This window comes from Danaus plexippus, chromosome 8 (assembly GCF_018135715.1).
Source record: "Danaus plexippus chromosome 8, MEX_DaPlex, whole genome shotgun sequence".
NCBI classification, from domain to species: Eukaryota; Metazoa; Arthropoda; class Insecta; order Lepidoptera; family Nymphalidae; genus Danaus; species Danaus plexippus.
Genome location: NC_083542.1, coordinates 422040 through 494128, shown reverse-complemented (window position 1 = coordinate 494128; position 72089 = coordinate 422040). Strand labels below are relative to the sequence as shown.

The following is a 72089-nucleotide window of genomic DNA, read 5'->3' as shown; positions in this document are numbered from 1 at the left end:
ATTTAAAAGACGACTACTGCCACCACTGTCGCCATTCTTAAATTCCCTGAATGCTTATTTTTCCGATACGCAGTACGATAGCGACTTTGACAAAGCAACTGAGGATCGACAATCCAGAGGTCGCAGCATGGAATCTTGGTTGTGTCGATAAATTTTTCTTCCTATATTATCAATACCATTTTAATTACGGTTATCAGTTCCTTATCGCTGTAATTTAAATCTTAATTATAAAAGTATCTTCAAACTTAAACAATAAGTCATCATGCTACTTAACATCGCCGACATTACGACATACCTATTATTTAAAACAGATTTATATTTTTAACAAAATTTAAGTAGGTGATGTTTTTATAAATGTCACTAAATAGCAGCACTAAACGTTTTTAGTTCGACTTAGATTATCTCTGCTTCTATGCCATGATTATATATTTATAGGCTAAGATTATCGTATGATTACCCTCCTTCAGAAATAAAGTGTTTATCCAATTAATGAATTTGGGTGTATTAATTAATAACAAACACTACACAAATTATATAACGCAGATGTCATCTCTGGATGTCTACTTACAGCGTGCAGCTTTCATTATAATTTTGTAAATAATTGTATCAACTTAATATACTAAATAATAAACACACAGAGAGTTTTTTTTTTTCAACAAAATACGATTTTTAAGTCGAACACAAAAGACTCAGTTACCGGATGGGATGCTCAAACGATTCGACGCCCGGAAACCTTTTAATGTCTTACGTACGACGCTTCCTCCCCGCCATCAACTTTACGAGTGAGGGTGTGTAACACTTATCTTTGTTATTATAATTTACAAAAATAAAGCCACTTTTGTGAGAAGCATTATATATATTCATATATATATACCCGTATTAATACAATAGAATAGATGTTATGGCCGTATATAACCTAACCCACATCGATAATTGAATATAGCTGATAGATTCTAGCGCCCTATTACGTTATATGCATGATAAAGGTTTTAAATTCTCACGTAACTACAAAATTAATTCATTGGAAATATTACATTATCCCTGTACAGTCGGAGTTTCTTTCGTCTAATTAAATAATATAAGATTATTTTGTTTTTACTTCTGCTGCTAGAAAAAGTATAAAAAATATTATGTAAAATGTATGACTAGATTCTTAGTAACAGTGTTCATTACCATTTATGATTTAGTAAATTATTTCAGTTATAGTTGTCGGTGAATGTATTATTTATGACACCAGCGCAAATTATAACAGGAAATCATCTTCACATATGTACGTAGGTAAAGGTAAAGGTGGTATGACGGTTAAGGTAACAAAAAAATTTAATACAATAATTTACTTAATGTTGTTGAATTTTACATAGTTTTAGTCTTTAGTATGTTTAACATAGTTAAATAACAAAATTATATTATACCAAACCAAATAATAATATATTGAGTTAAATATATAATAAAAGTCTACGATAAATTCTAGCACATATAACTTTTAATTAAATCTTTATTTATACGTTTTGATGAAATGCTAGTAAAATAATCTTAAAATAACAACAAGGGATTCAAAATAAAATTTTAAGTTACACAAATGTAACAATTTAAATATTATTTCAATATTAAAAGAGAAATCGAAACACGTTGAGATTTGTAAAAAAAGAAGTGTTTGTCTTCCAAAATACTTGTTTTCATCATCTGCTTAGTAATTTTTAATTCATAATTTAAACCATCGCAGTGTCTTTATTACTGGTGACGTTGGTTATAATGTTAATTACATTTTATATTACTCTAACTTAGATATCAGTACATAATTTCATTTCTGTTCCTATAACTATTTTATTTAACTATCATTTCACCTTATATTAATAATTAAGGAATTAATTTGTATGGAAATCGGTCAGTTCAAAATTGAACACTGTTTCTTTAATAACATACAAGATTACTATCAGTTCATAAAAACTTTAATTCTACTAAAAAAGCGTTTTTAAAAACCAGGTGGCGTTACAAATTAGGAATTTGGATTAAAGTTTCACGTTGTTTGCCCGTGATCACGGTTGCTGTAAAGGAACCGAGACGTGGTGTTTATGTTAATATAAAATTATAAACGCGTAGTATCCGAAAACCTTATTATCTTTTAAGTAAGTACACGTGAAAATCTTGTATATCGTTATGTTAACCAGTAGGGACTTAGATTTTTAATTGAATCGAATATTTTAGTCCATTCTTTAATCTTTGCATCAATTTAGGGCGGAGGTGTAATTGTAATGGCTACTAAGGAGTTGTATATTAACGTAACTTTACACTTTAGTACGAGTAAATATTTAATTAGGTGGTCAATATTTTTTCTTATTATACTCTGTATATATAAATATTTCATTGAGTCGATATTCGATTATCGATAAATTAAATTTTTGTCATAAAAATATGATTTTTTTTTGTTTACAAGATTTATTTGTTTGTTATACAATTAAAGAATTTCCTCATCTATAATATCCATTTACAGTTAAATTTTACTTAAATTCTTAATTTGATACTTATTGGAATTGCAGACGGCGAATATAAACAGATCTTCACTCTCAAGTGTAGTTTTTATTAAAGGTGCTACGTAATCGTGGCTTATGTTTTTTATTTATTAATGAACAAATTTATAACACATGTGTATGTTAAAAGAAATGTGAATATTCCATCATGACATTTTTTTTTTGATAAATAAGAACTTGAAGGTAAGATACAGCTGTGTAATGAGACAAGGCCTTTAAATAGAAGACAATCAAGAGCGTTCCTTGTCTTTTAAGAGTCAAAAAACCATATTAGGAAACAAACATTTCCTTGAATTTCCAAGAAAGTACAGCTTTATTAGAAATGACTTATTCGTTTGATGGCTCTTTCAATTACTCGGAATTATATTTTAGGAAAAAAATATTTTACTTGTGATTAAATTGTCTGTCAAAAGATATTGAATTGATGTCATATAATTTCCGAAATAGATCCTACGTATTTCAATGGAATTATATTTTTGGATAATACTGTAATTTTTGCTTTTTATGGTACAAAAATAAATAAAAAAATCTTTTTTTTGTACATAATCAACTTATAAAAGATTATTTTAAAAGTAATTACTTAAGGCCACACTTAATATAAACCCTCAGAGAGGCTTAACATAAAAATAAACTTAAAGTGATCCATCATTTTTCTTCCAACAACCTAGTTTTATTTATAATTGGAAAGTTTTATAAAATTTAATGTTTTTAGTGTAATTAATAATTGTGTTTAACCAGCACGGATATATTTACATAGTTTATCTTTTCTTAAAATCGTTATGGATATGGAAAATAACTTATAAGAAATATGAGGAGCTGGACTCACAATATAAATATAATATTATATTCACTGCAAGTAAACAAGCAATCATAAAATACTTGTCTTAAATGAATCACACAAGATCAGTGTCCAATATAGATTGAATATAGAGGTACTATAACACATTCATGCTTCAAGCGACCTCCAGACACGAAGTAGGTTTCAAAAACAATAATTTGGAGACAACTTTGTTGTTTTCGATAATGATTGGCGTGTTCTTAATACAGATAAAGGTCTGAGGGTAAAATATAATGCAGTGTAGAAAGAATTAGCATCGTATAAGTGGAAGCTGTTTAAATTATTAATGATTCTTTAGATTATTTAACTTTGTTTCCCAGATCATACTTTTTTAAGGGTTTAATTAAACAATTATACTACTATATATACATTTTTTTTGAAAAAAATTTACTCCTATTTAGATTCATAAGCTCTTTCCATTAACTCTTTCTGGAACTTTATCTTTTAGTTAATAATTAATTTAAAAAAAAGAACACACCCTTTTAACATTTTAGAACTGATTTTATAAAATGAAATGAAAATACGTTTTATATTACATTTGTGCTTAGACGTATTAAATCCAAGACTTCAATAAAGTTGTTTTCGAATCCTAAAATGTTAAAACACACATTTTTTTCTTCACACAAAAAGTTTTAATTTCTAAACATATTTTGAATATTTTTTGTTATCATTTCTTTGTCTTCCTAAAAATGTAGTTTTTTTGCCATATTCAATTGAGTGTGAGTATTATTTACGATACTCTAAGATTGGAATTAATGAACTAAGAAAACTTTATCCGGTTTTTAATCACTTAAGATACAAATTGACTCCAATGAATATAGAACTGATATATTTTGTTATATTTTCTATTAGTACATATCTAATAATATTATATCCTATGTTACAAAAATGTCAAATGTTATTTACCACCCTTTCACCTATTATACTGAGTTTTATTATATTTTTTTCAGCAATGATGCTTAACACGAAGCATTTATAATAAGATTGCATTTGAGTTGTATTATTTCCATGATAGTTAGATGATATTAAGAATGTTAAAGAATTTCCCAAACCACAATAGACCTTATTCGTTGTTTGTTTCGATCGAAGTTAGTATAGTACTTTGTAAAATTCTATGAAGTCACGTTTTTTTATAACTTTATTAAAATTTTAGAACATGTTATGTCTCAAACCATGCAATAAAATATGAAATGCTAACCACAGACCAACTTGATTTTCATCGATTAATATTTATACTCTTTGTAGCTTACTTTCGTTATCTATTTTGTATGCATTAGTCAAATGATTTGTATGCTTCCCAAGTGAAAACTAGCGCTACAAAATAACTGGCAGCGGTGGGATTCGAACCCACGCCTCCGAAGAGACTGGTGCCTTAAACCAGCGCCTTAGACCGCTCGGCCACGCTACCACAGTACTAGGTTTTAAAAATTATTAAACTGAGATTGAATTACTTTCAAATTAAATTGCTTTTTTTAGGTTTTATTTTGGTAGTAATCAAAATAATAATAATAATTGGGCATTTTTTTATTTTAAGTCTAACAATTACTCCGTAGTTTTCAAGTAGTTAGTAATATATTGATATTCCTTTCCATCTTTACGGTACTACCTTAAAAGTACTAAGGATATTTGTCGTCGTCCTTCAGACCCGACATATTTATTTTAAAGCACTTTGTGATAATAGAGCTGACGGTTCCTTGGGAAACCAAAATCCCCAAAAACCATGCCGTCAAGGTCAATAAATTACGAGCTCACTAACGAACTCACTAGAAATAGGTTAGTCGTGGATTTATACGCGGTAGAAGTAGGAGCGAGAGGTAAAGCAGCTTTATCTCTCTACAACCTACTAAAAGACTTGGGCCTGTAAAGAACTGATATCAATTCATTCTTGGAACGTACTTCGAAGGCAGTCCTAGTAGGTTCTTTTTAAATTTGTTTAGGCAGATAGAGAGCTTGAACGGTGGAGGTGAGCGTTTAACGTGCGTTAGATAGGGGCCCCTTAAACCTACAGCTGGGTCGCAAGTCCCAGGCACTGTTAAAGCTCCTCTCTACAACGCGATGGACTAGCTACCCGCACGGTGAATCCATGGAATGCCCAGAGGTTTCATCTCTTTTTACATATTAATTAATGCTTAAACTAATAGGTTAAAACGCCATCTTTAATGGCAACTAATTATGAATACATATAAACATTAATTATTATATATTTTGGTTGGCAAATTATTTAAAGGAGTTCAACTAAACAAAGATGTCGAAAATTATATGATAACATCAATAAATTATTGAGGAAAACTCAGATATTACCATAATACCTACGTGACGTCATAAAAAAGAAATGTTATCATTGTTAGAGGAAGTAATTATCAGATTATAAGATTATGCCCAAACGGAAAATAATTATTGAGTGTTGTGACTTAAGGCGCTATATTTAAAAGATATTCGATGAATAGTCTTATGTTTTTAATTTAGTGTAATATTTTTATAATTACAGCGTATATAACTTCTCAAATAGTAAAGACTCATATAAGCATCTATTGGTTAGATTCTCAAAACAGTAATGTTGAATAAAAAAGTAGTTACATTGCAGATTCATGTAATATGGCGTATTGCACACACATGGCGCCATACTGGACACAAGATTGAACTCCAATGTGACGCTAAAGTTTCGTCGACTGGACCTCAAAATAACCTTATAAAACAGAAACAAAATATTACATATATTCCTGAGAAATAGCTAAGTAGATTAATTATTCAAAAAGTACAAATACCGTGTCATTAACGCTCATTAAACGAAGGTTAATAATATTTTTTTTCTCAATAAAATTATTGGATTCGTCAAAAATTTACTTTATTTGTTAAAAAACAATTATAAATCTCAATAATGTGACGGGTAACAGTTTAAATTATTGCACCGTGTTATAAACTGATAACTTATATTAAATTTTATCAGTGACTTTAATACAAAATACAGCAGAGAGCTCACATAATTGATAATGCAGATGTCACACGAACAGCTAATGCGATCTATTGGCGTTGCCGTATTAGCCTTGTCTGATGTATTTAACCGCTTTAGATTCACGTGTACGCTGCGTATTACTCTAATGCGACGTTCAACAGATTGGCATAACAAAATAAAGGTGAAGTATTCAAAGTTTCACAATATATTCTTTGAGGTAATTATTAGTAAAAAGTAAATATAAATTAAAAAATACATTCACGAGAAAATGAGATTAACTAAACTAACTTTGTAATTTTAAGGTCCTTGCTTTAAATAGGACTTTGTTGTTTATAAGTCGGTTATCAGCAAATACATTTTGTTTTACTAGAGTCGAAACCTCTTAGAATTCGAACGGAGTAACGTTTTATAATCGCTATGTATTTAAGTGATAGGCTTTGAGTATAGGAACATTTCCAAATGGAAAACAAGCCAAAGCTTTCAATTCATGTCTCTCTATATTTAAAAAGCTACACTGAATGGTTCTCGTAGCTCAAAAACTCTACACTTAAATAATAGACACTGAACCAAAAGTTATTTCAAGTTTTAGCCTCTGAAAAAATTATTTTGTTCGTTTTTATTCCTTTATATGTACAAAAGCGTTTTAACGTGAGAGACATAGGACGCATTCAACGTCATAAACGTTTAAGTGAGCGACACCCGCCTCACACCTCACTTTTAAAACTCGGCAGGGAGTTGTACGAGGACAAAAAATATTTATATGAAATGATATTTCAATTTAATACTTTTGTGATTTATTGTTTATGATCGGTGAAAGTATTATTTAAGCCAAATATTTCTTATTGAAGCTGATCAATAAAAATTTCGATGAAGGTCATTAATATGTCCATTATAACTTACAAAGAAAGTGGACCTCTGGGAAATAAGAATCTGACTCGACCTGGTATTTTCTTATTCGTTTTGGGTAGTAATAGCTTTGAGTTATGATAAATGATTAAGAGTGTGATTTTTAGTAGACTAAGTAATAAGAATAACGGTTTTTTTAAATATGAATATTACAATGCTTTCATATAATTAAATTTTTCTTGTATTTTTATTAATATTTAGTTTATTTTTTCCTTTGTAAATACGTGTATATTATTCTATGGAATGATTAATGAAGACATTCAATTATACCAGAATTTAAATATAATAAAGAAATAAAGAGATAATAAAGTTAAAAATGCAATATTAAAACACTATTTTTAACGTTATCATGTACTTATAATATTCTCGAGGTTTGGGCAGTTTGTATTCGATAAGTTAATTCATTGTTATTTATATTAATTTTCTAATCACGAAACGCAGTCAAAGTTAAGATATTAATAATTTAATGAAATAAATAATATTATTTTAATATTTTTTTATTCTAAATACATTCTTCTTTGTAGGAAGACATAAATTGTTTAGCTTATTAACAATCTTAATCCTAAGAACCGAGGAGTTTCGGGTTTAATCTTAAGTGATTAATAACAACTTTGATGAACTTTAAACAGTCTGAGTTCTGACTTAAAATTATCGTCTAAGGAAATACCTATTATTATTACATTCAGATGTATCCGAGAATTTATTGAAGGTCTTTAATGAAGTTATGGACAAATAAGAACTTGAGGACCTAGAACAATTTAAAACAGATTTCTACTTAAGCAAATGCAATGCTTGTATTTTTTGTCAAAAATCAGCAATATCGAGTGTAACAAAGCAACTGAATCAAAACTGAAAGCTGAAGTAATGTCTTTATAACATTTCTCGTCTCTAAATAGAAATATCCAAATTACTGGACCTATATTTGAGGTTCAAGGGACTAAAAAGTAATTAACTGGCCGCACTTGACGTGAAGGGAATAATAGAAGGATACTGATGCACCAATAACAATCCTATGAAAGTTCATTGCTCGTTGTCTGAACTGAGAGTCGAGTTTTGTGTGTCAGTGGCACGGGACACGGAAGGGCCCCCGATCCGACTCGTATTTGCAAGATGTCCATTCCAATGAAACACGCTCAACACCTCAAGACGGACTTGAGTCAAAATCTGTGACTCCATTTAAATATTTTTTTTCTCAAGTTCACAGATGTAATCTCATGAAATTGAACCTAAAATAGCTAAAAAAAGACATAAGAAAATGATTATTCTAAGATATAATTTGAAATCTCGAGAGTCTCACACAATTTGGTTGTCGTAAATATGGGTCTTCGTATTTTAAATTTCCTTGTAACAAAATTGTCATACCTTTTATTTTCATTCATGTTTTTTGTGTAATTCTGAGAAAACAATATTAGATAATATTTTTCACTTCCTTATCTGAAATTAATTAATTTTGTAAAATGCTCTCAAATTTCTTTTTATGATAGGATATTCTTTTTTAAACCCATGTAATATCATCGTGATTATAATCTTTGTAATCATCGTCACGAGATGTATTTGTATAGTTTGTAGATGTTTTGTGAAAAACATATTTTTTTAATAATTCCTGTGTCTGTTTCCACTGAACTTTCTACTTTATATGTTTTGTTAATTTATTTAAGTCGAATATAAAATTTCTGTTAAGAAAATGTATTTTTAAAACCGGTTTCTAATCTATTTTAAAATAGTTATGTCGTGTGTCCAAAAAAAATAAATGTTTTTTACTTGTGAAGCTCGTTAAATATTATAGGTAGAATCCAAATTTAGTTATCGTACTAACTTTTTTGTTTAAATAATATCAAAGAAGTAAGATAACAATTTTATGGGAGGAAGATGATGAGACGACAAATTATGTGTTGTTAATATACTATAAACCTTTTATTTTGACGCGACAGTGACTTTTTTACATTGCACATTTTTTTTATAAGAGTAACTTAAAAATAGGCCCATTGCTCTTTTCATTCTTAAAGCTTCATAAATTTCAAACATTTTTATGTTTCCTACACATTCACATAAGCAGCTATTTTTATGGTTATAGTTTGATGAGTGTTTAAATACCCGTCAATTAAGTGACTTCATATGCCTAACTTGTAGAGGATTTTTTTCTCGGATTAATATATTTAGAAACTACTAAATAATATGATAATGATAATATCATTTATATTATCGGTTAGTTTCCATATTATCAAAATTCAATAATTCACATATTCTGTAAAAGTTACATACATATGTAAAGAACACGGCTAGCAGTAGTACGAAATAATATGAAGTTAATGACCCTTTTACAACAAGTCTGTTTTATCTATCCTCTCATTTCCATGAAGCCGTATTTTACTTTAATATCTCAAAAAAAAATCTAACCAAAACTTTCTATATTAATGAACTATTTAACGATCAAGAGATTTTCACCTCTTAACATACTTTTAATATTATTTATGTTTGAAATAAAATTCTAACAGCAATTTCGATTTATAATAAAAAGAGTAGAAGCAAACTAAAAACTCAGTTTGCGATTATTTATTCTAAAAGTTCGGGAATTCGGGGAAAAAATCATTATAAAAAGAATAATCTATTATAACATAAAAACTTCAATCATTTCGTTTACTGAACATTGAAAGATAGATCTGAATTGAAAGGTTTGTTTAATGAAGGTACTTATTTATGTCTACGAAAAAATTCAACCGAGTTAGAATATCTACATATGTGTATAATAAATAATATGAATGTTTGATAATTTGTTGTAACTTATTGCCTTTATAAAAAGCGTTAAAATATTCACATTGAAAAAACTTGTATTTATATAAAAACATATATATCAAAACATAAACATTGAAGGATATTTGTAAATATAAAGTCTTTTGTATTGTGTACAACTCCAGTAAAACATTGACCATTTTGTTATTTGTTACAAGTCACTCAATTTGCGTATTTCAGACTAAAATTCCATTGAATTTCAAATACTATACTGCTATTCCAACCAAGTACTCCTCATTATTAAATCCGGGCTAACAAAAAGACGAACTAAAAGATGATATCGTATATATTTTACTTTTCTTCTACGAGTATTTCACTATCTCATAATTTGAAGTAAATTATTAAAGAACAAAAGATTGTTCTTAATATTCTAAATTAATTTCTACAAATTCCTAAAGGAGGACGAACGAAATTAAGACGGGAGAGAATGAAAGAGTGATACTAGTAAAACTGGTAAATCAAAGTAAATTAATATCGACTATACAATTTTATGAGTGAGTAAAATAAATGAGATCTACGATTTTCGCGAGTTTTATTCATTTAAATGTAACTAATATTTTTCGGATAAACTACGCGTGATTTATTTTTGTAAAAAATTATATACTACATCTCGTCTGCTCGTGATCACGGTTGCTGAAAAGTAACCGAAACGTCGGGAGTATGTAGTTTTTTACAAAAATAAAAATCACGCCTTGTATATCCGAATTATATTAGTTTCATTTAAATGAATAAAATAAATTTAAGATTTAGATTAATGAAGTTCTTTTTTTATATTTATACACTTGGAAAAGCTGAGTGGTCACATCGGGTTACTCCAGTTACTTGTTTTTCTTAAAAAGTTAATCTCACAACAAACACTTATATCATAAAATGTTGTGTTGACTGTAACTAATGAAATGTTGAAGTAATTTTAAAAAGATTGACTTGAACAGTTTTTTTTAATATTATTTTTTTTACTTGTTAGTTAACATTGGACATGGTTTTGAGATTAATGTAATTAAGCTTTTTATTTATCTATACTGTTGAAGTGAAATAAAAATAAGTAGAACTACTAATACTTCGTCATCTTGGAATTGTCACTAGATGGAGTCAAGAAACACATCGAAAATGTAAATAAAACAAACAAGTTGTCTATAATACACAACATGTCTTCAAAAATTACATAAACACATATATACTTACATTTGTACATTTGGAATTAAATAAGATTTCTAACTCGTTTTGTATAACTTCGACATTATGTATATATATTTCACATCACATCAACCATCGATGAAAAAACGTTTCCATTTGTAATTTTCTTATCTTAGATTTTTATCAAAGTAAGATCTCGAGTGAACGATCAAGACGGCGTCGATGCACAATCATGGTGCAATGCAAGATACAGGATTGGACTCTATTGTGAGACCAGACGCTATCCCGACTAGATTCTGTAATGAAATAACTTCAAGAAAATACCAGGACACAATCAGAATGTCATATATATTTCCAGGAACTGGTAAAACAGTACAGAGAAGTTGAATCAAATTCTTTAGTGTAAGACTAATTATTCATAAGCTATTCCAATAAAGTAAATCAGTTTTAATATTTTTTTATACAAACATTAATTTCAATCGAATTCAATTGCTAAAGTAATTTCTCCACAAAATTGAAATCATAATTTTAAGATTCCATTAAAATTTAGGTTTAAATATTAGGTATTTGAGATCCTCGTTCATAAATTGGATTCCACCGATGTTAAAACTTAAGACATATTTTAAAAAAAAGTCATAGAACAGGTCTAGACAATAATTATCTTATGTAATGCCATCAGACTTAGCACACAATAGACACTTAAATAAGTTATAATAATAAAACTTCCCCTTTTCTTTTAAATATTCTTAAGATTTAAATTCTAACTTAGTCGCCGAGTACTTAGTGTAAGAATCACAAGAATTGTAGTTCCTGTTCCTTGGAGAAACACTTTTCTTTATAAAATACTCCTTCACAGCTAGAACCTCCAAAATTATCATTGTACTCGAACCCTGCCCACATTGTTTTCTGTCGACGTTTGGGAAGTTACTCAAGTGGTTTCATCATAAAAAACAATTGTTCGAGTATAAAAATTTGTTCATCGATGTAAGTTGTTTCGATTTTACCCCCTTGTTGTAATTATGGCCTACAGGTCTTAATTCTTCTTTCAAAATGCACGACACGGTTCTAGACTAGCATACTTCTGTGTCGAGAGGAAATCAACCGCCTGGTACACAAACATGATTTAAATTAAGCGTTTGAATGGTATTAAAAAAATAAATTTGACACATTGAATTTTAATGCTACAAAAAAATTACAATTGATAGTATTATGGTACATACATAGTGACAGTATTTATGGCCAGACAAACTAAAATTATGCTATAGTCTTAAGCCATCTCATACTAGTGTCTAATAAATATAATATGGGATAGACACTACTTCATTTGCATGTGTCGTACTGCCATATCAATTTATAAGACTATTTATAAAGGACTTCAATATTGAATTCAAAGACTACAGAACGCGACTTAGATACGTCCCACTCAATTATCAGAGTTCGATGACAGGAAAATTTTTCACTTGAGCATATTTTTGTATGAACAGAAAGATTAAGGCAAACGATAAAAAAATCCCATCGAATACTTAATATTACAATGATGTTTTTAATTTGATTGGAGCTTTGATTTTGAACGAATTACGAAAATACGTTAAAACATCACATTTTAATATCTATAAATAAACTGGTATAAGCGGGCAGACTAATGTCTAGACGACGCTTAAATTGTAAAGAAAACGTTTCTGTTGGAGCTTATCAGATTTACAAATCCTTATATTGAGAAACGATTATGTTTGGCTAATATTGAGAAGTATAAAAATAAAAACACATAATGATTATATATAACAATACAAGTGTCACAGAGTAACAAAACATATATATTAGATGTAAATTGTAACACGAACAGAGTGTATGAATATTTTAAAAATAACAATGCATATTAGGTCGATCCATCAATATGATAACTTTGAATTTATTTAAGAACTTATACATTTGTTGTAATGTTTTATAATAAGTTATATATATTTTTTATGCTAAAGGGGGCAACCGAGCATACGGCCTACCTGATGGAGGTAGTTCCGTCGCCCATGGACATCCGCTACAAAGATTTGCGGATGTGTTACCACCCTCCATTAGGGATGAGGGGGATGAAAAAGTGGGAGAGGGAGGGAAAAGGGAAGGGTTAGGAAAAGGGAAAGGGCAACCGGCTCTCTCACTTATCGGACGAAACACAGCCATTAAGGAGCCTTCACGCCGGTCTTGTGTAAGAGGGTGGTATTTCCCCGTCGAGCCAGCCCATGTACGAGCTGCAGTAATTTGACTATAACTAGGCTCTATAAAAAAAAAACATCGTTTAAACAAATCTGTTAACATTTTTTTGAAACCTCTCAGCATTCCATGGATTCACAGTGCGAGTACCGAGTCCATCGCGTTGCAGGGAGAGAAGCTTCAACAGTACCTGGGACTGGCAACCCAAGTGTAGGTTTAAGGGGCCCCTAAAATTACTATGTATTTTTTGTTATTGACTTTGTTTTATTTTCATTTAGAATTAAATTTCGTTCGTATTTGATGTGTTATCACCAAGAAAATAGCAATCTTGTACACCTTAACAGTATAATTTGTTAAAACTACAAAATTTACTTTAAAAAAAATTATGTTTCAGAAATTTCCTCTGTAAAAATTTGATTATCATATAGTTATGGCAGCGGTGGGATTCGAACCCACGCCCCCGAAGAGACTGGTGCCTTAAACCAGCGCCTTAGACCGCTCGGCCACGCTACCACGTTCCTTATTATAAATCATTCATACATACAAAACAAAGGGTCTATTAAAACTTTATTGACTACGTGTTCAGTTTCCGTGTTAATGGTAAATCAATGTCTTAACCCATTATGACTTCTGGTCCAGATATATAAGAAGAAATTTAACAGAATCTTTGTAAAAAATTACAAGATTATGTCGGCCATTACCCACGCCTCCGAATGACCTAGTTGCCTTAAACTAGCGCCTTAGACTTCCACGCTATGCTTTTACATCCACATAACTTCTAATATATTTTATTTTGTTAATGTTAATAACAACTGAAAAATGATAATATAATTGTTACGACTGGCAAGAGACGTAGTCAAGGAAAGCTTAAAATGTTTTGTATGTTATCTTTTAAAAATACATAACTGGTTTTTACATTTTAAATACGATTTTAGTCTAGAAAATGTTTGACAACATTATACTTTGAACAAACAATAAAGAGCAAATACAAAATAATGAAAGCTAAGCTAACAAAGCTGAAAGCAAATAAAATAATTGAAAAAATTAACAAAAATGTGTTTTTTAGTAATTTTTTTTTATTACGAATCGAATTTATTTTTCAATATTTAATAAAGATTCTTTTCATTCAATATTTTTTGTCCCCGAAACACAACATAACGTATGACATTTTTCAATAACTGTAAAAAATATTATATTACTAATAAAGCAATCACTAAGTATGAAAGTTTCCTGATTTAACTTATTTCTGCTCAGATTTGCGATAAAGTTATCTAAAGTGAATTTAAAGAGATTCAATATTAAAATGAAGATAATGCTTCTGTCGATCACGCTGCATACGATTGGACACTATTTTATAAAATTTTAAATTATTAATCGAATGAATATCCTACGATAAATTGAGTCATAATTTGATGCTGTGTTTTTTTTTTGGACATACATACGTGTAACTCTTTTACTTTTTCTGTAATCTATTGTTTAAAGAAGTTAAAATATATAAATATAAAATGTGTTCTGTCCACATTTTTTCCTCCTATAGTAGCCTGCGGAATAAATTTCGTCATTATCGTGTACACAGGCATACAAAGATTTCTTAAACACGATCATAAATTTTCTGAACCAAAATATAGCCTTTTAGTTTTATAATACATTATATAAAAAATAAAAGTCTTATTTTATAATATTTTTCATACGTCTGTCTGTTGATCAAATTCACAAAAATATATTTTTTATTGCGATTTGTGCAACTGAGTTTCTATGACTTATAAATTAGATATTTAGTGTAGTAACGCTGTATTGACAGACATTTTCTCAAGTCCTCTATTTTTGTTTTAAAGGTTTAAAATATTAACACACTCATATTTTTTGTATTTAAATTTCTTAAAAGGAACATATTATCCATATACATTCGCGTATTTTTTAGGTTTGAATTCAAATGTAATTAGCACGTTAATTCAAACGACCATTTATGATTGTCGTAGCTACAAAATAAAATTTATCAAAAGTCAGTGCAAATTTTACAATTCGTATCCGTGTCAAACTTCTTTTGCTTATATTTGGACCTAAGTTCAATAAAAAGCGAGTGTGCTTTAAACGACATAATTAAATTAAAATCTTTATCTACATCTATTATTCATATAATGTACACTCATATAAATTTTATAAATGTCTTATTTATATGTAAATATTAATATCAACTTTTTGTGAAATTTAATATATATATATATATATATATTGGTTTTCTCTCCCATGCAATAATATTCAAAACATAACTCTTTCTCACTTATTCACTAATTTATATCTCTGTCTTAACTTTCTTAACGCTCTCCTCTTACATTAACTAGCTTATCTTCCAATTCAATTGCGTGTAAAGATATATTACGTCTAAACGATAACAATGTCGTAATTTTAGTAATAAAGTTTCTATATTTATTGTTTACATTTTTTTAAATCGAAACTAATTCATTCACTCAGAATTAAATTAAACCTATCTCCATTTGTGAAAAAGAAAACTACTTTAAGAAAAACAAAATCACATTATAATCTATTTTATATTAAAATAATAATAGATGCATGTTTATGACAAGCCTGTCTTATTTTACCACATATATTAGATAAGTTACCCTCCTGGAGATTTGCTTTGTAAGTACTGGACTCGACGTCGGCTTACCCTGCTTCTATAAGCAGACGTCAGTTAAGCTCGAATTTGAGATCTGGTATTGATAGTGTCGCAAACAAAAGAGTTAATCAACGCTGTAACTAAGCTCCCTGAAAGGGAGAAGTAGCATCCAATAAAGATTTGGTCGACATTCTTCCGTCCTACTTCACCTGTCATAAAAGTTTATAAACAGTAAAGATGGCATTATCGTGCGCTAAGCGGCAGAGCAGACTAACACAATGTTTTTTAAAGTAAGCTTGCCAGCCTCGCAAAAATTATCAAACACATTGAGCTAGTAAGAACCAACTAATTAATTGTACGCTCATAATAATCGGTGTTGATAGAGATGTATTAAAAATAAGAATAAAAAGTATCACTTCCTAATATTTGGGAGTTTACGTCCCTACAATAGTATCATTTACGACTTGATTTACTTAACTGTAAGTGTTTCAGTAGTTAATATGTTTACTAAGAAAACTCAATATCAACAGTTTCATTTTTAACATTTCAATAATTAACAATATAACTTAATACAATAAACATTTTCCAAACGCATCCATCCATGTTTTTATAATCATTCCGACTTTTACAGAAAGTTACGCGCTTTACTTGGTAGAGTCATCCTAATTGTTTAGCATTTATTAAGAGATAAGACTTCAGTTCTGAATACAGAAAGTTCAGAGAGAGGACGTGATCATTATAAATATTTTAATTACAATGAGTTCATTAACACGGAATGATCCTGTCACATGTGAGAACGATTTACCTTTTAGCAAAGGAGGAAAAATACATAGCAAATGTATTACTTTGTCTTCTAACACTTTGTTATATTGTGTACAAAAATCTGAAGCTTTATGGAGAGCACTCCTGAAACTTAAAAGGGAGAAAGATTTTTAATTTGATATTAGATAAAATTCCTATTACTTATTAATTTTAAAAACCTCTTATAACAGAAGCCTTCAGGCTAGTCAACAACATAGAATTAATTTACTCTCATAAAAATATAACATTTTAAGCTCATGTACTTTATCCAATATTCTCTTTTAAAATAATTATATATCTTTATAAACATATTAATTAAATTTTATTATGTTAAGTAAAATGTTATGCAATTAGCAAATAAAATTTCAAGCATGAAAATGGTTTTAAAGTTTTATTGACCGCTCAGTTACAATTACGATTCACATTTATCAGACACTTTCAACGCGAAATACTCACTTACGCTGACGGCATTTGGAATATCCTGTGACACTTAATCATAGGCGAGAATTGGGAAAGGGCGAAAAAATAAGGAACAGTATATACATGAAAACGAGGGCACTATGTGTTTTATTTGATAATAAGATTAGTAATGGAATAATTACAATTCCTTGCGCTGGCGCACAGTGTAAAGACCGCGAACGATTGATTAAATTCTTGTAGAACATCTTACGATACTGTGACTAATTACACATAAATTTTGCTAAAGTCAGATGTGAACCCTTACAGCCCGTTGGTATAAATTTTTTGTATTGATTTTATTTTATTAAAAGAATATTGTGTAATGTGAGAAAAGTATTAAAATAGGTACATATTAAATACTCAATTATATTTTCTAACAATATTGTCCGTTCTGATAATATCCACTAGTTTTGTTACATCCAGACACAAGATTACGAGACTGGCGGTTATACGAGACACGTCTTTAATAAATCCAGATCCATATATATAAGACGTTTGTTAATAAATAGTAATAATAGTAATGTACAGTAAATATTATTTATCATTCACATATTAATAACCCACTTTTTGTTAAAAGGATTCCATTAAAATGTCTAAAAAAAACTACGTGTTTCAGATAAAGTACGCGATTAAGATATTTATATTTCGATTACTTTAAAACAACAGTGATAGTGGCTAGACGAGACAAAAGTTGCTGTCAGTAGGTCTTGTTATTTGTCATCGCCCGACAAAGATTTCTTAATTTTTTAGCGTACTGCTCGGAATAAATAACGAATGCAGAATCTTCTAAGTGTGTCTTGAGGTCTTGCGGTGTAATCATGAATATGGGATTTTATATTTTTGATGAAAAGATCCCAGGTGTTCAACAACTTGCAAACATCTTCTATATTAATATTAGGATTTTTAAATTTAACTACGTGGCTTAATCTCGGTACATATGTGAATCCACGAGCTAGTAGTCTGTAGTTTATCAAACAGCACGCTACGGCCTGGCTTGTCCACAGGCTGACTTCGAATTTAATATCATAAATCCTGTAGTATATCCGGAATCATCGTTTTTTTTTCAAATGTCACAAACAAAAGCACTGTTACAATTATATTTTATATTAATTACTTTATTTTAAGTAAAACTATCTACTCGTTCCTATTTGGAACCACTACCAGAAAATAACTCTTTTCCTAATACATTGTACATAAATACATAAATTTATAGTTTGACATTAGAATTAATTTACTTCGCTGATATCAGAATGACGTTTTTTTTTCTTTAAATTCATAATTACTTTCAAATTTTAACTTAACAGCCTTTGAGATATATTTTTTATTCGTTTTAATTTAAACCGAAGTCATTTATAACGTGAACATAGGACGTAATTCCGTGACTTAATACACCGTCTAGTGAACGTCACCTATCTCACAAAATATTTTATCAACACCGCGGGGTGTCATACGACGGCAAAATTATATTTCTATTGAGTGATGTAAAATTTTAAATTCACAAAATAGCCGAATTAAAAATGATAAAGAAAACGTTTTTTAATTTTTTTGTTTAAAATTATTTATTGTAAATAGGAACATTAAATACCGTGACACAATCACAATTTATTGTGCTAGCTTTCGCCCGCAACCCCGTCCGCGTGAACATCAAAACTTCAAAATTTAAAACTAAAAATCTAACGCTAATTAAATCAATACTTTACACAGAGTTAATTCCGCTTTTATTATATTATTAACGAAAATATCCTAAATATAAATACTTTCCTAAAAAAACTATCCTTCCTATTCGTTTTATTCGCCTGAAATATATTAAATATGTTTTTATTCAGTTCTACTTAAAGGCAAATATTATTTCTGCAAGCATATTAATAAAAATAAATCCATCCTATTATGGTATAGAAGTCCTTGTTTAACATGATTTGCTTTGATTTTTTCTTTCGTGTATATATTCGAAAATAAAGGTAATATAATAAATGTAACACACAGATAAAAATATTATAATATTATGAATGAACGGAGACTCTGATTTGATAGTTCGTAACGTATGAACTCTTTAATTAGTAGTTTATACAAGATCTTAATACAGTACATCTATAATTTTCTGCTTGAAACATTAATATATAATTACAACCCTAAAAATAAGGGGATATATTAATATGAAAAAAAATCCATAACTGCCTACCCGCCGGACAGGATCATTGACCTGTCTGATTATGTTGGGCTCTCGCAAGCATCCAGCACGACCTAGCGTTCCTATCGATTTAGCCACGAAAACAACTAACAGTTATCCTCATCGCCACGGTGAGATACGACGGGATTAGATATAGCAGAATTACTACAATAGTTCCGTATGCAGTAATAGAGTATTATAAGAAATACTTTTCAACGAGATGCATTCAAATAGTTATGCGATATTTGATGTTGAGAGACACTCACAATATAACAGAAAAGATTCAGTTGCTACTTATATATATGTGTGTCTAGGCTTCACACTATTTATTCGAAAAATTACATTATACTTTAAAGAAAACAAAGAAAATGAACAGAGAAATAACAATATTAGATTTATTTTCGTCCTCTCAGCGAAATGTTTTTATAAGATCCGCCGTAGGGCACACCTCGATATGCCTTTTCTTTATTTTATTTTCTCTTTAGTGACTTATAATATTGTGTATTTGTTACTCAAGGTGTCCAAAAATAAGACCTTGAATGTCACAAAGAAATATTATTAATTTAATTAAATTTTTAATAAATATTGACATTTTAACAAATCTTATTATAACATCTATTCAAAACGCCTGTAAGAAAATACGTTTTGTTTAAGTAAAAATTATAATAATTAAATTTACACAATTTAAAGAAATAAATCGATACGTAGTTACATATAACTATATATATAAGTTCAAAATGCTCGAACAGAAGATCTTAAAACATTATAAACCTTTTTAATAATTAATTGAACAGTCTAAAAAACTTTTTTTCTTCGTAACGATTACAAAAAAATATACAAAATTAAAAGCAGGCCCTTTCCACTTAAATTTTCCTTAACATACTTTTCATTTTAGGAATGATGTTAAATTTAATTAAAAAATAATACATCACACTTTTCCTCTTTTTTGCCATAAGGTTTATTCGAGTACTAAATCGAAAAAATTTTTTTTTATTTAAACCTTTTTCTATCTACTTATGGCGTCATTGCTAATTTTATATGATTGACATTATAAAGCTTGTTGCGAGAATTACTTGTCTAGAAAAATAAGTAAATTGAATAACTTGATGTCGGTGATTTTGGTTATGAATACAAAGCAATAGTTAAAGAACAGAAAAAAAGTTAAAACTCTACACTTTTAGGCACAGCAGTTCTCATGTATTGAGAATATAAAAACTTCTCATATGTATATTTAATAGTATTTCACCCCTTTTAAATTAACCCATTTTATAATGTTAAATTAAAATGATTTATTGAAAAGCAATTATAATTCCTCCTACTCTCCGAAATGTAAGAGTTAACATTTTTTTTACAAATATCATATTTAGGATATGATAAATGGGATACTGAAATAATATTAAAAATTTAATTTTAATTAAATATATTAGTTCAAACGGAGACGTATTTAACCATGTCGTTATATTTTCCAACATTCAGATAACAAAGTTTGAACCGACGTTGCTATTTGTTTAGTTGATACAAAAGAAATAGTCGAGTAAAGTGTGACAGTGCTCCTCCACATAATACATACTAAAATGAAATAACAAACACGTTTATATTATATACATACACAGAACACATGCACGCATTATATTCTCAAGGGACAATGACTTTCAAATAATGTTTCTCCTACTGTTTCCATGCAGAGGATATCCCGTCTCCAATGCATATAATTAAAATTTATTTCCATAATTAATTAGAGCCGTAAAAATGTCTACTTTTCAGCCAAAGGATGACGTTACGTTTGCGGACCTGGAACTATGTTTCAAAAGAAAAAGAAATAAACTTTGTGTCTGTAATAAATTCGGTTTAATAAAACTTAATTACCAGACGACAAAACGATGGTCAACAGTTGGTTTGTCATAAAGCAACAATATGTGACTTATTAATGATATTAAGGAACGTGTTCTTCTTTGGTTATATTAATGGAAGTTTTAGAAAGGGTTAAGTGTCTGACAATGACAACAAAGGGTAATATGAAAATTACTACCCTTTATTTGCTATTATCCTTAATAATTATATTACAAATCTCACAGAAATTGTTTACAAACATAATCTTTGTTGTGAAAGTATCATGACGGTGTAATGGTAAAAGTTTTTTATAACCTTACAATTATTCCGCTAAGTAATTATCTTATTTTTGGAGATTTTTTATTAAGAGGATAAATTTTGAACTTGACAATTCAACTAATAGAAATCAGAATGATTAACATCGTTATACGATTACAGTTAAACATAACAACTTATTGAGTAACAAACTTCGTGTATTTTACTTCATAAAGCAATCTTGTAATTATGTTATCAAACAAAGTGTTTAAATTTAATTCTAAACGTGTCGACAATTTAAACTGGAGATGGCAACGTTTTTATATGACCTACTAGCTTTTGCCAGCGACTTATTTCAACTAGAGGATTTGAATTGTAGAGCTGCCCCGGGAAATTTCCATTATCTATTTACTCCGATGTAAGCCCTATTTGGATATTATTAATTGTTTTTTTACTTATCATTCGAGCGGTTTGAAAAGCAACTTACACCCATCTCAAGGGTTCTAAGCTATCTCCCCACAAACTTTCAGCCAAATCGGTACACCAATTCTTTAGTTATAAAATATAAAGTAAGTAGCAAGACCTTATTTTACATATAATAAGTTGGCAACTAAATAATTGCGGATTTCACTCAGACGGCTTTAGTTGAAATTTAAGGTTTCTAGACGTAGTACAAATGTAAAACAAATTTTGTTATTTGATAGTTGGCAATTCAGCTGTAAATCAGTAAAAAAAAATTTTGATCGGTTGCTTAGTTTTCGTTTGGCTTCGTTAAAAAATGGATTATCAAAGGGAACATTTTCGTCATATTTTGCTTTTTTATTTCCGCAAAGGGAAAAACGCATCACAAGCTCATAAAAAGTTATGTGCTGTTTATGACGACGAAGCCTTAAAAGAAAGGCAGTGTGAAAACTGGTGTGCCAAATTTCGTACTGGTGATTTTTCACTCAAAGATGGCAAACGGTCGTCCAATTGAAGTTGATGACGCCCTAATCAAAGCAAAAATCGATTCGGATCGTCACAGTGCTATACGTGAGATTGCAGAAAAGCTTCACGTATCACATACATGTATTGAAAATCACTTAAAACAACTTGCTTATGTTCAAAAACTCGATACATGAGTTCCTCGCGTACTGCAAGAAACGCATTCAACGCAACGCATAAACAGCTGTGATTTGCTAAAGAAACGTAATGAAAATTATCCATTTTTAAAACGACTGATAGCTGGCGATGAAAAATGGGTTGTTCACAACAATATCAAGCGAAAAAGATCGTACAGGCTAGGTGAACCAAGTCAAACCACATCAAAAGCAAAATTCATCAAAAAAAGGTTTTGTTATCCGTTTGGTGGGATTACAAAGGAATTGTCTAATATGAACTCTTGCCACCCAATCTACCGATCAATTCAGATGTCTACATTGAACAATTAACGAAATTAAATAATGCAGTTGAAGAAAAGCGGCCCGAATTGACGAATCGAAAGAATGTTGTATTCCATAATGACAATGCAAGGCCACACACATCTTTGGCCACTCGCCAAAAATTATTGGAGCTTGGTTGGGATGTTTTGTCACATCCACCATACAGTCCTGACCTTGCACCATCTGATTACTTTTTGTTTCGATATTTACAAAACTCTTTGAATGGCAAAAATTTATGAACATGGTATTATGATGCTGCCTGAAAGATCATAAATCAAAATGGGCAATACATTACAGAATAAAGTTATTTAGTTCCATGAAAAAATTTTCTAATAAAAATCCGCAATTACTTAGTTGCCAACCCAATATATACTCGTACATTCATTACAACAATACTACAAACAAGTAACATGTCGAGAAAGGAACAAATAATGTCCAAAAAACACCGTTTTAAATAGATAGGTATATATCACCAATTTTGATATCAATGGTTAAAAAAAACGTACTCAAATACAAATAACCTGTACAAGTGAAATAGTGCACATCCAGTGTAACTAAAACATTAATGATCCGAAATAAATCAGCTAATTGGGAATTTACAGTCTTCATAAAACGCTAATAAAACCAGATAATATAAAATGTTTACTAATGAGAACTTAACATGTAACCTGAGGCCAAGAAATTAAACACACGAGACAATACATCACCGCCGACTAAGGGCCTGAACTATACCGAATATCAAATATGAAAAGACTTGAAGTCCAATCACCGACCGTATCCAGTTTGTATCTTAGAATATCATACCATCGACACCGTTCTTCATTGACCAAATCTGAAAATTAATGTACCGGTGGTCCATTGACTGAAGAAATATACATTTTAAATTGTATGACGAGCCCTATTTAAAAGGATACTCACTTCTTGAGACACGCGTATATAATATTAGTGCTGTATTTGTTTTTTAATAAACATCATTTTCATCAGTATGGACATCTGACTTAATTTCTACGTCTGTATACGCCTCTATCCATGTCTCGTTGGTAACGTTTAAGACCGAATGCTCCTAATCTGTGTTCTTAACTTAGAAATCGCGTGTTAAAGATATTATTTAAATATTAATAATATTCGTTAATAATGTACTTTAAATATTTTCTATCAAATATATGCCTTCAGATAGATTCTTTTCACTATTACTAAATATTAAGTACATAAACCAGTATTATGACCGCAAATAATTATTTGGGAAGAATTTATGTCAGAAGAAGAGTTTATAACGTATTCGTTATAATAAAAAATAGTTAATGATTATTTCGACTCGTCTTAAAAATCATTATCAAATTCACTTAAGAGGTACGGTGTGGCGTTAGGTTTTATTTGAAGCGAACGATTAAGACATGTTAAATATTAAACAGAATGCCACGATCGAAAATAACTTGTGACAACTTTGTATAACAAACAAAATTGAATTTCCTGAAATGATCATCTACTTTTAACGGTTTCATTGTATTGTACATTTGAATTCTAAAGGGCAATTGCATAAAAAACAATTTGCAGCGTTGGAATTAGGACTGACGGCTCCGAAGAGACTGGTGCCTTGAGCCGGCGGCTTATACCGCTCTCTTCGTAATCACTAGCGTTATATCTAACGATTATTTCAATGTACTTAAACTTCTTAAGACTGTGCATTCTTTTTTTAGTGTAAAATAAAAATGTAGAAACCATCAAGATATATATGATAATTTTTTTACATTTATAGGTAGTATAGCCTAGCTGTGGTTCATTTACATATTGAGCCAACTAATTGAACTTCTTTATTCTTTTATAACTTTCATCAAACTAAACAAACAATATATTTTTATTATTTTTAAAATAAATAAAAAAGGCTGTTTAATTTTATGAGTGCCTGGTTCAGAAATTTTTTTTTTTTTAAGTCTCCAAAGTACTATTTTATGAGCAATCATTAGAGAGGCAACATAGACTAAAGGAAATAACAAGATGGTGATTATCTTATAAAAGGACTATTAATCAATTTCAAGGTCAATTTTAAATAAACAACAAATTTAAATAAAAAAAAATTACAAAATCTTTACAATAAAATCAAACCGATTATTATTATTATGCCATATAAGATAAATGACAACGAATATTTTCGAAGTTTCATCTGCTTCCGAATCCAATTTAATTACAATTGATTAAACGAGGGCTAATGAAAACCAAAAGATTGTTTTTGCTGTACAGTCTTTCTTTGACGTATCATTGATCTGAAATACGTTACCATAATGTGTTTGTCAAGGAATACCAGATACAACAAAGAACGTGACGTCATTAGAAAATGTACGTCATTGTTAGCGGAGATAATTATCAGATTAACAGATTATGTTCGAAAGTAGGATGATCGAAGGTCGCGACTCGAAGGATCATACTGCGAAAATTTAATGGAGCCTGTGTTTTGAAAAGATTTTTAAAAATTTAAAATTTTATCTTTGAGGGCATTAATAAATTGTAATGTTTTCTAAAATAGATTCTATATTATTTATAATTACTGTAAGTAATTTTAAAGTAATGTAGCAATCACTAATAAAACATAAAACGTTGACTAGACCTATCTCCTCTTAGACTTCCAACAAATAAATTAGGTAACTAGAAAAGATACAATGTCGAAATAATTGAAACATCGTCTTTTCAGTCGTTAACAATACAAGCCGCAAGACAACTTCACAAGCTGTATAAGGTTCTATTATACTTCCAGAGTAATAACAATGAAAACAAAATAATTAAATTTCCTAAATTTTAAAAACAACTCAATACAACATAACTTATTATTCTTCATTAATATTGTTTTTAATTGTAGATTATTAATTACTGTTAACTATCCAGTGCCTGAAAAGATTCATAAAATATGTAACACACAAAGTGCTCTAATTGAAAATAACTTTTTACTGTTTCGTCTGTTGCCACTACTACATTAATTATTTAGATTCTTTTAATGTTTGACCAGAAGAACCTTTGTCAGAGGAGCCTTCTTATATAGAGTCGCCCTTAATTTTACTAGAACACCTTTGGACATGCATTAATATTTAATTGATTGATATGAATGTATATATTTTTTTCATCTAATTACGAGTATACAGCCTACAGTAACAAGTTGATACATATTTAGGATATCTTAGGACATAACTCCAGATGTCTAATCATTAATACCATAACTTAGAACATTAAAACTAAAAAATAACAAACACAATGTTAGTAGAATAATAAAATGCTTAAATATCGAATTAGAGGTTAGGCTCATCAAAATATAAATTAATTCTAATTCTGTTATGAACTTAAAAAAATCAATAGAGATTATTTCGGTAAAAAATTGCTTATTATTAAAATCTTACCCTGCTTGCAGATGTGAGAATTGCTAAAGAAATATTTTATCGTTAAAAATTAAACGCTTTGATATTATTATAATCAAGGCAATAGTCGCTAGAATCCAAAAGAAAAAATAATGTGAAAAATAGTTTATAAATAAAATTTAAAAATTACTTATTTTAATGACAGAATTCCTGGAAATACAGTGGAGAGCGCAAAATAAGATTTTAAACTCATCGTGCTTTATATATTAAATAGAACTTTTAATAAATAAGCTTTATATAAAATATAACACTAACTTTTTAATAATATGCCGTCCCATTCCTTTAACACTTCAATGTAAATTTTACTTTATAGCTATAATATTACAGTATATTTTTGACTTTAAAGTAACTCGTAACCACCTCCAATAAACAAAAGATAATACAGTTGCTAGCTCCCTTGCATGTGTCGTACTGCCATATCAGTTTATAAGACAAAGGACTTCAATATTGAGTTCAGACTGCACAGATAAATATGAGCGTGAAGTATTCAATGACCATTACTTTGACTACAGGAGAGGTCTTCTTTAAGAATTGTGTTTATTTAATAAAAATATTGAATAATTTTTATTGGAAAATTTAAAATGTTATAAGATATATCTATTTTTTAGATACAAATTAAAAAAGCGACTAAATTCATACTTCTAATACAATATATTAGATGCGCTATATACGATTTAAAGTATTTTAATATACATACCTATGTACAATACAATCCACAAGTTAGAAAACATATTAATATGTGTAAAGAACGTATTATATAAAGAATGTATTTTTTGTTATCTCCTCAGAAAATTTTCAACTTATTCAACTCGTTAGCAGTCACACCTGTCTCACAAGTTATTTCAGGAACATCGTGGAAAGTTATCAAAAGGGTAAAATAAACTTTCACGTAGTGAATATTCGCTCTGTTATTAATAAATAATACTAAGATTTCTATTTTTAGATAAAGATGTGTAATGAATTAAACATTTCAAATACAAAAATAAAACCTAACTTACGAGCAGTTGATTTCTCAAAAACAATATTTTAAATCGTATTCACTCTAGCCTTCAAAACACGCAAATAATAATTTGAAAGAATTGCAGATGCAGACAGACTGTTCCATCCCTGTGCTGCACTTATGAGAAAGGAGGAGGTGTAGCGTTTCGTCCGGCTGACTAGATCGGTATTAATCAAGACGTGGACACCAATAAGCCTTTTTGTACGTCTCTTGACGTAGTCCCAAGCAGGGAGATGAAATGCTGCAACAGTGGCCGAAATGTGACTGCAGAACTCCTCGCATGACAGAAAATCTGTCTCAACGTGACGAACTGCGGTTCTTTTGCAAGGAGACCAAGTTTCCTTGCAGGTGACTTAGCTTGAATGAGCTTAAGTTAAGGTTGATGTTATTAAAATGTATCACGGTATGTATAGCTGACCATCCAAACAAAATGCCAAAAGGTACTCTTGCTATTTTTTAAGTATGACTCATGCAATCGATCGTCACATCGGATACACCCAGCCCTGATACGTGTAGAACGCCCAAAGATATTCACCACATTTTACTGCAATGTCAGCGAGATAAGAATAAAGTTACATGGAAACATGATGACAGAAGGAATTACAAAGATCATAGACGTAAGAACCCTTCACGGTGTTTTGTCTAGATACGAACTTAAAAGTGCAAAAAATAGACTTTTATCCTGCCATCGTTAACAATGTAGCAATTTAATAGAAAATATACGATAGTGCTTATGTATACTGAAGTTTTAAAGTCCCCAAATAATATTCAATAAAAAACCGAGTGTCATTAAAAATGGCGTATTTAAAAAGAATCTCAAACGCTTAGAATCTAACTGTGATTAAATTTAATTTTGGCACTGGCTGTCAACACACTATCTTCTTCAGCTTCTTTAATTATAAAGTTTGAAAATGCGAAGTCAATTTTGATATTGTTTAAAAAAAATACCAACTGTGTAATTATAAGGCTGTATCAGTATTGGGAAGAATAAAATGAATTAAAAACTATATCTCTAATATACTTAAAATTACAAACAATAAAAAAAAACATGTCATATAGCTGGAATACTTAAATTATACTAATAATCATTCAATAACTACTGTCCTCTCTATGGTTAAATTATAATATTAGTAGTTTAATGACCTGTAATATCCATGCAAAAAATTTAAATGACAAACCATAGACAACAAAATCAAACGATATAAAAATAGCTTAAGGCTCGTTATAGCTGTAATACATCGTGTAGAGATGAGATCGCAAACATAAAATGAGTGTAGTGCACTTCAAATTCCTTTGGTGTTTACATTATTAACTGTACTATGATCATTCGTAACCTCGGTGCTCTTGTTAGTCTACTAGCTCATATCCTTAATATCTTCATCTCCTCCTATCCTTATGTGAATTTCCTGAGTGTGGAAACATGCTCATACAAATTCTTTACCCAAAAATCCACCCACTTATAAAGAGATTTTCGTGCTATATCTATACTTACCTACCTTTTCATTCAAAAACTTTGGAAAAACTAGTCTATTAAAAGTTAACTTATTCCTTTGAGGTCAGTTCGTAACAAGTCTCTTCCAGCCTCAGTTCCACCTCGATCATTCCACATTTATGATGTAGTTTTTACTTATCAATACATAATACCACCACCAATATTGATTTAAATTATTTCGTTCTAATCTAAGTTTGCCATTTATTTTACTATAAAATTTAAAAAATATTATTCGTATAAAAGAGCTTTCAGAGTAAATTAAATTTTCATATGAAATAGAAATGAGAAAATCGTAATCATAGTTTTATATTTTATAATGAATGGAAACGCGTTATTTATGAGAGAGATTTATTAAAATAAATACGTCAAATCAAGTTTATTACGAGGAAGTAGAGGTTCTTAAGAGATGCTTATTTTGCTTTATAGTGAGGTAAATTATGTGAACACAGGATTTGTTTTGTTAATAGAATAAATGAAAAAATATTTTGTAATTTAGAGAGGAAGAGACAGAGAGAAAGAGAGACTTGCATATTATTAGACTGTTTTATTACTAAAATGAAGAGACGGAACTTCTAAGCATTCCATGGATCTACCGTGCGGGTGCCGGGTCCATCGCGTTGCAGGGAGAGAAGTTTCAACAGTGCCGGGGACTTGCGACCCAGGTGTAGGCTTAAGATGCCCCTATCTAAATCTGAACTTTTTATTTTAAATTTTCCGTAATCTTTTATAAGTCTTTCTATTTCATATCTCCTTTTTGATTGATTTCCAAAAACGAATTTAGACTATTTTCCCTAATCTTTTTCAAATTAAAATTTAGTATGGATACTTAGTGAATTTTCTTTTATTGACTAAACTCTCATTGTTTTCTTAAACCTCACGTAAAATTGTCATTATTTGAATGTCACTTTTGTGGTCACAGTCAATAAATGTATAAAATAATATAAGAGTATGTTTTTTTGTTTTTTAAATACTAACATTTGAACATGCAACAAGATATATTTTCTATTATAATAAAATAAATAATTACAGTTAGGGAAAGAAACATCAATTTAAGATCATTATTAATATTCGGTGTGAATATAAATATGTCTTAAGTTCCATTTATTTTTAACTTGATACTTGAAATAGTTTCTAAAATGTTTAAAATTTAGAGACCCTAAATACACCGAAGAATTTTGAAATCTTTACTAAAATATTTATTTTATTAAATACATCGGAATCTTATTTTATTTTTCAATTATTTATGAAATTCTACAAGATCTGCTATAGTCGACTATTGATAATATAGCGAGTCTCTAATATTAAATAGTTATTAATCTAATAGAGTGTTGTAGCTCTCAAAAGCAAGTTTCCTTGCAGTGACTTTTCTTTCTGTTTGGTTTACATTGGAGAAGAGCTGAAAAGAATATCAGCTCTTTCCTTCAATGATGTAAGGCATTTTAGGCGGTCGATTACTCGATAAAGTACTTCACCTGCGCCTGTATTATTATTATCACAGTTAGTACGTAATGTTACATAGGTTTTTTATCTAATATTAAATTAAGTGATTTAAGTACATTACTTTGAAACAGTATATTTAATTAAATTTAGTCACAGTAACGAGTTAATTTCTTTCCTAATATATCTTATAATACTAAAGTAAAAGCCATCTAATTAATGAGACTTGTATCATAGGGATTAAGGACGGTTTGAAGGCTCTCGATTACTTCCTTGTTTATATACATATATATATATATATATATATATATATATATATATATATATATATATATATATACCTTGTTTATAATAAAAAATAATAAAAATATATAAACAAGGTTGTTTGTTTATAACAATTGCATTTCCATAAATATTTATATTTTATATTTAATGTTATGTTATTTAATTTATTGGCATTAAATTGTCATTTATATAAACTAAATGTTTAAATTAAACAATTATGTTTTGTAAATCATAAATTAATGTATTAAATATGATTATTATACAGGTTAATTTAAGTAATATATATATATATATATAAAAAAAAAACAAAATAAACAGAGCTCATTAAGTATAAACCAACGGGGAATTAAGTAGTAAATTAAATGAAAAAGATTTTGGTAAGATCAATGATTCTCTTACCTGTGACCCTTAATAATAAACATATTTATTTTGTCAAAATAAAGTGTATAATATCTTGTATTTTAAGACCAAAAATGTGTTGGCTTTTTAAAAAATGCACGTAACGAAATAAGCCAGATCTTAAGCGAGACTCGCTAACTGTTAGTCAAATACATAACACTAAAGCCTTGTAGTTAATCAGCGGTCTTGTCAAATACTTCAAAACGCTTTATACCTATCCAATATGATATCTTGATAAAAATTTGGTAAGTAAAACATTTACTAAAGAGCACTTTAACATTACGGCGGATTTGCTTTTAAAAACTTTTAGGTGATAACTCATATACAAAATTTAACTTATAATTTATTAATATTAAGTTAATTAGTACTTAGTCCACATGTCCTTAATTTCTTTATGAACAGCTATTTTAATACATGGTATAGTTTGTAAATGTATTTATTACCTCTTGAGAATACATTTCAAAGCTATACAATAACTCTAATAATTCCATGAAAAACTTGAAATTCACAAAAATTTTCCATAACAAAGATCTATTGCAGTGTGACGTTTTCCAACACTCAGACATTAAAATAAGGATAGAAGTGGCTCTAGTATCAGTATTACTAATAGAAAATTACTTATAAAGTAAGTGATTTATTTAGAGTACTTTTTGTTTGTGACATCGTCCACTTGGACTTAGGAATTAGGTTGAGATAGAAATTTCTAATGTTTTTAAACTATAGTTATAATTGTTAAATAACAGTTCAAATAATACAAGGACCAAATAGTTTCGATGTATGTATTTCGAATGTGTCGAATGCCAGTGCGCGACCACCTTTTTGTTACCATTTGATGGCACCAAAGCAATGGCGGTTGGCCGGAAATATTTTCAAAACTACCGACTGCAATACGTCATCTATGAAGTATCTCATTAGTAATATTTTTTTAGGGTACTTCATAAAATAACGATAACATGATATCCAACTGAGAAGGCATCTATAGTCTATATCAGGTGACTTCATCTATACAAATAAAAACAATTGGAGTGTCTGTTTGTAGTATTGAAATAACCGTTTTTACTAAATGCATATGAATATGTATGCGGTACAGACACCAAAATAACATTTTTTTACAATTTTGGTCTGTCTGTCTGCCTGTTTATTCCGGCTAATCTCTGAAATGACTGGACCGATTTTTATGGGACTTTTATTGGCAGATAGCTGATTTAATAAGGAGTAACTTAAGGTACTTTTTATCAAGATCCCGAATCCCCATCCCGAAATTATAACGCGCGTTTGGGAGGCAGGGCGCATACGGAGCTTAAGTTTTTCTTTGTTTCTTATTGTTTTTCTTACGCAAACGGAGTCGCGGGAAACAGCTAGTACACAATAAAACTGTTACGCCTCGATGCAACGTTAACCACATGAATTTGGTTATTAATTACTTACATGTACTATTTTTTATTCTGATGTCCGAACTACTTTACTGTAAATTTTTATCAAAATCCTTAAAGTCGTTTTCCGTGATAATGCAACAAACATCCACAAATCCATACATACATCGTCAAAGAGTTTAGCAATTATAATATTAATGGGATATCTATTCAAGGGTAAATTAAAAGATCATCATACAACATCATTTCGAATTCACATGACATACACAAATATTTCGGGGAAAATATAAAATGTCAAACACGTAAATGAAATTAGGAGGAAAGCGTTAGCTACAGCGGGAAGACTGAAAAGAATAACATAAATTTTGCAAATTAAACTTGATGTTATTGTGTTTGAAAAATACAATATTTTTGTATTTTCAATGAGATATTCTTTAAGAAAGTCTCTTAACAAGGTGCTATAGAACACTCCAAAAATATGATTATATTACTAAATTTACACATAATTTCATTGTATAAATATGTATGTTTATTATTCATGTGTAAGTCGTTTCCCCTCACCGTATCCTATCTCGTTATTACGATATCATTGCTACTACGTATCTGTTATTCGGCCCGCGTCGTATATTAAGGGTGCTTGCCAAAGATTCATTATAATGAGCCAATATCAAACGCTATTGAACTATTTGCTGTTTTTGAGATGAGACTCAAAAATTTGCTATAAAACTCTCCTAAAATAAATATGAAGCAATGAAATTTCATTGCTTCAACAAAGCTTTAATTGTTTTGAACGATTTACTAATATGAAATTCAAATATTTGAACAAAGGATGTTAACTCAATCAAGGAAATTAATTTCAGTTTATTAACTTTTTACAGCAACTATTATAAGCCGACGTAGTCGCGGCAAACATTATGTATCGAGTAACTAATATTGTGAAATGAAAGTGAAAAGGCAAGCGTCGCGGTCATTCTGACATGATTTACTTTAGAAAATAAGATTTATATAATTATTATATATCTGTATATATAAAAAAAACAGTTCTGTTAGTTACACTATTTATAACTCAAGAGGGGCTGTTGGGATATAATTAAAAATTGGTGGGGAGACAGTTTACAACCAGGAGACGGACATAGGATATTTAATTCTGTTCGATCGAAAAAGAAAAAGCCGAATAAATTCCAAAATCTGGTTCTATCTATATATATATCTATTGTGAAATAGAGCTCGCCCGGTCAGTTATACATATATTACTAATACTGAAATTAAGGCGGACAAAGTCGCGGGAAAAAACTAGCAAAACATATACTTATCTTACACAATGAATACCATCGTGATTCATACGTTTATGTTAAAATTTTCATGCAATAATTTACAAATCTTTTTTCGTACAAAACAATACGAACATAATCTTTATTGTAACGTAATTTCACGGAGTAATTATAGAAATTCGTTGTAACCTTTGAAGTATTACGGTCTTTTGTCTCAAGGTTTCTCTTAAAGGATCTTTGTTTGAAATTTTGGAATCGAATTATGTAATAGGCATAAAAAATAAACCTCTTACAGTATGGAACAAACATATTACATAAGCTGCTAACGTTTATGTAACTATTTTGAAAATCAATCTTTATAATTAATACTATAACGAATTATAATTGGCAAAACTTACTAACCAAAAAAATTATGAAAAGTCCAAAAACCACATCAATACGAACTAGACAAATAGTTTGCTACGGACACTGCTACAAGACTACGATAAAAAACGAGTAGTAATTAAAATTTAAATTAGAAAATTTAAAATGAAAAATTCATCGACACGAACCGGATGCTTTTTTCATCCCATATTTTCCAATTTAAATTTAAATTTTAGTATAAACTCAACATGTTTTTAACTTTTTTATACTTTATGTTATAAAAAGGAATCACTTAATTTCTTTGGTTTAAGTACATTTGTAATATTAAGACGTAACAATCAAATGGTTTTTCACAATAAAGATTTTTCAATTATTTTATTCAAAAACTTAAAAAAAAAATACCAAATATTATATAAAATCTTATGAGGTTATCAAAAGTCAACTCATTAAAGACAAATTTTCTGTTGCTGAACTTCTGTTAACCTGAACATCCTTGGGGACGGTTAAGTAGTGGCTTCTTACATGAACGACGAGCTTGTTTCAAATATTGTAGGAAATGATATTCGGGGAAAATTAAACTCTTCGTTAAATTAGAGTTATAATAAATATGGTTATAACAAACAAGATCATTACGGCATATTTAATATTTTTACATTTATTACCAAAATAAAAATATTTGAAAAAAATATACGATCATTGTGAAAACGAAGTTTTTGGATTTGCACATATAAATAATACTATAAGTTTTGGATTCACCTCGGTAATTTCCGGTCTACAATTTACCCGACGTTTCGATTACTTAACAATAAACGTGATTAACAGAAAAGGTCGGACTAAATTATTTAATTAAATTTTAAATTTCACGATTAAAATTTAATTGACAAGAAATTAAGTTTTGGAGAAATCTAACCAGGCATCAATGTGTCGTAAAGCACTTTGGATATTTTTGCTTTTACTATACCTAAGTTACTGACATTGTTAACGTTGGTAGACTTTAGCAAGCTATTTTGAAAGACAACATAAATTGAAAAAGTAAATAAATATTTTTAATTTCTTGCAATAGTTTAAGCGCCTTTAAGTAAACTCTTTCATTCAAAAGAAAAAGTATGTCTGTATTATCATAATTTGGATTTTTTTTCTATGTTCTGTAATGTTTTCTTTGCCAAATGTTAATCTACTTATTATCATTCGATTATGTTTATTCTAACAGACAGATTAATTCTTCCATTTATCTCATATAGTACTGTAAATTACGATCACAATTGACTTTCACTAAAAAAAACATCGGTATTTAATTTCAAAATAAAATTAATTCTTTACAGCGTTGTTTTAAACAGAAATAACAAAGAACCTAGTTTAAGTTTCTCTTATAAGAGAACTCGTAATATAAACGGAACCCATTCACACACTATAATGTGGCTCGCTCTTAAAACATGTACTTAAATGTATTTCCATTTCAGAACTTCTTTTTGTAAAACATCAGAAGCTCAGAGACTGTAGACACAAGTTTACTTTTATACAAAACATTTCTATGTTAGAGGCAACTTGAAATTTATGTGTGTCGTAAAACTTCATCAAGCGTGACCTTTATAACTTTTGTAAGATTAATATTGAAAACGTGCTCCAAATAATCGAGCCTTAGTCATGTATTCAACAAATAACTATAAATAAAAATATACTCCATCTTACTATTAAACAGCGTAAACAAGATACATAACTGTGGTCTATATAATTACAACGTTTTCTTAATTTTTATGTCATAGAAAGGCAGAAAAGACTGCATAACCGTAAGCGATCGTGGTGCGGACAATGTACTACTTTGAAATTAAGATGTGTTTTCATTATACAGTCCAAATGAAAGTAAATTGAGATAAAGGTTATTTTAATTAATTATTAAGTTATTCACCCCTGGGTGTTTTATTATGATTTTGATGATAACAGATGGAGTCAGTAAATGACTATGAAATAAATATTTAAAAATTAAAAAATAGTCTAGTGTTATAATCTCCTTAATGATATTAAATGAATAAGTGAATTGGACATTTACAGTCTCCATAAAACAGTAGTAAAACTAGGCAATATAAAATGTCCTCTAATGAAAACTGAACTTGAATTAAAAAGAAGCGAGAAATATAAAAACGACCCACTGAAGTCGTCACAATTTTATCCAAAACATAGCAATGATTTAAATTTAAATTGCAATAAAATTAATGTACAAAGTGCAATGCCGATGTATAATGAATTCTACACTGAATGCACAATTGAATATTTACTTGTACTGTTTCATATTTATATTCAACTGCAACTAAAACATCATTAGAATAACACATTTTTATCAATAATTTATTTCAAATTACCATTATTGAAAAATAAATAAATAAATTCGAATTCTAAAAAATTTATCAAGGAAGCAAAGTGAATACTCTTTAGACACACATACATGTAGGAGAGATAATATAAAATTAATTTAATTATATTGGAAAGATACCTCGTAACTATATACCATATAACATAACTAGAAGAAAATAATCTGCTCTGAAGTCGGTTAAGAATGGGCGAGAGCTCTAGCAATAGTAGATGAATCCCTCGCTTTTTGATTTGATTTTTCTCAATTTTTGGAGCTCAATGGAGAGTCGTGCAAAAAGGCTTATTTGTGATCACAACTCGGTTAAAACCAATGTAGTCAAAGTGACCAGTTCCTTGGTATTTTATGGGATACTTAGGAAAGTTTGCGCAGAAGTTGCATGCTTTAATTCCAACTTCCCCTTATCATAGGATGACTAACCCGTAGTCTCCATCCTTTGTTGGAGACCTTTCTTGGACAAAGCCACACGTTTTTTCCTTCCTCATGAATACAGAAAATGTTGTAACAGTTTTCCTACTTCTTTGTTTTGTTCCCATTAAAATTTGGGGGTTTTCAAGCACAAAGCGAGAAGGCTGTTACTTCACTAGCTGTTATAGCTATGACTTCATTTTCACCTACTAACATGATGAATGACAATCAAGCACTATCCAGCCGTTATAAGAAAAAAGTGAAATAGGTTTAGCTATTAGTCACGTCCAAGTTATAGATTGTAGATGTTGGAAAATATAAAATGTATTGATAGGCAGTTAGCAGTTAAAAATAAAGAAATATGTAATTGCTTAGATAAAGAGGAAATCATTAATAAATGAATTAACCCAGGTAACACTGGAAATGTTTAGAAAAAGGCAAACAGCTTAATGCAGAGAGATGCCTATACTTTATTGTTTTTCTTATTAATATTTTGATATTTAGCGACACCAGACCATGCGAAGGTGATTCTGTTATAATACGTCCCTCATGCGGATCCTTATTGAGATTGCCACGTTCACGCTGAAGCTCGTTAAACGAATTCTAAATAGTAACACGAGATGGGGCTTCATTAAGAAATGTTAATCGCAACCTATCGCTTTGATGTTGAGTAAGCCCATAACGGAAGTGTGAAGCTCCTTTTTACGTATAACAAGAATTTTAGATTTACTACCAATTCACATAAACAAATGACAAATGAATGCAATATACAAAATAAGTTACCAAAGAGTTCTAAAATTTAAAAAAATTCATTTGGAATATTTATAACTGGCCAGTTCTAAATATTTTCAGTGTTCTCAGTGTTAAGAGATATACAAATTATGAAACATGAAGTGCGAGAGTTGGTATGGAAAGCTATCAGCGAATAAGCCGATAACGTGAAAGATTTAATTTATCAAAAAACTTGAGGTTGATATGTTGACCACCAACAAAACCTTAGAAAAATAAAAGAGAAACGAAATTGGGAAATTTTAATATGTATGTTTATCTTATCATATTTTGACACATTTTGCTGTTGTAGATACGTTATTCAGACCGCGTCGTTTATTTGGGGTGTCTGCCAAAGGTTCATTATAGAGAACTGATACCAAGCACTACTTAACTATTGGAAATACTTTTAAGATGAATATTATAAATTTCTTATAATACTTTTTTCGCTTAAAATAGATAAAAAATACTGATAGTGAAATATTTTTTCATTGTACATTATATAATCAAATTAAAATTCAAAGTATTTGGGTCAACATTGCTTTTACTTTATAAACATATTAAATTAAATATTGAAATTTGTGTCTTTTACTACTACTACTACTCTATGAAAAGATTTTGCCGTCTGTATAAATTCTTAGACCTACAGAAATACTTCCACAAGTTTAATCGCTATTATTATTACTGCTGTAGTGTTTTCCTGCAACTATAAACAAGCACTATTAATTCTTACAGTATATTATGTGAACAACATGTCAATCGCAGTTTAGCGGTTGATCCCGAGTGAATGATGCTATTTACTTTTATGGTATAATGCAGCACAGAACATTTTTGTTATAACTTAAAGAGCTTATAAACGCTTGCAGAGGCGATGATAAGCTTACTATACACTATGGATTATACATAAATTTAATTATGATTTTTTTGTTTTTATTTTGATATTTAATTGATCATCATTCTATAACCTTTACATTTTTAGGTCTTGATTTGAAAAATAATTCATATTGATTAAATTTCTTAATTCGTCGCGGTTTGATCCTTTCTTATGAGACATACTCGTATCTAATAACATATATAACAATATCCTTAGATAATAACATAATTTATTACAGACAGAATGTTAAGCTATAATAATTCTGGTGTAACAATTACTTTGCCTTCAGTATGAATATGCCTTCGATCTCTGAATAAATAAGACTGTGTGTCAAGTTGTAGGTGATGAAATTTTTTTTAAAGAATTTAATTTTAACATAAAAGCATGTTGTTTTAAACTATCAAATTTTTTCTACATTTGCAATAGAGCTCCGCTTTTGATCACAAATTTATTTAGTTTTTTTGTTTCAACTTATCATGTCAAGTTACATTATTGTTGACTTCTCACTAGGAAACATTTTATGTTATCGAGTTTTTCTACAATTTAACGAGGGCTGTAAAATGTAATTAACTAATTTAGAAGAGATTATAGTCTGTAAAAAATATTGAACTTTTATTGCCCCACCTGGATAAGCCAGACCAAAAACAGATCTAGTTCATTAAATATACTATATAGTTGTTATAATATTATATATCTATACTATTATTATAAAGCTGAAGAGTTTGTTTGTTTGTTTGTTTGTTTGTTTGTTTGTTTGAACGCGCTAATCTCAGGAACTACTGGTTAGAATTGAATTTTTTTTTTGTGTTGGATAGACCATTTATCGACGAAGGCTTTAGGCTATATAACATCACGCTGCCACTATTAGGAGCGAAGAAATAATGGAAAATGTGGAAAAAACGGGGTAAATTATTCATTCTTGAGGGCTTTCGTTGCATGCGTTGCGAAAACGATTCAAGATACCAAAAATATATGTATGAAAGAATTATTCCTCTTGAAATGATCTAAAAAAATGTCCACGACAGTATATATCTATCTTTTAAGATTAACACACTAGAACCGTTTTTATAGTAATAAAATTTGGTCGAAATTAATGCATTATTGTATCAACGTAATAATACAAATCTTTATCCAAATAAATGTGTTGCTGATTAAGATTATTTAACTGTGAACAAAATTGTCTTTGACATCACTTAATTTCAATGAATATCTTAGAAGATATTACAATTTTAAAATAACATCGATATAAAGTTCACCCGCGCGCCGCATGAAGTGCAAAACATAGGAGAGGCGTCGTTGCTTGCGAGCGACGCGGAGGGAGCGGGGGGGGTGTAGCTCTACGAGGTACCATGCCGCGCGGCTCAGACGCGCGGTCGGCTCCCTTCTGAACGGTTGTATGCAGCGTTATTTGTTTTTGCGGAATAATATCGTCGTGTAATAATACTTTTTAAATACTATTTCATTTTGTTTTAAGGATAATATTTTGCTTCTAATAATTTCACAATTATCAACATTTTTTTTAATTTTGATGTAGTAAGTAGGTGTCATAGTTTTCTTTATAGTAAATATTTTTTGTTATAAGGATAGTATTGTTTCTAATATTTTAGCAATATTATAACTTTTTTGTTTTGTTGTATATAATACTTGAAAATAAGTGTTATCCACATAAATATTCTTATTAGGTTAGGTTTTAGTTTAAGCATACATTTATCGTTTAACGGTTATTCTTTTGACATATATTTTATCCGATTTACGTAAGTACCAAATACAGGTAAAAATAATTAGGTTCCTAATTATTTACCATACGTTTATTTTTTTCTTGATTACGAGTTACGGTTTGTTTAATTTTTCATATCTTAGGTTCTTTTTTCGTCATTATAATGCCTAGAAAAAGATCTCAGCTTTCTCGGCAGACTGCTACTGCAAAGCGGCTGCGAGTTTTGCGCAGCAATGAAACAGAGGATGAAAATATGCATAGGTTGGCTACTCAACGAGAAATCAGTGAACAAAACCGTGCTAATGAATCGATTATTGAACGGTCGCAGCGTCTAGCCTCACAAAATTTCCGAACTTCGGCAAACCGACAACGGGAATCAAGCGCTGAACGTTCTCAACGTTTAGCTTCACAGAGTTCTCGAACTTTGGCAAACCGACAACGGGAATCAAGCGCTGAACGTTCTCAACGTTTAGCCTCACAGAGTTCTCGAACTTTGGCAAACTGACAACGGGAATCAAGCGCTGAACGTTCTCAACGTTTAGCTTCACAGAGTTCTCGAACTTTGGCAAACCGACAACGGGAATCAAGCGCTGAACGTTCTCAACGTTTAGCCTCACAGAGTTCTCGAACTTTGGCAAACCGACAACGGGAATCAAGCGCTGAACGTTTTCAACGTTTAGCCTCACAGAATTCCCGCACTTTGGCTAACCGCGATCGGGAATCGAGCACTGAAAGATCCCATCGATTAGCACAGCAAAATGCACGATCAGCAAGAAATAGAACTCGCAGGCAACATAATTTATTAAATGCTGCGTTTGCTTATGATTGTACACTTGACTATACTGAGCTAAATGATATTGATATTGGCAGAATGAATAAAATATGCAACTTATGCCAAGCAAAAAAATGGGCGACTGAAACTCTTGGACTGTGTTGTAGTGGTGGCAAAGTAAATATACCAATGATTCCGGAACCAACTACAGTTTTAAAAGAACTGATATCAGGCTCACATCCATCATCAAAGCATTTCTTAAATCACTCAAGGCAATATAATACACTATTTCAGATGACTTCATTTGGTGCCAAAGAGATTCGTGAGGGAAACTTTATGCCCACTTTTAAAGTCCAAGGGCAAGTTTATCACTTAATCGGTAACTTACTTCCAGCTGAAGGGGCACAGCCCGAATTTTTGCAAATATATTTTGTTTCACATGCACATCAGGTATCCTTACGCTCAAATTTAAATCCAAGCTTGCAAATCGATCTTATCGACGCTCTCCAAACATATCTTCACGATCATAATACGTATATTCAAAGTTTCAAATACAATCTGGAAAATAGACCACCGAATGACTTCAAACTTATTATTCATGCTGATGTGAAACCTCCTAATGAGCATCGAGGTCGATATAATGCGCCAATAGTAGATGAAGTAGCTGTTCTTTTGATAGATGAAGACAAAGGTCCCCGAGATATTGTGTTGACGGCGAGAGATGGTGGACTTCAACGAGTTTCTGAACTTCATAGATCTTATGACCCACTTCAGTATCCTTTACTGTTTCCCTTTGGTAATGACGGATACTGTATAAATATTCCACAGCAGAATACTGCTGCTAGATCTAAAACTGTATCATGTATGCAATTCTATGCATTTAGACTCATGTTGAGAATAAATGACTTTAACAGCATACATTATTTCAAGGGATTATTCAACCAGTATTGTGTTGATATGGCGGCTAAAATGATTTCTGAGAGGCTAGACTTCATAAAAAGAAATCAAAAAAAATTGAGAGCAGAAGAGTACATTCATTTAAGAGATGCCGTGGTTAATGATGCGAATATAGACGCTTCTAATGTTGGCCAGCATGTTATACTGCCGTCGTCATTTACAGGATCCCCCAGATACATGAACGAAAAAAGTCAAGATGCCATGACATTTGTCAGGAAATTTGGAAAACCAGATCTCTTCATTACATTTACATGTAACTCCGAATGGCCGGAAATAAAAATTGAGTTATTACCCGATCAGCATTCTTACGACAGACATGATTTGGTTTCTAGAGTATTTCATTTAAAACTCAAAAATATGATACTCCTTCTGACGAAGAAAAATATTTTTGGGCCTTCAAGAGCCTTTGTTTACAGCGTAGAATGGCAAAAAAGAGGTTTACCACACGCCCACATTTTATTGTGGCTGGCTATCAAAGTACAACCAGATTCTATAGATGCAATAATATCGGCTGAAATACCTGACAAACGACAAGATCCAATTCTTCATAATATTGTCATAAAAATATGATACATGGTCCTTGCGGATTTCATAACCCTGCGTCACCATGTATGAAAGAAAACATTTGTTCTAAAAAGTACCCTAGCAATTTTATTTCTGAAACACAAACCGGGGATGATGGTTACCCAACCTACAGGCGCAGGTCTCCAGATAATGGTGGAAACACAGCAATAATTCGTGTCAAGGGTACAGAAATGAGCGTGGATAATAGGTGGGTTGTTCCCTATAATCCAGTTCTATCACGAATTTTCAATGCACACATTAACGTAGAGTTTTGTCAATCGGTCAAAGCTATTAAGTACATCTGTAAGTATATTCATAAAGGCTCTGACCAAGCCACATTTTCGCTTCAAAGTAATAACAATGAAGTAGAAACATATCTAAATGGTCGCTATATAAGTTCTTCGGAAGCGATCTGGAGAATTTTCCAATTTCCTATTCATGAACGTTTTCCGGCAGTAGTTCATTTAGCAGTTCATTTGGAAAATGGACAAAGAGTTTATTTTGATAATAATGCAAACCTTCAAGATCGTGTTAATAATCCTTCATCAACGACACTTACAGCGTTCTTTGACCTTTGCAAGAGGGACGATTTTGCAAAAACCCTTTTATATCACGAAGTACCCCAGTATTACGTATGGGAAAGAAATTCATTTTCTAGAAGAAAACGTGGGCAAGATGTTGAAGGATATCCCGGTGTAAAAAAAGACACAACTTTAGGCCGTGTCTACAACATTCATCCGACTCAAACTGAATGTTTTTATTTAAGAATGTTACTGCAACATGTTCGCGGTCCAATGTCATTTGAACATCTAAGGACCGTGAATGGTGTTATTTGCCAAACTTATCAAGGCGCTTGCAAGGAATTAGGTTTACTGGAGGGAGATGAACATTGGCAGAATACAATGTCAGATGCTGTAATGTCCGAGCCAGCCACAAAATTAAGAGAATTATTTACCATCATCCTTATATTTTGCCAACCATCTGACCCTTTAGCATTATGGAATAAATTTCGTAATGCTTTATGTGAAGATATACTAAACAGAATGCGTAATGAGAATCAAGATATGACATTAGCATATAATGATGATATATACAATGATGGACTAATCATGATTGAAGATAAAATTCATGAGATTTGCGATAAATCACTAACTGATTTTGGGCTTCCTGTATCAAAAAGGATTAATTCACTTAATCATCTGGATCCGTTAGAAGTAGCATTGCGAAAACCATATGATCTAAATGAATTGAATGATTATATTACTCAAAATGAACCAAAATTAGTTAATGACCAGGTGACCGCGTATTATTGTGTTATGCAAAGTGTTCGTCTTAGTGAAGGAAAAGTTTTTTTTTTGGATGCTCCCGGTGGAACCGGCAAGACCTTTATTACTAATCTTATATTAGCAAAAGTAAGGTCTCAGGGAATGCTAGCTTTGGCAGTAGCGTCGTCAGGTATCGCTGCAACTTTATTAGCAGGTGGACGCACAGCTCATTCCACTTTTAAACTGCCCCTAACTGTTTCTTTACAAAAAGATAGCGTGTGCTCTATACGTAAAAATGGCCCTTTGGGAAAAGTTTTACAAGATATCAGTTTAATGATCTGGGACGAATGTACCATGATCCATAGAGCTCATGTAGAGGCTCTAGATAGGACTCTTAGAGATATTAGAAGCTGTGATAAAATCATGGGTGGGATTACTGTCATGTTTGCTGGGGACTTTCGACAAACTTTACCAGTAATAGTAAGAGGAACTAGAGCAGACATTGTAAAGTCTTGCCTTAAAAGTTCCCCATTATGGAAGTTTGTAAACATCCTAAAATTAACTACAAATATGAGAGCACATTTGGGTGGAGGTAATATAATTTTTCCTTCAAAGTTACTTTTAATAGGAGACGGGAAAGTACCTCATTTTGAAAATAGAATTGAAATTGATCGTGATTTAGGAGAAAGAGTGAGTAACATTGAGGACTTAATTTCGAAAGTTTACCCCGACATCAGCGAAATAGAAAATAAAGATCATCAATGGATGTGTCAAAGGGCAATATTGGCGGCGAGAAACAGTAGCGTAGACGAAATTAATGATTTAATTTTAAGTAAACTTCCAGGAGACATAGTTACCTACACATCTATTGATAATGTAATGGATCAGGAAGATGCGGTCCATTACCCACAGGAGTTTCTTAATTCTTTGAACCCCAGTGGTCTTCCCCCATATTCCCTCAAGTTAAAAATAGGTGCCCCAATAATTTTACTCAGAAATCTTAAACCACCAAATTTATGTAACGGGACCCGACTTCAAATCAAATTTCTTCGCAATAACGTGATCGTTGCTATAGTTTTGACTGGTCCAGCAGTTGGTCAAACAGTGCTTATACCTCGCATCCCAATGATACCAAATGATTTACCTTTTAATTTTAAAAGAATTCAATTTCCCGTAAAGCTATCTTTCGCCGTTACAATTAATAAATCACAGGGGCAAACATTTAAACACGTAGGAATTGATTTACGCCAAGACTGCTTTTCACACGGCCAACTATATGTCGCGTTGTCAAGATCAGGTTGCGGAGAAAACCAATATGTTCTTCTGCCACAAGAAAATAAAACTAAAAATATTATTTACACAGAAGTACTTTAAATAATTATGTTATTTAAAAACTTAAAATAAATAAATAAACTAAATTGTCTAAAATAATAACAGAAAATTATTTATAAAACCGAGTAGGTTTTTTGCAAAAATAAATATGATGCCGAAAATAACTATTTCACGCGGACGAAGTCGCGGGCATAGCTAGTATACATATATATATATTTAAAATCAAAACATGCTAGAACCCTATCCCGAGATGAATTTGAGCACTTGAGATGTTAGGTCATATTTATAGCAACATACCTTTTTTTTCCCTCCATATTTTTCTCGAACTATAATTTATAATTCTCTGAGAAATATCTTTCTGCAAATGAACTTAGTTAGTTAAAGGGCTTTTTATATGCACTGTGTAGTGACTCTATTACATATTAAATACACAAACTTCATTCTGTTTTTCTGTGTATTACCTAAAAATTTATACACACTCACAAAATAATTTTGTAAGCAGACTTTTAACTATTGATAGCTATGCGTTACCTTCATGAGACTTAATAATTCTGAACACGTTCAAAATAAAGACATTTATATCTAATAAATCACATCCACTACAAGTCGCCCAAGAGATATAAATACTTTGTGTTAGAGACTTCACACTTAAAACTTATACAGATTAACAAAATAGGGTTTTGTAAAGAGAAAAATTTAATTTAAGTACATAAGAATATTTTAAGATCGACCCACAAAATAGAGTGAGAATGGGTAATGATTATGTTACGAATATTCATATAAAGAATAATTAACTCGATTTTATGTTATTTCCATTCAATACATTTCAGTTTATCATATGCCGTTAACATAAAGTATTTGAAATTATATTATGTTTGTTGATGCAATTGACACGATTCCATGTTTCCACACGGCCTGGATACGAAAATATCAGTTTCTGATGACTTTCCGATCAAAACAATTACTAAGTAGATAAATATTAAATTAATAAAAAAAATTGCTGTTAATTACAGTTTCATTCAGGATATATTTATTTTTTAATTTGATAGTATTAGCGACACTCGATTACGTCACAAATGCCCACTATACCGATAAATATATTTATTTGTTTATAATAAACAAATCGTCAGTTGTTAGAAAATTAAAAAAAAATCATTTTCAATAAATCTATTTAAATCAACATTTATATCATCGTTAAAGTTGGTAGAGGCTAGCTGTGGTCAAATAACTACAGCTCAAACATGGGCTGACTCGACTGGGGAAGTACCACACTTTCACAGAAGATCGGGGTGAAGTAGCGTTTAATTGCTGCGTCTCGTCCGATTAGTGAGGAAACGAGTTGCCCTCTCAATATTCCTTCTCTTTCCTGCCGCATTTTTTTTCCCACCCTTTCCACTCCCTGTAACACAATCAAGGTAGGCAACATATCTGCAACATCCCTTATGTTGCGACGGTGACTACCTTCCATTACGTAGGCCGTCGGTTCGATGCTACCTTTGACATAAAAAAAAGTTTTGTTTATTGATAAAATTAGTCTTAGAACATTGTCGTGAAAAAATATTCTACTGCTGAAGTGATGGACAAAATGTACTTTATTGTAAAAGTGAGCTTTAAATGTTACCTGTGAAATGGTATAAGTATTCATTCCAAAATATATTTCTTGTAGAAGACATTTCAACAATACCTGGAGAAAGTACTTTTATTTATTCGACAAAACTCTTCAATGATCTTATTATTTATACGTATATTATTTTCCCTAAACATTTTATGGAGATTTAGCAATCATTCTTTTTCTATTTTTTTGTTGGTAATTTCAATTTATATTAACTTAACTTAGCATTCGTCAAACATTGTTTCGACAGTTTTTTTTATTTACCTAACTTATAACCTAATAGGAGTAGGTTGGAAGATTTCTTAGTCCCTAATAAATTTTATCATAATTCTTTCCTTTTCTTTTTTTTATAACAAAATCAAAAACTTATAGTTAAAATAAATTTAGAACAAAAAATCAAAAAATTAAAAATTTTTTTTTAATATAATACTTAACGTATGTATTTATAATAAATATTTTTATAAACAAGGAAGTCAACTTCCACTTACATTCAGTTCTTAAATCCCACATAAATAACATGGCTTTTACTGTAGCGTTAGAAGGAATATTAAGGGAGGCATTTACTTCATTTAATTCCCATTCGACCGCCTACAATCAGAATAAAACGACTAAGGTCAGATGCTAAATATTTTATTTTCTTTTCTTTCTATTTCCCTTAGCATCAACTTTAACCATACAGTCGATTTATATGTAAGCAATAATATGAGTTACATTACTTCTGATAAATAAAGGAAAAGTCTATCCACATTGCATCATGTACCAAAGAGTCAATCGTCTTGTAACTGCTCCAAAATCAGCTGTTGTTCTAATAAATTGTATAAACAGTAACATAGTACATAAAACTACCGAATCTTAACAGCGACTCTTCTCACCAGAACCGCATGAGTATTGATGACAATACTCACACTTGTAACACTTCAGTGGCATATAATGAATATTTAAAGCAGATTTCTGTGACAGAACCTTTAGCTGTTCCCTTTTTAGTGTTAGAAAGGAGTCCTACAAGACCTAATTTTGGTTATCGATTTCGATCGAAGAACATTTGTACAATATATTAGTATTTATTTAATGTTAACGACACTCTTTACTATAACAAAGACAGACTTTCATATTAATTATTTTCTTAATAAATAATCAGATAGGAATTAAATATGAGTCAAGAAATTCCGTATTGATTTAAAATCTCTTCAGCAATCCGGAAAATCGCTAAGGAATACTTAACGTTTAATAAATATCTTACGAGATGAAAACTTTACTTAATATATTATTAGATCAAAAGTTGCGATTGTAAATGCGAAAATTTTACATAAAAAATAAGTAATTACAAAAAGATTTAGATAAATAAAACGTATTAGGTATTTCCAAGAATTTCATTATTTTTAATTTGAAATAAAGAACGTAAAAACTGAGCCAAATTAATGTTGTTAGAATTCTATTAAACACGAGGAGTAAAGATGAGGCAAGAACATTATAAGGTAATTTTGGAAAAAATGTCTCGCATTTAAAAGACTCAGAAAATTACAAATTATATTTTAATTAATAATGATTTAGTAAAAAAAACTTCATGCTATCTGTGTCATAATTTAATAAATAAGAAAAACATAACTAACTTATTTTAAAGACCTTTACTCAGATATTATAAATTGAAAGAAAAAATGGTTTTTATTGATATACCTAATGTAGATATAACTACTTAATAATTTTAGATTCATTTGTATTATATGTTTATTTTACATAAATACTATTTATAATTTCAAATGAAATCTTAATTCTTTTAAAACCTTCAAATTTAGTAAAACGTTCATAAAACTAGGAGTGAGAAAATAAAATAAGGAAAGCTTATCAGACATGTGCCCTCCAGCGCATCTTACAGAGACATTTCGCTGAAGGAATGAAAAATAGAACTATTGTTTTATATTCAATTTGTAAATTTAATATTAATGAAAAAGTGACTCAGATCTCGATACATGTATAATATTTTCAGATTTGAAGACAAGGTAATTCATACAGCTTTAATTTATTTATTACGTAATATGTATTTGGAATGTAATTTAATAACTTATATGACCCGTGACTTTAAACCTAAGTTATTTATTTTTTACTTTTACAACTAATACATCAGTTCCTAGAGAGATTATTTTGTCCTATGAAACTTACGCTGCTCGTAAAATAAGTTGTGACGCGGATGAAGGTCACTAAAGGGTTTATGAAGTTGAAAATCTACTACTTCCCACGCTTATCTCATTCAAGGTGTTTCTTTTTAGATCTCCGCGTGAAGTCAGGACGAATTGGTAGAATTAAAAACGTGTGTTATTAAAATTACAAGTTTTTATAATTTTAAACCTACAAGGTGAACATTTTACATAATAAGTCAAACTACACAACACGTATTTCGGGGAAAAATAATATGAATGAAAATAATGATTTTAAACGCATTGAGAATTAAATGAAATCTGTAATCAGTGAAAACCACAGAATTTTCGCTTAGCATATAAAATATTTAAATGTTTTTTTCCAATAGGTTTTCATTGAATTTGCTACTCTACTATTTAAATGATATTAATATTTTTGGATTACTACGCGTTATTTTCTTATTTTTAAAACTATATATTCCCGAAGTTCCGGTGATGTGATGTGTCTCATCTCGCCTGTCCGTGAACGCGGATGCTGCGATGTAACCGAAACGTTGGGAGTATATAGTTTTAAAAATAATAAAATACGCGAAGTAATCAGAAAATATGAATTTCATTTAAATGAATACTCGCGGAAGGCTTAGATCTCATTGCTAGTAGTCTTCTCAGCTTAACCTGTAATTTTATTTTTCGGTTCAGCTGTTTAGTTTTAAAATGTTTATTAAAATTTAAAATGTTTATTTACATATAAAGCACATCAACCAGTTATATACATTCAAGGTTATCGCCATTATGGATATTTTAAATTTTAACTACTTGAACATACAAAACACTTTTTTCCTTGACTTCGGCTCCATACTCTCACAAAAATTAATTATCTTTCTTTAGATATTACAAAAACATATAAAAATATCTATATCATATGTATTATTGTAAGGCTCTGGTGTTGTGAAAAACTTTGAAATGAAAACGTAATAAATTTAAAGACAAAGTCTTTTTACAAAATATTTTTTCTTTACTATATTTTTTCTTTACTATAGTATAAAATATACAAAATTTTTAAACTTATTTCAATATAATAAAAAAAAACAGTTGAAAACAGTTACTTTAAGTCTTATAATAATAAAATAATTTTCCAAAACTAGTACTATGGTAGCGTGGCCGAGCGGTCTAAGGCGCTGGTTTAAGGCACCAGTCTCTTCGGAGGCGTGGGTTCGAATCCCACCGCTGCCAGATATTTTTTATTATACGTTATTTTGTCTGTTTAGAATCAAAATGTATTGAACAATAAAACTCAACCAAAAGAAAACTGAATATAAAGTAAGAGGTTTTTTTGTCATTCAATCATGCTACATTTGATAACAGTTATCTATCTATATTATGAAATTTATAAAATAAAACTTGTTGTTTGTTCTTTACTAAACGTTAAATTAATAGACATTCGTAATTCGAAATATAATATATCTTACTGGTAGCGTAACAAATAAAATCACAAACAATTGATAAAAACCTAAATGTAGAGTTAAAAAACACTTCACTATTTAAACTACTTTTTTTACTGATTTATGATTCAAAGTCCGAGACCTTTGAAATCTTCTCTGCTTCCAAATTCTATTCTCCAATAAATAAATCAGTTTTCAATTCATTCAAGACCTTATTACCTTATTTCGAAGACAGTATTTTGACAAGAATTTGTATACACAAAGTGTACCTTTTTCGTATTTTATGTAACATTAAGTTTTATTATACATATGTACCATTTACTTTAAATACTTTACGACAATATTTCTACTAATTACAAAGTCGCTGAAATAACAAAGAAACGAAACGTCATTAGAAAATGTACATCATTGTTAGCGGAGATAATTATCAGATTAACAGATTATGTTCGAAAGTAGGATGATCGAGGGTCGCGACTTGAGGATTTTTTATATATAATATGTTTGAATATTCTAGAACCATTAAAATTTTTGATAACTTTCATCAGTGAAAAATCTGTGAAAAAGAACAGAAGCTAAATGTCCACATGAGAAAAACAATGCAACAGACATCTATGAAAATATTTATTTTTAATAGCATTGATTAAAATTTGCACTAGTTATAATAAATTAATTATACTTTGTAAGAATAACGTTAGGAGAAAAATATTTACATTGATCCAAAATAATCACTGAGACACCACACAGAGTCACGAATACGAGAAGAAGACAAGTGAGGAGAGGCCAGGTCTCTGTTAATATTGTTAGTGTGGTATCAGAACAGTTGTAGGATAATTTGAATTTATGTTGTCAGTATTGTTGCACAAAGTTTCCATTTTAATAACATTCTCCTGGTTATGCTCCGCCTCGATTTAAAGAATGTGGGACGCATCCGTTTCTGCTGACATGCTTGAAGGACGCGGTGAGAAAACTTCTGTGAAGAGTAATCTAAGAATAACATCTACCGTGCCTCAGTCTCATAATTGGAACAGTTCTGGAACGAAGGTTTCTTTTTAATAAGCCATTTTTTTTTGAATAATTGCTAGACAATACTTGACTTTAATACCATCCCTTAAAATTAAAAATATCGTTCAGTCTACTTTTGTTGATGACTTTATCTTCATCTACATTATAATTTTTAATTCACGAGAATATTTTTCACACGGGATTGTAGTGATTTCACCAAAAAAATTCTTTTACACATTAAAATGATTTTCATTACTATAAAGTACTATCAATAAAAACTAAGTCTCATTTCACTAAAATTACTTTAAGTGTAGAATTTGTACTTCTTAAAAAAAAATGGGAACAAAATTGTGAGAATAGTTATGACGGCGGTGGCATACGAACCCAGGCCTGGTGGGTTGAAGCAATGTTTTAGACCGCTCGGGCGCGCTACCCTTCTCATTATAATAAATCATTAATGGTCTAACAATGATCATGATCCATATACAAAACAAAGAGTCTATTAAAACTCTGTTGATCACGTGTTCTGTTCACGTATTATTGGATGAATTTCACTTTTGATGTAAGTCTTATACTGATTTATAATATAATCAATCAGCTCCAGAAAATCGTTTATCAATTGAAATATTTATTATATTGTTTTTTCATTTCCATCTAAGTTATCAATTTCTGTGGGTATCAGAAAACATTTTCTTTATAATATTCAATTAGCCCGAGGTTATTTGAAACATCAGATAACTGCCAATAAAATGAGTTTAGCTATTTCAAACTTCAATTTGAACTAATATCTCCAATAGTATTTAATATTGTAATTGATATCTTAGTAGATAAACTAATCAGCAACGAGAAAAAATGGGAATATCGGTTCAAGTTAAACAGTAAATACTCAGAATCCATTTTAGCTTTCCCTGAGGATCTCGTAATACTGACACGTAGCCCCAAACACTGTCAGGTACGATTAGATGAAGTGGATAAATACTGTAAATGGACGAATGGATTGAGGACAAAACCAAATAAATGTCACTGTCTGTGTCTCGGCAGGCGGAATACAAGATATGCCTCATACGATCCGGGATTATCGTTAGGCGGTCAATGCGTTACTACGGTAACGGAAAATGCACCATTTAAATTTCTCGGTCGGAAGATTGATAATATAGGTCGTACTCCATCTTTAGATGGCATAGTAGATAGCTTTTTAAACGATCTCAACAAGGTAGATAGTCTACAGATCAGTAACGTTAAAAAAGCTTGGATCTACGATAATTATCTAACTTCACGTTTAAATTGGGCTTTCCTCGTTTATGATTTTAATAAAACCCTTTTGTCAAAGTTAGATGCAGGCGTCATAAAGATGTTGAAGTTGTGGCTCGGGCTCGCGCTAACGGCTGATTCATCGGCTTTATTTAGGGATCGCAATAGTTTTGGGATGAGTCTAAAAAGGCCATCGGAGCTCTATAAACACCTGAGAGTTTCCAAGAGATATATCCTGGGGAAATCCCATGATGACGTCGTTATATCGCTCCCAAAAGACAAAGATGCCCCAGAGCTAGAGTCAAGGCTTCAATTCCACAAGCAGTTTATGATAGGAGCACAAAGTAACAAAGTAGGGTTAGGATGAAGTAAGAAGGTCTAAGATACGGATATATTGAAGTCTTTTATTCGGCAAGACGAGAATGATAAATATAAGATCCATGCAATAAGTTTAGAAATGCTGATCGAGTGGTTAAACATAGGAGATTTTTGCATCCCATTAGCACTAAAATTGCGCACCTTAATCCATGATTGGTCGCCAGCATTGCTAAAATTCTATCTCAATGCCTTCCAGAGGACTCTCCCAGACCAGAGTAATTTATTAAGATGGGGTAAAGGTACCGAAAAGACTTGCTATATCTGTGGGAAGGCAGTTGGAACTGCTAGGCATTTGTTAGTGGGATGTAAGGTACTCCTCGATAGCGGTCAATACTCGCGTCGTCACGATAGGGTTCTGGAAATCATAGGTGAAACGGTTAGTCTTTCGGTAGCCAGAGCGCAAAGGGAAATAACCACAAACGAGCGAGTAGGTTTTGTGAGAGAGGGCACTAGGGCTATAAAAACAAATGTCAAGCCTTACTCCATCCTTAAAATTAGCTACGGATTGGACTATAATGATGGATACGTGTGAAAAACAATACAAAATCCCTGAGGATATTTGTGCGTCGGCCTCCAGACCAAACATATTTATGTATTCGCGAATTTTAAAGCGCGTTGTGATGATAGAGCTTACGGTTCCTTGGGAAACCAACATCCCCAAAGACCATACCATCAAGGTCAACAAATATTACGAGCTCACAAACGAACTCACTCGAAATAGGTTCGTCGTGGATTTATACGCGGTAGAAGTGGGAGCGAGAGGTATAACGGCTAAATCTCTCTACAACCTACTAAAAAACTTGTTCCTGTCCAGAACTAATATCGATTCATTCTTGGAAGGTGAAATTCAGCCCTAGTAGGTTCTTATCAAATTTGGTTAGGTAGAGAGAGTAGCTTGGACGATGGAGGTGAGCGTTTAACGCGCGTTAGATAGTGGCCCTTTAAAACTATACCTGGGTCGCAAGTCCCAGGCACTGTTGAAGCTCCTCTCCCTGCAACACGATGGATCCGGCACCCGCACGGTGAATCCATTGAATGCTAAGAGGTTTCGTCTCGTCTTGTAAGTATTGTACCTATACATAAGTATAATATCTTAACTTAGCTTAAGTTTCATGATTCTTATAAACAAAGTATTCGCGTGACATAATAACAAAGAAAGTAATGTTTTTTCTTTAGTTATATTCTTGAGAAAGTAATCTTTTATATTAGCGTTTTATGATATGCTTTTAAAATATGTTAAACTATTTTATAAATAAACAAATATTGATTTTCAAAAATTCAAACAAACGTACATACATATTGAAAAACAAAAACATATTTTTTGAATTAAATCTAATCTATAAATTCATATTTCTTAATATATAATTACGGTAAATTTAATGTTAGTTGGAGATCAAAAACACCACTCTCATAGCAGACGCCAGACACAGAACAAATACATTTATAATGTCTTTTTAATAAAGATGCTTTGAGATAAGAAATTTGGCTTTTGATTTTAATTGACTCTAATAAACGTTTATATAATATATGTGAGCGAGGGGATCCTCGTGGAACCTTGGCCAAGACCCTAGTCCTTTAAAAGGCTTTCGAGTCTGGGCGTTAAGTACCGATGACTATGGACAGGCTTCCATTTTGAAGCAAAGATAGTCTTTACTCAAAATGATACTTGTTTATTGCTAACAAATTCTTACAATGAATGTCAAGAATTGTATAGCAGAGATTCTACCACTGTGGCTCCTAAGAGCGACAAATGCAGAATGAGTTCAGTACGATTATGCTTGGACTTTTATATGGTAAATTCAGTATTACAATTGTGGGTACTTGGAAAAAACTAATCACCTGATGTATTAATAAAATTATTATCATCGGTGAAGTGGGTAATTTGAAAACAATTACAATGCACGAATACACGAAAAGGAATATTTTCGATACGAGAAGGCTGTCGGCGCGACATATATTATAATTTCAAGACATACGTACCGTGATGAACAGGGAACTCGGTAGGCTGTAGAGGGTCGACTTCAGAAAACTTGAAGAGAGCAACACCTACAACGTGAGTTATTTACGTTTTCGTAAAAGAACTATTTACATTATGAAAGGACAGGATAATCCTAAATAAACTGATATGCCAATTTAATAATTTAGTAATGATCATATACAGGAGTCTCCTATATTTCTTATAAAAATATAAATAAAGGAGAAACAACGTCTCATCCTGCTTAATTAATATATAGGTTTAATATACAGGGACTCCGTGTTTGAAATTACGTTCTATGAAATTTATGCTATGGTAAAACCAAAAACATGTAAAGAACACTCTCTAATCTTTATTAAATTAAAATGAATTCTATTAAAACACTCAAGAGTTATAAGAAGATATTTGTATTAAAAATCAGCTAAAAAGAGCATAACAATTTTTTTATATAATTTTTTAAACATTACATTTGATCTGTTTTTAATATTCATGTCTACTATACATATTTCTTACAATTACATCAAGATGGATGAAACAATGTTTTAGATTAGGGAACACTTATACGAATGATTTAATTAAAACATTCATTGAATACATTAGATTAAAAATATTACTCTATCGGCTATAAAAAGTTGTTTTAGAATTTAGTAACAAGTAACTGTCTATTTAAAATTATAAAAATATCATAAAATAGTTTTTGGAACAATATAATTTCAGGTTAATTTTTAATAAACAAAGTCAATATAAAATAACTATATTAGATTTATTCTCGTCCGCTCACTGTTTATATATACATATGATAGGGGGCAAACGAGCAGGCTAGCCACCTGATAGTAAGTGGTCATCGCCGGCCATGAACACTCGTGGAGCCTGAAGGTTCTGGAGTGTTTTGCCAGCCTTTCAGAACAATTTTAAGAATTTCAGTGTAATATTTGTATTCGCTGTAGACCACACCTTTTTATAAGGCCTTCTCTGATCCGATTTCTGCCTCAGTAGGAATTGTTTTAAATAATTTATATTGTAATAAACATTTTTTCGCCATTTTGTTATAATTGTTTTTCTAAAAGCAAGACAATAATTTTAAATTAGCTTATTAGTGAATTTATTAACAAATAATGGAAAATTATAGCTGTGAGCTCTGTACTGGTGTGTGTTTAACGAAATTAATTACAAGTACATTTTCAATATCGTTTGATAATAAAATAAAATTATTTACAAAGGGAAGGTGTGTGACCAGTTTAGATTTAACTTAAAAAAATAACATGTTACTCGTCTTAAAATTAACATAAAATAGTATTATGATAGTTATAATCAAATAGCAGGGTGTGTACACATAAATAAGTTATTTTATTTTCTTTGTTTGTTGTTTTCAAATAATAATAATAATAATAAGAAGGTTTGGATGTCCACTGGATATTCCGATGTAAATAACTTTCATAAAGCAGTGATGAACAGATCGCAATCGTACTTTCGTGGCTCAGAGGTAGTTAATAGATTCATAAAATAAACATAGATGTTCCGATCGAACTGCTGTAACTTTATCGGCGAATATTATCAATGTTTTAGAGGAGGAAATTATGATGAAAATTTGTATTTTTTTTTTCCAAATATATTCTGCTCGCCCTACCTTAAATCTCTATGCACGCCCTAGTCAATTCCCATCATTTTATTAAGTGTATGAGCAGAAAACGCCCATACATCATTCTTTATTATAGCTATACTATTAAACAGATTTATTTTATTATCATACAAAAGTAATAAAGTAACCTTTACTAATTTCCTTCAGTAATTAAGTAAAAGATAGATAGATAATAAGTAAAGGAAAAGAACTTTCTTTTAGGAACCAGATGAATTTTCCCTCAGAATTAATTGAAAAATACACAGAGATACACGTAATATATACTACTATTGAATATTTTTATGCAAGAACAAATACACCTTTACCCTGAATAGCTACAGATGCTTCCGTTCAGCTACGAGTAAAAAAATTTTTCTTTGATATTTTTTTCAATTTTCTCACCAGAAAATAAGAGAAAATACTTCAAAGAGACTTTCACTTATGATTGAGGCGGATTCGGTGGAATACAACGGGCCAAATAACAATTTAATTATCCCAACAAGCCCTGTGCTTAAATTACGTCAAACAAATAATATTACTTTTTGTGAAAATAATGGAATATATTAAAATGATAAGATTCTAATGAAAAATTGACACCACCACTCCGAACATTCTCGAGAAATATGATAGAGGTAATAAATTATCATTTTCTTGGTTCATTGATGTTCATCAATTTGTATTTTGATCAGTTAATATTATTATTAATTCGTCAAATGAATTGCAAATCTCAATGTGTTTCAAATTGGAGATTTAATATAACTATTAAAGTTGATGAAGGAATCATACAACACAGCGTCATTAATTATTGTCATGTAATAATGTTATCTCATTTAGATTCAAATATTTAAAAATTCAATTGTATTATTATAAATAAAGTATGTCTCATAATAACAAGGAAACAGTGAATGTGATATAATTTTATAAAACGCAGTGAATGAAAATTTTGGTATTATATTTTTTATAATTTATATTTTATTCAAATCTTTAAGCTGTAGCCCAGTATTGAAGAGGATAGTAATATTTTTCAGCACTCGGATATCAAAGTGCGGTTGTTCCTTGTTGAGTTGACACCAATGATTCATAAACAAATTGATGGTAGAGCTAGTCATATTTTCATATACATACCTCGTGTTATGTGTATGTGTGAACACATGTTGAATAATAAACATAACAATAATATATTTATCTTTTACAAATTCAATGTCATTTACAATCATTTATCATACAGATTACAAAATCTCTGTTTTAAATATTTTTATGTTTAATTACAATTTAAATGACACAAAAATGAGAAGATATTTTTATTTTCTTTCTGACCTCACAGATATCCACTAAAAAAACATTTCATTAAGTTATTGCTAATGCGCTGAACACTGCCTGACCCTTTGAAAACAATCACTAAATGTCTATTTAGACTGAAACTTGATCATTAATGTATAATATACTATGTGTCGCAATGATTCAGATCACTCGACTGACTGTGGAGTCAAATACAGCCAATTATTGTGGAGGTTCAAAATGGAACGAAATTAACTATCAACCATTTCCAAATAAAACTAGTGAATGTGTCTGAATTGGTAAAGAAAATTTCTTTATTGTTTCAAAATTATACCCTCGTAATCTTCACTGTACCTGACAGCCCTTCAAATAATATATTTTTCTTTTAACCTCCTTTACGTATTTGTTTGACTTGTAAACCTTCCAATGTAGAGCTATTTTTGGGCAAACTTTCTTATACACAATCATAGAACTAAAATATAAATATTTCACTAATGTGAAGTGGATATTAAAATGAAGTCAATTAATAAATTAAAATTAAACATACATATAATTTTATAAAGCAACAATTGTTATTTAATGACTATAAGATACCTATAATATATATGAATTCCAAATCACATAAGGCTATCTGAACTTGACTTATCAAAGATGTACGAGGTCACGTTGTTGACCCGGAGCTACATTTCTTATTTCTTCACACTACGAATGTACATACATATACGTATCTGAAACATCATCTGCATATGTCTTTGTGAAGTTATTTAATAAAATACCCATCTAGAGATGTTATCAATAATTATTACTTCTGTTTATCTAAAGTATAAAACTGAATATATTAGAGGCTTTTACAAACTGTTTCAACATACATAATAAATGCAAATTATGTAAAGAGCGTCTTCTTGTCTGTTATCCCTTAAGCAGATTTTTAAGGAAAATTTTCTTTTCAAATCTTCTGCACATTTGATAATCAGAAGAATTAACATTTTACGGACTCCTATAGCAATTGATAAAAGATTTTTTTAGTCTGTTTTATAGTTTCAACAACTATTTTTAATAGATGCTTACATAACCTAGAACGAAATATATTTGTATTAAAGTATTTGTCGAAGAAAGAATAGATAATGAAATTTTGAACGTTTTAACTTAAAATTGTTATTTATGAAACTAAAATGTTTATAAAATTGTAAATGTTGTAACCTTACAAAATAATAACAGTAATCGTTTTAAACATTAAGGTTTTAAATACAAATAACACAAAATCGACTTATCTTATACGTAAACCCAAACCTTTCCCACTCGGTATTTTCTCGCACTTAAAACGTGAACGCAAACGTATTTCCTTTTCAAAAGCCCTTTTTGTTAACAACCACATGCTTTTGAGAGTGAAAATTAAAGTTTACTTTTGTACAAAGCATTTCTATCTCAGAGGCGACTTGATATTGATGTGTGTCGTAAAACCTTATCAAGCATGACCTTAATAACTTTGGTTAGATAGATATTGAAAACGTGTTCAGAATAATCGAATTTTACCGAGTCGTTACATATTCGCCAATAAATAACAAGATACCTTCCGTAACTATGAAATACAGAAAAATTACATTTCTTTTAACTTACCGAGCAATCCACTATAAAACTGAACGGTAAAATTCTAAATGTTTGAATATTTTTTTTTTTTATATAAAAATTTAAATTCACAGATCTCTACCAGTGTTTTAAAAATAGTTGATTTCTTAGAAATTATCAATATTAATGAGTTCGTCAAGTCGTCCATACAAAGATGTATCGTTACGCTTTTTCGATGATTATTTCAAATGTTTTACGTATGAAGATATCGCTGTTGGGTAAAGCTTGTGCTTGCTAACAAATATTATTATTAAGTATATGTTTCTTGCGGTCAATGGATCAGATATATTATAACCTTTAAGGTTATATATGAACTATGTATTTCAGTATTTATATAATAATAGAACTCAAAAGTAGGGAGGATTTTTTTATTTAGTAAAGTCGAAAGATTGTTGTGATATAGCGTGTATTTTAAGACACTTCTTTTGAGGTTAATTTAGTAATATCCTCGCAAAGATTAAACGTCTTTCATAGCTAGGTAGGCAGATGAACCCTGATATAACAATACTCCAACTGACCTTTAAATATAATGGAAAATGTAAGCTACATCAAATCACCTATTTTAATAATGAAAGCCCAAATTTGTTTAAATAGAAATATTAGCATTCGAGGTTTCGATCTAAATGACTTTGTCTTTCCTGTTCAAAAACCAGCGGAAACTAGTTTTTTTTACTCTTCTAGAAGTAGTACTTTGACGAACACCATGGCAAAATATTCATCCTTAGTAGTAATAACTTTCATACGAAAATTAATAATTTTTTCAAAGAAATTTCATCACTAATGGAATTATTTAGTTATATTTTCTACAAAACCCAAAAGAGGTTTTAATTTCAAAAATGTTTTAGATTGAAAATATGCTTGGTTTGAGATAAAAGATATGGATTAAAAAAATGTTATATTTCTACCCACAGTGGTCTGTTAATACTATAAATTAGTAACTACTAGCCCACTTATTTCATTTAAAACTAATTTCTTAACGCATTAAATCAGATTCCAATTCACCAACATAAGACGAGATAAAATTAAATTTTTATTTCACCGGGGAACCGTTTTCTTTTTCTTCTGAAAATATATTTCATATGAAAAACTCTTCAATGTATTTTTTTTCTATGTTACTACTCATTAATATTAAGAGTCTTTACTTTAATCATGTAACAACTAAATGCATTATTAGATAAAACATATAAAAAATGTCTCTGATCTATAAAAGTATTATGTGTGTGTAGAATAGTAACGATTTTGTTTAAATCTTTCATACATCATTATAAATAAGCTACAATAAATATCAAGTTATAGAAGACTCTGTGAAATATATTAGATTTCAAATCATTTTCTTGGTCAGTCACAAATAAAGTCATTTGCCTTGTCTCGTTTATTCTCTATATCTCACTCGTTCATCTTTTTTTAAAAAAAGTTTAATTATCTGATAATTAATGTCCGGGAGTAAACAAGTATTCAGAAGACCTGACTCATAAAAGAGATTATAATAACACGAGGCGCTAACAAAGAAGGCAATGATAGATAATTATGCAAGTTCCTTAGAAAATTACTACTCTCGACGCTAACTACTTAACGATTAAGAACATTTTTGAGTTAGATTAAGAGAGCTGTTGGCTAATTACTCGCAATGACCTTCACGAGTTACCTTCACGAGTTTTTATAGCTTAACAACTCTGGATAATTTATTGTTTTATTCCATTAACTGTTGACCTACTTTTTATATCCTAATGAAAGAGTTTCTTCTTACAGAAACTTACTTCCGAGTCTCATGGTTCCGAGTACGATAGTAATGTTGATTTTTCAGATTAAAGAAGCAGCTTTGGAGACTAGCTTAAATATATAATATGAACTTTATATATATTTTGTTCGTATCTCTATCTATAAAGCGTTCGTTTTATCCGCTATTAATCTTTTATATGTTTTATGAATAACGAAACACTTGAAAAGCTGTGAACATAACATAACATGCTCACAGCTATATTATTACCAAATAGACAGTTTATGTTTGTAATTTTATCGTAATTATTCAACATTGCTTCACAAAAATAGTTTTAAAAAAAATATAAAATAAACCAAAGCAGACGAAAAACAATGAAAAAGTAACTAATAGTCTGCGTCAATCAACAAAACAAATTGTATGTCTTTCGTCTCTTAACCTACCTTTCAATATTTAGAGTTAACAAAAATAAGTTAAAAAATAACACGTGTATAATTCGAACTGTAAAGAATCGTAGGTGTTCATTGTAAATATATTTCGTATAACCATCTGTTTCTAGTCTTATTAGGACGCTCTCTAAGGAGATTTTTGGCAATTAATTTGTAATGTTCCACGCGTATAACCAAGACCAAAAACTGTAAATTGAATTACTTAGGTTAAGACTAGCTTGGCTTCCTTAAATTGTTGATGGAGTTTATTTAATAAGAATGGTTTACGGACTTGGAACGCTAGCGGATTGCTCGGACAAATATGTTTAAATGTCCCATCTCCGACCGCTGGCCGATTCCATATTTCAAAGACCTTTCATTTCACTATATGAAAATCTCGTTTCCCCAAACATTTCCCGTCTCCTATAGTTTATATTGCACACATATGTACCAAATGCACGAATATATGGAGTCCCAGATTTCTGAACATCTTCGTAGTAGTTCATAAATACTGGCACACACACAACAACTGACACATGTATTATTTTAATAGACCTTTGTACATTTCTTATTTTTATTTAAAATACCTTAGTCATATAATCGATTTCATATCTTTTGTTAATCGGCATCTTATAATTTACTTAAAATAAATCAGTTAAACGATTTGATTTCCGGAAAGTTTTAATATGTCTTACTGATTATATATCCTTCTAATATAAAACCTTACGTTTTCTGTTTTATGGTAATTCTATTAACTTGTTTTCTCTATATATCTTTTATATGTTTAATTAGAACTGCTACTTTTTTTAAATAAACACTAAACTATTTAAAATATACTTTAAAAAAAGAAAAATTTGTGTCATTTCAAAAATAAGTTAATTTATTGTAAGGAATCTAGAGAAACAAATTAAAAACTTGTAAGAAACCATATGTGATAACAAAAAAAAATATCTTTGATTGTAACGGTGTTGAACGCTGAACGAATAAAATATAGAATTATACAATACGCTTATTTTCACCTCAATCTCAATGCCTTACATAAAATCTAGTACGATGCGGCTCATAACATTCTTCGCAATTTAAATATTTGTGGGATTATGCCATGGGATACTCCATGATAATTAGTTTCGGTTTTGAGCCAAACTATTCATAGCTTAAAGAATTCCATCAAATATTATATGAATAGAAAAAACTCTATAATATTAATGTTTTTCTTCATTAGCCCGGTGCTTTAAACTTGTCTCACGTGACAATCTGCTTTGGGATGACTCAGAGAGCAAGGATTTATCAAGGGAGTGTATTAATACACTAGGTAGGTTAACCTATACTGTTTGCTAGACGGGAATAATGTCGGATCCTTATACGTTAGTTCGTTCTGTTCTTTTGTTAAACAGGGCCGCCTGACTTCGACTATCCTGTTTAAGTTATACATGAAACAGCTAGTCAAACCCCAGAACAATCGACGGTTTACTACATTAAGGAGCTGTGTGTCGTTATTCCGAGCTACGCTGGCGACTGTGATGCTCGTCTCTGTGCAGTTTACAAATTTATTGACTATTTATACTGATTACACGAGGTTCGTTTAAAATACAATGTTCACATAGCAAATAAATGGTTTTTAATACAAGATGAGAGTCACATGGACCAGACCAGCTATTCCACGCTGTGTTGCACCAAACAACCTGAGCCATCCAATCATAGAGGAGCTTAGCTATATAGCGGATATGGATCGGAAGCGCAGGGTACAGAGGATAATACTGACAGTACGGGCTGATATGACAGCATTAAACATTCAGCACCGATTGAAGTGTACTATATATATAAGGCATATCAGTGCATTTTGTGGGCTCATTAAACTAAATTGTAATAATATTCTCAACGCGCTAAATACGATAATATGTTGCGGGTGATGTTAGGGCTGATAAACAAGAAACAATGAAGAAACTTTTAAGCGCCGCATGTGACGCGCCTCTCAGTGGCGCGTAATAACGCTTAGTTTCGGGATCAGGATTCGGGATTAAAAGTACCCTAAGTTACTCCTTATTACATCAGCTACCTGTCGATAAAAGTCCCCTCAAAATCGGTCCAGCTATTTAAGAAATTTGCCAGAACAAACAGACTGATAGATAAAATTTGTATACAATGTTGTTTTGTTGTATGTACCCCATATATTCATATGGATATAATAAAAAAGTTTATTTCAATATACAGACAGACACTCCAATTTTATTTTTATATGTATGTATGTATGGAAGTTAATCGAAACAAACTATTATTTTTATGTCATCCAAGAACTCGTTAAAGAGAAAAAAAACTTGTAAATAAAAAATATCATTCAATATGATCCGCAAATAAAAGATTTATATACATTCAAACTTATTAAGAAGTTCCTATGAAAGTCAGAATAAATATCATCAACAAATAAATCCTCCGCGTCCTCAATAAGGTTCAGCTTGCTTTGAACCTTTATAAAGACTGACCAACTGAGTTACTTTTATTTTCACTGAATACTATAAATATCAATAGTTGATGTAAGAAAATTATTATATATTTATGAATTATTTCATTTAAATAATGGTTTTAAAGATGTTTACATTTCACAGAACTAAATGAACCGTGAATCACTTATACGATTTTAGGCTTTTATATTTAATTTTAATCATGAATCTATTACTATAAAACAAAAATATATTTCAAACGAAAACGTTGGATATCGACAATGACAGTTATTTTTGGGCTTGGGATGTGTTTAATGGTGAATACTTAATTTGGCAATTCGGAGCAGACGTTAATTACTGAAACGATCATAAAATTATTGAATTTAATTTATATTCTTATATACATTTGTTTCACATGAATTTTATATTGAGATATATTCTTTTTAGTTCGCCATGATTGTTCAAACTATGACGCTATTTCCGTTTTATAGCAAAACTACTTTTAGTCCGGTTGAGACGTTATATTTATTACTAATTAGAAGTACATACAGCTGTTCATTAAATCTTTAATTTGTAGTTATACTTCATAGGAACCTTCGTCGCCAAACGGAAGTATAATTTCTGTTCGGTTTCTAAAGCAATTGATCATAACGAATAAGACTCCACAGCTATCAGTATTTAAAATAATGCATAGTATACCATGTTTTGCAAAAAAATATTGATAGATTTTTAATATACTTCTATTATGAAACTGAAATAACATTAAAAATAATTCCGAATGAGCCGGATCTTATGTTTTTCAAGAAGGTTCAATGCAAACAATTTATACAACATTATTGAGTCCTAGGCGTTACACAACTGAATCTAAACAGCAAATATCTTTTTTTTTAAATATATGAACTTATTTTTAATGTTTTAAAATTTCAATTATTTACAAATGTCAAACTTGTGCCAAGAAATAGCGATGTAACAAAAGAATTATTTAAATAGAATACAATCAAGAGCGTTCCCAATAGAACCTGCTCTTTAAAAGTCTTTAATACATTAGATAACATGATCAGTTAAAAAGGAAATATTTTCCAAGAAAAAATATCGATTTTCATCAAAATTGGTATTCTTTTCTATGTGAACGCGATTAATTCTATCTGACGCACTTTTCAATAACTTTCATCAAATATTACATATGTGCTAGAATTAGACAAAATTAGACAAGAGTATTGAAATGTGGATATTACATTTTCTTAGTAATGTCTGACGTTTTCATATAAATGAATATTTTTTGTATACAACTTCAATCCAGTATTAGACTATCTTTCTATCTTTGATTTCAGAGATAATGGTAAATGGAAAGTAGTAGACATGCTCACTAATTCATCTTTTTATTTCTTAAAATGCGGAAAAATTTCAAATGGACTTTTAACCAAATGATAAATTTAATTATCCTTTCCCTTAAAGTTAAAATTTTTGATATATTTTAAATGACAATCATTGACAAAATTTTCTTTCAGTCGTCTATAAAAATATGTATATTGATTTCTAAGAACCTTATATAGAACTTTCCGTAAGGCAATGTTTGAATACATAATATGCAGTGAAGTTTTAATGATAAATGGAATAGCTTAATAAACGCGGCTCATATTAGTATAATTATTTTTTGTTTTAATAACCCTGAAGATATATAAATTACAATCGGCATCCATCACATCAACTTACTACAAGATATCGCATCTACAGTGTAGAATTAAATATTATATACAACACATTAATGACTCGAGCGACCTCCAGACACGATTTAGGTTTCAAAAACAATAATTTGGAGACATCTTTGTTGTTTTCGATAATGATTGACGTGTTCTTAATACAGATAAAGGTCTGAGGGTAAAATATAATGAAGTAACGAAGAATGTGAAGCCGTTTAGTTAGTCATAAATACCGTGTCATAAAACGGTATGGAGTCTGAATACACACATTTTAAAGAAAATATTTGTTTGTGTACACTCTTGTACAGTAAAGACTAAACCTATTTTACTTTTTCAAAGTGTGATTTAGCAGCACAAAACCGGAATATTTTATTTACTGGAGCTAATTATAACTGTTTTAGAATCGCCGGCTCCGTCCTCGTTTATTTCTCACCAATTTTGATACGTACTTTGGATTTACAGCTTTTTTCACTTAGTTCTACTATCGTACTAAATCTATAAGTATATATTGTTGTATTTGATTCCCATAACAAGTAAAACCAGAAATTAGGTTAGGTCAGTTAAATTTTAAATTTCCTATAAGTAATTGTCTATTTCTCTTTAATCCAGATAAATTGAGGAGAAGCTTCTGGGTATAGTTATGATCTTGTTTTTACACAACAGGCTGTTGTAAGGCTTTTATTTATAAAACTACTTTTTTAGTAAAACTTTAAGTGATCTATGTAAGTACGATAATTTATATTATAATCTGAATCCATTAAGTATACTTTGAATAGATTCAACTTAGGTATTTAATATTAAACTAAGGTAAGAACATACTACAAATATCATTTTACTTGAGTAACAAATCTCTATTTGTTCAAAACTCAGGATAAGGATTTTAATAACAACCATATGATTGAATATTTCAAATAATTCTCTTTTACACAAAGTGCACCGTATCCGGAGATACGACGAGCCATAACGATGGTAACATTTTAACACTGTGCTTGGTTTTTCACAGGCTTTATTTAAGGAACTCTCATCATTACTCGCTTCTGGGTGACATAAAAATAACATAAAGATATTACTTTATCATCGTAAAAAAAATTGTTGACATAAAAATTATAACGAGAAGATTATACTGCGGCTCTTATTTTTCACAAAAGTAACATCGTCGTGTGTAAGCGCTCAGAAGTATACCAGGAGTGAATTCAGTAAATACATACTCAACACGTCCATTGGGTTGCTTCCAATTTATTTTTGTCAAATAAATAGAATAGGACGTTTAAAAGAAATGCAAAATTTTGTGATACAAATTCTCTTACAACAAGAATCCTCAAGGGAAATCAACTGACAAGCTATATCAGCTTTTCTAATAGTCGTCATTGAAGCAATTTCTCAACTTACAATAATCTAGTATATTATGACATGACACTAGAAACATCACTTAAAATTGTGCCTACTTAAAGTTTTAAATTAATATTCATAGTTATTTCTATGAGTTTTTGGTACAATGGCGATGTTCATTTTCTTAAATCAAACATATTTTTGAATAAATAATAAATTAAAAAAATGCCAACACCAACATGTGTAGGCAATATGGATATACTGGCTACTCGTATACCTTGCAGGCATTTTAATTCGTAAGATAAAAAACATTTCACTTTGTCATTCGACGATCATACCTTCGTGCTTGAAATATTTTGTTGAGTACTCATACACTTCAACTGTTTACACAATTTTGGAAAAAAAAAACTGAAACTTTCACACGCTGGAACCGGTATTAACCAAAAATATTTAAGAACATCCGAAGGAAAACTGGCTTACCAATAAAAAAACTGCATTAAAATTAGTTTATCTGTTTGGGAGCTACAATATGACAGACCGACAGACACTGAATTCAACCGTATAACATTCCTATTTTTCCGGGGCTTACAAGGATGGTAAACAATAAATTAGATTTGGCTCCAAAAAAATATTGTTGGTTTTAGTTTAACAGTAATTTAAAAATAGTCATATGTGTGTAAATGTCACGTTACTTCACCTAACCACCTAGTGTGGGAAAATTTCAAATTATAATATTATAAACTATTTTGTAACTAGTAGACCCCTGTCTAATAAATGTCACACGACACACTAGCTCACTAGCATGTGTCGCACTGCAATATCAATTTATAAGACAAAGGACTTTAATATTTAATTCAAGAAACTTGAGAGCGGAATATGAGCATGAAGCATTCAATTTTCATGACATTGGCGATAGAAGAGGTTTCCATTAAGATGTACTTCCAAATGTGCGGTTATATACAAACGAACGGGAAATATTAATGGCATCATATTTAGTTTTCTACTGATGCACGACTTAAGGAGTTTTGTTGTAAGCAAAAGAATTAAAACTCAGTTGAACGTCGCATTACAAAATAAATACAATAAATTAATATGAAAGGTCTCCGGATTAATGTTCGGTATTTTATAATTTGACTTAAACTATAAAAAAAATCTTGACGGTGATTGAATAACGAAGTCACTTTTTTATGTGTAAATATAATTGTAAAAATTCCTCTTTAAAAAAGTTTTTAAATATACAACTTAAAAATTTATTACAAACATTTGACATTAAATAAATAAAAATATTTTACATTTTCTGGATTCTAATTTTTATTCTCATTAATGCTCATAAATGTTTAGTTTTCAATATTTGTTGATAATCTATTAATGATATTTTATTTTGTTTATATATGTATTTATGTGTTGCAGTTATATAACTATAGTTGTGTGCGGTTTTTAATTAACAGTATGTTTATTTTATATACTTTAGACATGATTCCGATGTTTTATTATTTGTTAAAAATAATAATGAATATTATCATTATTCCAAGATCATTGACGCTGAACAGGAATATGTCAGCATGTCACTCAAGGTCACTCAAGGTCTGTAAATGTTTCATGAGATAAAGTTTTTTCACGATTTGTGTATTGTCTTTCAATATTATTATACGTAATATATAATTATAATTTAACATAAATTTTACAAAAGTTTTTAATTATAGCAATAGGAAGATTGAATATTGTTTATTTTTTTACATAGAATATAAAGGAGCAAAACAAAATTAAACTCTTTTGATTTCCATAAGCTTAAAAGAACTGTTCACTTCTATCTTTGCTTCCGATACTCAAGTCCATATCTCAAGAACAAAAATGTTATTTTACACGAATAGGTATTTATTATGTTTTTTTCATATATTTTTTAAAAATTACTGTTCCTATGATTGCTTGTTATTACGGAGAGTTAAAGCTCGTATAAAATGAAAAAAAAAATTAAAGTTTACCAAATTTTATAATAATGCGTACAATAACGAATAATTTGATACTATAAAGAGATTAATCTTTGTTTATCATATAAATTATTTGGTTAAACAATAATTTAAGGCAATTGACCCAGGAATTTTGGATTGGAGTTTTTTTTTACTTTTAACGACTTACAATCAAAATACTCCAAGACAGTAACTTTAGTTTGATATAAGTTTCCGGTAGTAAAAAGCCTATTCCTATGATATTATTTTAACCTTGATTTTATGCTTCTGACATTTCAAGGCAAACAGAATGGTATTGATATGGAAACTTGATATTTTCCGTCACTCAAATAACAAAGCTAGAAAGAAAATTGGCATTTATTGACACAAAAGAACGAGAGTCAAGTTAACTATAGTAGCGTTTCTCTCAAACGAAATAACAGCCAATCATTTCCTTCAAGCAACAAATTATCTCCTCTATCTTCTCAAATACAAGACCAAAAGAAGTCATCCGATGTTGTTTGGCTCTCTTTTTTTCTAAAGGGAACACTTCGATTCTGTTGTTTGATTATGTTTATTTGAACCTTTAGAATTTTTTTGGTTAAGTCGAGAACATAATATCGGCCAAATGGTCGCCGTCAAAATTGATTGCCATACACGCTCGTTTTATACCATTTTTCACCACTTCCGCAAAACCTTCGCGAGACATATTTTCGCACTCATGTCGAATGTTGCCCTTGCGGACTTCCAAAGTCTCGGGCTTGTTTACGTAAACATTGGAATTCAAAAAACCCCACAAAAAAACTCTGAAAAGCTTAAATCGAGCGTTCTTGCAAAACCAAAACGAGAGATGAATAAGAATATCGGTATTCGCTCACGCAGTGTATGCCGTTACCCCATCCTGTTGAAACCACATGAATCTCAGTCCTAATTCGTCCAATTGCGGCAGAAAAATCCTGTATAACATGGCCCTAAGGCGCGCACCGTCAGTCACTTTGAGTGGGTGTAATGGCTCTTCGTGCATCACTCGCAGATTTTCGGTGTCCCAGAAGTCATAGATTTGGTTGTTCATGTAACCGCTAAGTTGGAAGTGAACCTCATCTCTAATTATGATTTTGGTCAAAAAACTGTTCATTTCTTCTTCCGGATCGAGGATGGCTCGGACGTAGATTTTGCGACTTTGTCCTTTGTACTGGAACATCCGCAGGTCTTTAACCAAAACTCGCCTAAGGGATGTCTGGCTGATAGCTGATTGCGAGGCACGGCGTCTGGTCGATGTTTCCGGTGACATCTCGACATCCTCGGCAACAGCGGCCATATTCTCGGCAGAACGAGCGCTTCGGGGGGCCGGCCACTCTTGGCAACCTTTCTTGTGGTCCCATACTCTTCATCACAAGCTACCGGATGAAAAAACTTAGCTCTATTTAAATATATTCATTTTCTATAAAATAGAAGTACATGAAAAATTTTAAATGATAATTACTATAGAAAATCTGTTCTTTACATCATATTATTTCGTAAACTTTTAGCAAAAGTAATGAATATTTTTCATTTAAACAATTTTGTTATTCGTTTTTGAAGACGGAATATATTTTATATAATAGAAAACGAAAATATTAAAATCTCAGAGGTCACTTAAAATTTATGTATGTCATAAAACTTTATCAAGCACGACCTTAATAACTTTGGTTAGATAGATATTGAAAACGTGTTCAGAATAATCGAGTCCATGAAGGTGTTAGATAGATCAATAGATAATAAAATATCCTTTGCTACTATAAACACAGAATAAAAAACAAAGTAAGAGAGTCACAAATTAGCTTATCACACACAAGATGCTAAGTTGTTACGTACGGGCAACATATTAAAAAAAAAATTAACATCGCCGAGGCAAAATCGCTGTATGGATAAAATTTCTGATTCCGCGGAACGAACGCCAAGCCGTGTGAACCAGAAAAATCCTGATACCACACAAGCAATGGAATGGGATTGCTATCCTAACATCGGGGCAATCATGTAGTCTTAGGTATAGGTTATAAGTTTTAATATGTTATTTTTATTATAATATACATATAAGTAAGTTTTGTAGTTTTCTCAGAAACTCCGGTTGCCACCCTATATAATTAAGTTTTATGGTCCATATTCACTTGTTTTTTTGCTGCTGCTCTAGGTGTATAATTTTTATAAGCACATCGGACTTGTCAAGCAATCATCATCAAAAGTTATAGAGTTTCAATTGAAACTGTATGTGGTTTGGTATTGTCTAGTGTAGTCTAATAACACGATTCGATATTAGTCGTTTGTTGTAAACACAAATAAGACACAAGACTATTGAGATATAAGTGAAAATGAATCTACCAACAGCAATAAAAATTTGATGTATGAAAAATAATGATTATTATTGTTGTAATTAAAAATAATTTTACCATTACTGTCCTTTGTCATGGCAGTGAAGTTTAATAATACGGTTTACACTACAGTAAAGAGTGAAACAAAGACTAAAATTGTGTGGTTTCACTTATTGATTAATTTTTCAAATATAGGTTTATTTAATTATTATTATTACTAACTAACATTATCTTAACGGGACCACAATATAAATACGTGCCACTGATTATTTGTATTTCTATTCTTACTATTGTACTTCACACTATTGCACTATAACAAGGTAAAAACTCTAATGGCTTCATTTGCTGAATATTGAAACGTGGACCTGAATTGAAAGGTTTGTCTAATGTAGCCACTTAGGACGTAGTAAACAGAATTAAAAAATATATTTTGTATACTTGCAATAAAACATATTTGATTACAAAAAAATCAATAAAAAGTTCCCGTAAAAATATTAAACTATTCTTCAAAGCCATACGTGGGGGAAAAGCGAATAGCGAAAGCATTGCACTCACTAACATCGATATTTAATTTATTCAGCCGTAATCAGTTCATTGTTAGAAATAATACAAACGAAGAAACGAATGCTTGACAGTTATGGTAAAATTTAATTTAATGCGAGCTTATATCAAGTATCAGACATCAGGTATTTGACTGAGCAAAGGCACATTTTCAGCTGGAGAAAGAGTAAAATAGAAATTAAAGAACTATTAGTACTTCTAACAATATGTGTTCAGTTTCTATGTATTTTTTGTTTGTATAATAAATTTGTGTTTAATACATAATATATGGAACTAACTCAAGCTAACGATTGCTACTAATATTGCAAAAAATAATTTTATTCTAGATATTTAAATCATGTTTCGGTGTATATTTTCTGAA

At 30.2% G+C, this 72089-nt stretch overlaps 1 protein-coding gene and 3 non-coding genes across 4 annotated transcripts; 2 read left to right on the top strand and 2 right to left on the bottom strand.

The window, feature by feature from the left end:
• Nucleotides 1-4692: 4692 nt before the first annotated feature.
• Trnal-aag (transfer RNA leucine (anticodon AAG)) lies at nt 4693-4774 on the bottom strand. Its single transcript has one exon. It is a non-coding gene; the product is annotated as a tRNA-Leu (tRNA).
• A 9011-nt stretch (nt 4775-13785) lies between these two features.
• Nucleotides 13786-13867, bottom strand: Trnal-aag (transfer RNA leucine (anticodon AAG)). Its single transcript has one exon. It is a non-coding gene; the product is annotated as a tRNA-Leu (tRNA).
• Nucleotides 13868-42352: 28485 nt separating this feature from the next.
• On the top strand, nt 42353-68465 carry LOC133318849 (uncharacterized). Its single transcript, XM_061521222.1, has 2 exons — nt 42353-44788; nt 68406-68465. The coding sequence occupies exons 1-2, from the start codon at nt 42353-42355 to the stop codon at nt 68463-68465; spliced, it is 2496 nt and encodes an 831-aa protein (XP_061377206.1).
• Nucleotides 49843-49924, top strand: Trnal-aag (transfer RNA leucine (anticodon AAG)). The gene has a single exon. It is a non-coding gene; the product is annotated as a tRNA-Leu (tRNA).
• Nucleotides 68466-72089: the final 3624 nt, after the last annotated feature.

Bases quoted from the DNA above. Each gene is read 5' to 3' on its own strand.
- LOC133318849 (XM_061521222.1), top strand. From the start codon at position 42,353: ATGATACATGGTCCTTGCGGATTTCATAACCCTGCGTCACCATGTATG. The intron at 44,789-68,405 runs GTAAAGCTATCT...CATTATTCCAAG, and splicing joins TTAAAAGAATTCAATTTCCC to ATCATTGACGCTGAACAGGA.